The sequence below is a fragment of the Trichosurus vulpecula genome, chromosome 5, assembly GCF_011100635.1.
Source record: "Trichosurus vulpecula isolate mTriVul1 chromosome 5, mTriVul1.pri, whole genome shotgun sequence".
Lineage (NCBI taxonomy): Eukaryota > Metazoa > Chordata > Mammalia > Diprotodontia > Phalangeridae > Trichosurus > Trichosurus vulpecula.
Genome location: NC_050577.1, coordinates 199,141,730 through 199,198,827, shown reverse-complemented (window position 1 = coordinate 199,198,827; position 57,098 = coordinate 199,141,730). Strand labels below are relative to the sequence as shown.

The following is a 57,098-nucleotide window of genomic DNA, read 5'->3' as shown; positions in this document are numbered from 1 at the left end:
CAGGTACCAGATGGATGGAAAGCAAGTATTGAATTCATTCCTTTTTCAAAGAATTGGGCACATGTTGTCAGTATCCTTATTTTATCTTTGGTTTAGGGAGAGAAAACTATTTAGAGGTTAATGTCCTCTATAACCAGGATCACTTTGAAAATAGTCACCATCTAGTCTTCCATCTCCATTGTAAACACCTCCAAATCCAAGACTACTACCATTATCCATCAGATTCCCCTTCAAAATTACTTCCTGGGCTTGATCCATACAGAAATCTCCCAAACCAAAATCTCCTCATCTTCTTCTCCTAGAACTTTAGACATGAACTGGATTCATCCTGGTCCTGTAAGAGGTTTTTACTGCTGCTTGAGAATCCATCCACTTTATTAATTTTCTCTAGGCCCAGGCTATGGACCTGGGGTGGCTGCTAGAAATCTCGGCAGGAGAAATTCTCCAAGGTGTTGGCATGCATTTATTAGAATGTGTCTATGTTTCCCCTTTACCATTTTTGTAGCTCTTAGGCCTTGTAGCAAGCTATTACTAAAGTTGTTGGATTTTTTTTCATCTTCTTACTCCCTTTCTTTCTTAATTTGCTCTATTGCATTTAGCAGGTGCTCATTCATATAGTTATCTGGTCCTCATCCTCTGGTTCTTGATCTGATGGTGATGGTATCTTGTAATGAGTCATCTCTATCCAAAGACATTTCAGCTTAAGCAGCTGGGCTTTTATAGCAGAGTAGTCTTTGACTATGTCCTGGAGACTCACCTCATCAAACATCGTAGTGTGCTCAGGTATATCTACCAATATCAGGGAAACTTGGTAAAGACTAGTCCTTCTAGGGCCTTCCCGGGTCTCTTACTAGTGGAGAAGGGAATGGATGTCTTTAAGGAGAGATTCTCACGTGGAATAAGCAAACCTACTGAGAGGCTGGTTTCATTGAGTTTCAGTGACATCCACCAGCATGCACTATCAGGGTTTGATGGTTTTGCTGCAGATCCAGTGTAGCTCTTTCTGGCATTTGACACTGCTGACCTCAGTATTTCTGAGGTATGCACAGTTTCCTGATCCTGTGAGGTTGAACCTATAATGGATGAAAGAAGGCCAAAATTAGCATCACTAGCAGAGAGAGCTTTATGGCAACAGAGGCATTTCCAAAACAAACTAGTGATCTGAACAATCAGACCATTGAGGAAAATGAGGAGAGTCCTATCCATCCCTTTGAGGCAGCTAGGTGGCACAGTGTATAGATCACTGGGCCTAGAAGTAAGAAGTCTTGAGCTAATATCCAGCCTTAGACCCTTATTAGGTGTGTGATCCTTAATTGGTCACTTAAGCTCTGCCTCAGTTTCCTCAACTGTGAAATGGGGACAATAACAGCATCTACCTACCGGGGTTGTTGTGAGGATCAGATGAGAGAATACGTGTAAAGTGTGTCAAGCACAGTGCTTGGCACATAGTAGGTGCTATATAAATGCTTGCCCTATCCTGATCTGAAGTACTGAACTGGCGTATCTGGCACAACAGATGGAGATTTTAATTTCTCATCACCCAAACTACTATGAGCTATATAACGAACTCATGAAAGATCTCCAAAAATGTTGAATTTCTCTTTGCTAAAGAAACAAATTCAATTCAACCACATTTTCCAAGGGCAGTGGCACCGGTCACTCAGGGTCAAAACCTTGGAATCCTCCTCAGCAATTCTCTTTCCGCATTCCTACTCTCCGCGTATAATTACCACCATAACGGCTCTTATGTCTATGGTGGTTCTCAACTCTGTTCAGTCATTTTTTCAGTTGTGTCTGACCTTCCATGACCTCAATTGGGGTTTTCTTGGCAAAGATACTGCAGTGGTTTGCTCTTTCCTTCTCCAGCTCATTTTACAAATGAGTAAGTTAAGTAAGATGAGTAAGGTTAAGTGACTTGCCCAGGGTCACACAGCTAGGAAGAGTCTGAGATTAGATTTGAACTCAAGAAGATGAGTCTTCCTGACTCCAGGCCTGACACTCCTATATACCCCATTGAAGGGATGGAAGTAGGTTCCAATAACTTGAGTAATCAGTAAGGCCCTTTGTAGGAACTGACATTTGAATTGATCCTTGGAGATTGATAGGGGTTCTAAGAGAGAAGGAAGAACATTTTAGGTATGGGGAAAGACCTATGCAAAGACACAGATGTGGAAGGTGGATAAATCCCTTCTGGGCTTCAGTTGTCCCTTTCAGCTCTAAAAATTTGTTATGAGATCTTAGATCTGCTAGGTGGCGCCATACTGCAATATGGCTCTAGAGTCCAAAGAACTTGAGTTAAAATATGGCCTTAGATACTTACTAGCTGTAGGACTCTGAGCAAGTCACTCAACCTTGACTGCCTCCCTGCCCTTCTACAACACCCCCCCCCAAAATCTTTGATCTAGAGCTAGTAGAGACCATAGAGGATACCTGGTCCAATTCTGTCATTTCATAGATGACCCTGTGAGGTAGGGAGATGTTGAGCATATATACATGGAATGAAATAGCTTCAACCTTTTTTTTTTTAGGAAGTCATAATCTCATTTAGAATAATGCTTTGGGAAAAGAAAAGGAAACAGTTCCCCACTTATTCTACTGAGCTCCAGCAATAAGAGAATGATTTTCCATCTCAGAACTCACCAGCTATTGAATTCTTTGCCATTTGTCCATTGCCATGTGTGGCCTGTTTCGTTTCTCAGTCCAATCCAGTGCTCAACATTACCCGCATATCGTTTAAGAAAAATCTTGAAGAAAGCACATGTCACATATTGTCATATATTTCATTCTCCAAGTAAGTGCATAATTGAGAAGCTGATTGATTTCCTACAAAATCCTCCCTCCCAAACACTGGAGGGATCTTTTCAGTGTGTATTGGGAACACAGGGTGTTCATACCCTGCAATCATGATAATGACAAAGGGGAGTTCATTGTTATTTGAAATCCATAGCATTGAGCTATCTATTGTAATGAGCACCACAAGGAGTCAACTAGTCTAATAGAATTTAATATTATTTACTGACTGGCCACTGCATGCTGAACCCTGGTGTATTTGACCGACTCTTCATAAGCCCAGGACACCACCAGCACTTAGGAATTTGGAACACTAAAGCATTGGTCAAATTGTGAAGACAGAAAAGAAGGCTCTGGTGTGTACAATCTTCCTATCCTGGCTTCTTTCCCAATTCCTTCCAAGGTTGGTGGTGCTCCTCGTAAACCATACTTTCATCCTTTTTTTTTTATAAATTGATTTTTATTTTCAGTTTACAACACTCAGTTCCACAAGTCCTTAATCCTTTCTTGCTCCATCTTTATCTATCAAGAACTGCTCTCAAATTTTTTTCTTCGCACTAAAATGTTACTCTTTCGAGGGTAATATGTATTTTTTGACAAGGATCAAAGAGCTATGCTAAAAGAATGGAACATAAGCCAAAATGACAGGTGGAAGAAATTGTAATTTAAGGGGAGAAGGGGCTAATATAATTACCAGTAGACCAGTAGCTTAAGCCTATGATCTTGTCCCTTGGCATATAGGACAAATATGAGGCAGCTAGAGAATTCTGTAAAGAGTACTGGATCTATGTTAAAAGGACCTGTGCTTGAATTTCAACTACCAATTAGGAGCTATGTAAACACTAACAAGTCATTTTTCCACTCTAGGCTTCAGTTTCTCCATCTGTAAAATGATGGCCTTGTCCAAGATGACCTCTAAAGTGCTTCCAATTGAAAAAATCCTGTAATAATTCAGGGCCTGGAATGCAATACCTCTTCACCTCTACCCCTTAGAATCCTTTGTTTTCCCTCAAACCTCAGCTTAAACACCATCTCATCTCCTGGATGAGGCTTTTCCTGATATGCCCAACTGTTAGTGCCGCTTCCCTTAAATCGCATTGTAAGTATTCTGTTATGTATTTTGCGTATTACATGCACATGTACATGTTGAATGGTCCATATGCTCTCCCCCTATAAAATGTAAGCTCCTTGGGGGCAGGGATGGTTTCATATTTTGTCTTTGTATTCTCTAATACCTAGCATAGTCCCTGGTATGTAGCAGTCAGTAAATACTTGTAGAGTGATCAATTAAAAGCCCATATTTCAGTGTTTTATGCAACCTTGTGTGTTCTTGTGGTTCAGTTTCTCTATAAATGACATAATCAGTCAACCAGCATTTATTAAGCACTTATCACGAGACAAGCATTGTTCTATAACTAGGATTACAAAAAAGACAGAAACAAAAACACAGCCCTGACTTTCAGGGAGCCTACAGTCTAATGGGAAACAACACGCAAACAAAATGCAAAATCTTCCTTCGTAGGGAAGCTATGAGTATACACAAACAAGAATGACTTTACCAGGTCTTCCTTAGAGTCAATCTGAGCAAGAGTTGAATCATGGGAAGAGCAGGCATTTTGACTGGTGGACCAGCTCCCTGTAGTGTTGGAAAAGATGTAACATTTCCCTTGGTATCCAATCCAGGAATCTGGGCACGAGGAAACAGGAAGATCCGAGGACATCGAAGTCATCAATGGAGATATATTTTCACTGCCGTATTTTCCAGGACAGTTGTATTGGCCCACTGCAAATAAAGTCATTCGGTATTTTAACAGCGATAATATGTACCTCTATGGAGCTATATGGCCTGTGTGCTGTGCTAAGTGATGAAATGGGGAGTAGGATTCATGAGTGTTCCCTCACAGGAGTAAGGGGGCAAATAACCTTCTATCCAGTGGCATAAGGATTGTTATTCCTCTTTGCCCTCAAAATAATGTTCACCCTAGAGTCAAATAGGGTGTTCTGTGTAGTGTCTCTGACCAAACATGGCAGAGCAAATGGGAAAAAGGGAAAGGTTGAGTATACAGTTTGTTCCAACCCAAAATATCCTTCCCTGGCCACCATGTCTCTTTCTGCTAGAGTGTAATTTTCTTGAGAGCAGAGAATATCTTTTTTTTAATACTCATGTCCCCCAAATTTAGTACAGTGCTTGACACAAAATTAATGTAGCCCTAATAAAAATTTTTAGTCATCCATTCATTCATTCACCCAAACAACCCATTCCTCAACCATTCTGGATAATTAGAAAGTTGCTGTGGGAAAGGGACTATAATTGAATCCAAAAAGTGCTCACCCACCTGACAAAGCAATTATTGTCATGACCAAAGCAACAATAATGACGACACTGAGGACAGCACATGGAATAGGAACTTGTAGGGAGCCATCTGACTCAGTGGTCATCCTGGAATTCCTGGTCTCATCTGAAAGAAAGGAAACCAATGATCAGCCAAATCATGAAAGCAATTGATGTTTTGGGCATCTGTCTACAAGCCACTGATAAACAAACATGCTGCTCTTGGCTCTTGGCCTAACTAGCTAATTTACTTACATGTCTTTTGGTGTCAGGATTGAGAAGGTTCTTGAAAAAGGCATTTGGACAAAAATAAAGGGAGTCAGACAAGACTCTAATTTATTTTTCATGCTCTGTGTCCATAAACTCTAGATTTAGGAAAACATTAGAATGGCTATTTTTTTATTCTTTTGGTGAGGATAGACCAAGGTCTCTTTAAAACCCAAATCTACAAGGAAAATTTCAGTGGTTGTTTTTTTTAATGTGCTAAGGTCCATATGATTGAGATATTCACTATAACGAACATCACAAATTGTCAACTAGTCTAATGGAATTTAATAATGTTTACTGGCCATTGTCCTCTAAATCCTATTGCATTTAACCTACTCTAAATAACGAAACTGTTCCCAAATTTTTTGAAGAGGTGAAACACTGAAAGAAGTCTCAAAAATGGAAAAAACCCACTTCTCTTTACTAATAATGTTTTAAAACAACACTTATATGGCACTTTAGCATTTGTGTAGCATTTTTTCACAATAATAGCTCCATGAGGCAAGTAGTAATTGTGATTATCCTTAATTTATAATTGATGAAACTGAGGCTCAGAGAGGTTCACTCTTCTATAATCACACGAGTGCTAAGTGTCAGAACCAGGTTTGAACCTAAGTAGTCTTACTTTAAATCCATGGCTTCCCCCTGCCCCTGCCCCCCTTCAATACCAGTGCTCTTTCTTTCTATAATAAATCTGGAGTGGTCCATTGACATCCACTTGATGTCAAGATAAAGTGAGGAAGCAGCCCTCCAAACACTGTGGGTAGAACCCTTGTGGAAAATTTCTGAGAGGAAATGGACCAGAATCACATAGGGTGAGCTGGCATGAATGAACTATAGTCCGCATCTTTGAAAGGAGCTTCCAAATGGATAGCATCACAGATACATTTGGGTGTTGGAGTATACCTGAATTTACTTCTCTTTGCGCAAGTATGGCTCTCATTGGATGTAAGTCTTTTCAGGGCAGGGACTGTTTTGGTGGTTTGATAGTTTGTTTTTGCTTTGTGTCCCCAGTACCTTGCTTAAGAAGGCACTTAATCAATTATTAAAATTCATATTTTTAAAATAAGTTGTTATAAAGTATGAAATGGGTGCTTAATAAATGCTTACTGAATTAGGTTGAAATGAGTTTTACCTCTTCAGATGACTTTTGTAGCTGAAAACCACAAGTCAATAGGTAACGTTTCTGGAAATCACAGTGGTTTGTTCAGTGATGGTTTTTATTTAATGTTGTTTTTCCCCTTATCATTACAGCTTCAAAATGCATCTTCCTCAATGTTCAGCTTTCACCATGGATGAACATGAACTGTTACTTTAGGGTTTATTTGTTTTTTCCATCTACATACATACATAGGTGAAAAATTGCAGCTAACATTTATACAGTGGCTTTGGGTTTCCATGGGACCTTCTTATACATTAATTTATTTAATCCTCAAAAGAATCCTGTGAATTTGGTTGTGGAGGTATTATCATTCTCATTCTATAGGATTGCTGTCACTTCTGTCCTCTGTAATTCTGTCTTCTCTGAGCCTCTCTAGACTGATATATCTTTCCCACTCTTATAATGGCTGCATCACTGGATGCAGCTCTCAGACTGTACATTAGCAAGTTCAGAGTTCTTTTTGGGTCGGTTTCAGTTCTCACCATCTGATAGCCACTGATACTGCTGCATCTCTAACCACAATGTCAGACTAAGTTTCATAGCAAAACTTCAACCACTTGAATGCTTCCCCTCATCACCCTCCTCTTTCCAATCTATATCGGTTCAGCTGCAGTAACCGTGAATGAGCAAAAGATGAAAGAGAGGGAGCACATCACTGATCTTATCATTAGCTACACGGTTCAGTTTTGAGCTACTTTGACCCCAGTTCAGCTCATATCACAGGTGAATTCCCACTACCCCCAACATCATTTCTGAGAACCTTTCAGAAATTTTCTAAAAGTCCTTTCTAGAACAGAACTAAAAAAAAGACAAGAAAGTCCCCCTAACACACATATTTTCTATAAAATGCCCCCCAAAATGATGCCCAATTGTCTAGATCAACCATACAACCTAAAAGAGATGGAGACAGGGACTGTGGATTCACCAGGCAATTGACTATGAGTTCAGAATATTTTGAGTTCCTGGGCTGGTCCCCAGATAATTCCCCTCTCTGAGCCTAGCTATCTCTTCCTTTATAATTTGCTGCTCAATTTTGGTTAAAAAGAATTGGTGAACCTGCTTCATTAAAATGGTGATAAGACTTACAGGAATAACTTGGTTTTGACTTGTGGTCTTCAGACAGTCAAAGACTGATTGTTCAGTAGCTAGAGATGCCCTTACACAACACGTTAGTTTGAGATTTGAAGACTTCACAAGAATTTTGTCAGTTTTACCCTTCCTACAATAGGCTCTATGACTGAATAGTTTTTAGATACAGTAGCACCCTTGTTCCCAATTTCCTAAGTTCTTCTTGGGTATGATGGGAGGAAGGAGGGAAGAGGAGTGAGAGCTTCAAGAATGTGGATGAAAATAGCAAAACCCTAAAACAATGAAAGCTTCAGAAAGAGAACAGTCTGGGTAAGGAAAGGTTAGAATCAAAAGAAGTAGATAAGGAGAAAATAAAACAATGAGAAAGAAGGAAAGGCTGTGAATTCAAATGTTTTCAATTGAATTAACTGAGAGGATGAATGGAAAAAAACCAGATATATCATGTAGAAATAGATGCTGCTGATGAAGAAGAAAATGAAACTCAAAACTATTAGGGTGGTACCAATTCATATAATTCTTTCCTGTCAATTTTCCTGTAAATTGCATTTACCTGTATGGCCATGCAAGGCAGAATTCCTGCTTACCTCTTGTCCTGGAAGCAGGTAAAGGAAGCTGGTAGAGGATAGGACACTTGAAAAGGCAGAAGAAATGAAGAGAGCTAGTCAAAAGTGGAGGTGATAGTAAGTAAAAAAGAAATAGTACCCAAAGAAATAAGAAGCATCACATCTCCTGAAATGATAGTCTGGGCAGGTGGAAGTATCAGGAGAAATTATGGGGTTTGGGGGAAGGAGGGATGTAGTAAGGGAAACCAAACAAACAAACAAGGTGATTTGAGTTGAGACCATAAAAGCATTGTTGAGAATATCCACCTTTCTAGAACTTTCTCAAATCTCCGACACTTTCACAGACGTAAACCTTCTTCCAAGGCCTTCCTATGTCTCTCTGACTGAAGCAGGTCTGGACCCAGGCTTAAAACATATATTGATGATGGCAGTGGGGGCAGAAGATAACTGTCATTCTCCCAATTGAGTTAATGTCATTATGTATACAAATCTCTCTCTATTCTTTCCTTGTTCATTCCTATAATTTCTGCCTAAACAATTTTAATTAAAAAGGTAAAATCCAGCTTACTTGGAATTCCTCTCTCCATGTGCAAGGGACTGTTTTCTTGTCCAGAAAGTTCTTCTCTTGTTTGCATCTTTCTTGTTCACAATCACAAATCCAAAGTGTAGCCTTTGCTGGAGTTTTTTGCCCGTGTTGATGCTCAGAGCAGACACAGTCACTTATATTCCGTTATATTATCTCCGCCCCCTTCTTCATTTCCTCCTTCCCCAATTCATCTTTAATTTATGGTCCAGTGGCCCAGACGCTGTTCATGTTGTACGGTGAGGGTGTGGTTTTCCCTTTAAGTCTGAACCCGTCTTCCTCATAGCTGTAGGTATAACATGAGGGGCTTGAAAACAGAGAACCTCCTCCCCTTAATGGGTCAGACCAAAACAAACTCTCAAGAGCTGGGGAGAAACATAGGCTAGGAGATAATAGAACTCATCTAGGGAAGGTTTTAGTTAAGATACAAATAGTTTACCTAGGAGGGGGTAACTCATTATCATTCATACCTGGGGGGGATAACTCATTATCCCTCAGTGACCTATTAGTATGAGGTAGTTTTCAGATTAGCCTACTGTCATGATCATATTTCATATCCTGGCTTCAGATTAGCTATCTATCACCTAAAGAACAGGGGTGAATAGGGGAAAGAACAGGTACCTTTAAGAGGAGTAAGAAGGTGGACAAAGCATAGAGTGTGAAGGTAAGAAAAAGTCAAAGAGGACTCTGAGGACATTTATTAAACACCTGCTGTGAGTAAGGCATCATAATAATCCTTTGTGCATTTGTATTCTACAATGTGAATAGAATAAGTAGTCTTACTTTACTTTATAATGTTGTTCCTGAAAAATATATTTGAACTGGTAGATAATAGGATATATTTTCTCCACCATCCAAAAGTCATTTTTCTTACTGACTACAAGATTTGTCCTCCTCTCCTCTCACCAAAGAGATTGTAAGATCCTTGGGGGTAGAGACTGTCACTTTAAAAAAATGTATACCCAGGGTCTTACACACCATAGGCAAGTAATAAATGTTTATTGAACAAAAAGTTTGAATTTGCTGGTTAGCCTAGAAATTGCTACCAATGAGTTCTTTCCTCTTCTATAAATACTGAAGTTCTAAATAGAAGTTCTTGAGAAGAATTAACATAGATATTTTTAGGGTCTGAGTACACCAGAGCACAATACAGTTCCATTTTAGTCAATGAGAGAGGCTATATATCCTTATATGGAGAATCCGGTGGAGCAGCTCATTGAGGAAATGAAGTAATGGCAGTTTGATGCAAAGCAGGGTAATGAAGCTGGGACATGATATCTGATCATGACAGCAGCTGGAACAGGATGGCACATATACAAAAGACCACAAAACTTCTGACCAAAGTGAGTTTCCGGAATCAACCTGTTCATCAGTTTCCTTTTCTTAGTTTGATTGTCTGTAGGCAAAATCAGCCTGTTCACTTGGCTTTGAATCTTCCTGTAAATCCAAATTCCACTTTATGTTGCTTTGTCCTTCCACCTAAGTAAATGCAAGTGACTCTAAACTGAGTCACATGTGTCTTCTAAATCTACAAGGATACCTTGAGGTTGGATTCTGGAGCAGGATCCCTAGAACCTATGTGGTAAGAACAAGGGGTATTTCCAGTCCAGATTTCCTCCTCTACTCCCACGTGACCCTCAGTAGTTACATTTTCCTCCAGGGTAAAAATTTCCCTACCTAACTTGAACCCAGAGAGATGCATTTCAAAAGTGTGAACTATTATGTTTCTCTCTTCCTGCCTTGGAAGAGTGAAAGAAATAACTTCAAACCAGCAAGCTGAATATTTTGCCTCAGTAGACTTCACAAAGGGAAACGAAAGCATAGCAAGTCTCGAATGAGCTTTGGAGTGGTCATATTTTCAAAAGACTCATCTAGATAATGATATGGTATAGAATTTGTAAGCTATATGAATTGATTCTAACTCTGACTCTGAAGATAGGAGGTTACAGTGCATCATTTTTCCAGCCAAAGTCCCTTCAAGCCCAGGTATTCAATTAAAAGACTATAGAAACTGGTTAGGCTGCTTGCTTGCTTCATCCCACCTCACCCCTAACCCCAGTCAACTCCAGATAAGGAGAAGGGCTCAAGTTGCAAGAACTGTTTGGATTTTTTTCTTCATATCCCAGCGCCTGGCACATAGTAGGCACTGTAAGCATAGTAGGCATGATTAATGAACACTAGTCAACTGATTGATTAAAAGAACGGGCAGTAACAAGGGAGAAAGATCTTCTCTACAATTGTTCATGAGTGAGGAAAAATGGGTTTTGTAGGACAAATACATATCATTTTAAACAAACAATAAAATGGAGTGAATTTGATGTTATCTCACTTTGAAGCTGCAAAGGCCCAGAAAGAACCCTCCAGGTTGAACTATAACCCAAACCATTCTTTAAAAAGTTCTCTAGCCTTTGGAATTTCTTAAAAGATGGAAAATTGTATCAAAGAAATTGAGTCATTGGATCCCCCTCAATGTCAATGCCTTCCCCCTCTTAGTTATTTCCAATTTGTCCTGTCTATATTCTGTTCATCTATAGTTGTTTTTCATGTTGTCTATTTCAATTAGATTATAAGCTCCTTGAGGACAGGGACTGGCAATTTAATTTTTGTATCCCCAGCACCTAGTACAGTGCTTGGCACATAGCTGATCCTTCATAAATGCTTATTGACTGATTGGCTGTAAAATAGAATGAACTAAAATGACATGGTATGATAGAAGAGGTAAATAAAGTGTCAAAGATGATCTGGACCCGCTTCCCTGTTCCCCAAGGTCACTGCAAAGGAGAGTCATGGGGAAAGAGGAGAGGAGAAGAAATACAAGGACCTTTCCCAGTAAACAGCAAAAGTGTGGGACAAGGATAAAAACAAAATATCATCTTTCCACAACTGCTTTTCTGTTGTTATTGTCAGAGCACAGCTCCGGGTTTGCTCTTGTTTGCACTGGTTTCTTTCCTTATCACTACAGAGCTATCTCACTTTGGCAGGAGATTTTCCCAAATGATCTTTCAAGATAGGTAGGAGAGTCATACCCAGTTCACAGATGAAGAAACTGAGGTTCAGAGTAGTGAAGTGCACAAGGCACAATATGTCCACATTGGGACCAGAACCCTGTTCTTCTGATCCATTCTTTAATCAATCAATCAACATTCATTAGGCATCTACTATTTTGCCAGGTACTGTGTTAAGTGCAGAGGACACAAAAGGAGACAAAAGACAGTCCCCGTTCTCAAGGTGCTTACAATCTAACGGCAGAGACAACATGTAAACAAATATATACAAAGCAAGTTATATACAGGATAATAGGAAATCCTTAGAAGAAGGAAAGAACTAGAATTAAGAGGGGTTAGAGAAGATTTCCTGAAGAAGGTAGGATTTTAGTTGGGACTTAAAGGTAGCCAGGGAGATCAGTAGTGTGAGCAGAGGAGGGAGAGGGAGAGTGTTCCAGACCTGAGGAAAGCCAGAGAAAATGCCTGGAGCTGAAATAAAAGTGTCTTGTTCCTGGAGCAGCCAGGAGGCCAGTGTCACTGGACTGAAGAGTCCTTCTTGGGGAGTGATATATCTTGTCCTTCTTCTTGAAGAGAACCATGACGTTAGGAAGGTGATGTCATGACTTGCAAGTGAATTGGATTTTGTGAGGGAGGGCTGTGCAGAGTCATCAGCCTCACTCTCTCCTCTGGGGATGTCTGGGTCTAGTGGCAAGTTATAGATTAGGACAACTGGAGATGGTCCTGGATACAGTGGGAGACCTTGACCATTTTTAAGCTAAGGTCTTGTTCGGGTCTCAGTTTGACTGAGTCAATGCCCATTCAGTGATTAAAGCTAGGTAAGAAATGAGGCAAAGAATGGCCTCTTTTACCTAGTTTAAAAAAATCAATCTGGGAAGGGAATTAATCAACCAAAACAGAAGCAATTGCTATTTACTCTCTGAGCCATCAGAGCTCAAACAATGAGCAAGTGAAGCTTGGGCTGGGGGAGTGATACGTAAGAAGACTGGAAAGATGAGGGGGCTAGGTTATGAAGGGTTTTGAATGCCAACCAAAAGATTTTATATTTCATCTTGGAGGCAATAGGGAGCAACTGGCTCCGAACTTAAGGAAAATCAATTTAGTGCCTGAATGGAGGGTAAATTTGAGTGGGAGAGATTAGAGACAGAAAGACCTACCAGCAGGCTATTGCAATAGTCCAGCCATGCGGTGATAAGGCACTTTATTAGAGTGGTGGCAGTGTTAGAGATGTATTGGAGAGATGTTGCAGAGGTGAAATTGGCTGGCCTTGGCAGCAGCTTGACTACGAGGGTGGGCATGAGGAATCCAGGATGACTCCTAGGTTTCAAGCCTGAGGGACTGGGAGGATGGTATTGCCTTCTACAGTAATAGGGAAGGTTAAGAGGGTGAGGGTTTAGAAGGAAAGATAATGAACTCTGTTTGGGACATGTTGAGTTTAAGACGTCTACTGGACATTGAGTTTGATACATCTGAAAGGCAATTAGAGACGTGAGACTGGAGACCAGGAAAAGTAGATTTGAGAATCATCAACATAAAGAAGGCAACTAAACTCATGGAAAGTGATAACTGACCGTCAATTTGAGTAGTAAAGAGGGACAAGTGAAGCATGCTCAGGATCAGACCCCAAGGGATATATCTAGCATTGTTGTTGTTCAATCATGTCAGACTCTTGACCCCATTTGGGGTTTTCTTGGCTGAGATACTGGAGTAGTTTACCATTTCTTCTCCAGCTCATTTTACAGATGAAGAACTGAGACAAACAGTGTTAAGTGACTTGCCCAGGGTCACAAAGTTAGTATCTAAGGCCAGATTCGAACTCAGGAAGATGAGTCTTCCCATCTCCAGGACCGACACTCTGATGACCATCTGGAGGAAGACCCAACAAAGGAAACTGAGAAGAAGCTGGCAGAAAAAGAACCAGGAGAGAGTGGTATCTGGAAACCTAGAGAGAAGAGAGTATCAAAGAGGAGAAAGTGATCAACAGTTTCCCTTCATGAGATAATCGTTTGTCACTTAAAACACTTTTGTTGCTATGATGTAGGTGGATGAGGGAAAATGTTTCTGCCTTAAACTTATGAGTCAGTATCTCTTTGTAGAAAGCATTGCCCAGACTGGCACACTTTCATCATACACTTAATTCCATACTCTCACTTTTTGTTCTTTTCTTCTTTATCATCTTTTCCCCTCTAATGAATATGACACCACCTTCCCACGAAGGTCCTCCCACCTAATGAACCAACGCCTCAGAAAATGCTGTTCCCATCTCTCTGAATCTCTCTAGTTTTCTGTACTGAATTTGAATTTTGAATTGAATTGAGTTTTCCTCTCTTGCCATACCTGTTACTTTTCTCATATTTTTTCCAATGAATTTTCTGCTTTTAATTTTTACCTCTTCCTTTATTTTTCCCCTCCTCTCCTTTCTTGTATTTGTTAACATCATCTCCCTTGTTTCTGAAATAGTCTTTCTCATTCTCTTGCTCAATTTATTTCCAGAATGTGGAAATAGGTAAGCCCAGTGACGTCTCCTTGTGAAAAGAGAGAAGTTCAAAACATAAGACAGTTCCTAGAATGAAGAGGAAATGAACCACAGAGTGACAAAGAAAATGAAAACATGAGGGGAGTTGACAAAAGAGGCAATAACCTTTCACACCTGTAGTGATACCCTTTTCAAATTCAGGTCTCTTGGTTATTCTTAATTGCATTGGAAGCAACTGCAGAAGAGTTGGGTTAGGTATGTTGATATCTTAGCATTTTCTAAATACAATAATATTTTTTTTTTCAAAATGTCAGGGCTACAGGCCTGAAAACAAAACTTATTATCAAACACATCAATTTATCAAACATATTAGGTCAATAGGGTTTTATATTCAAGTGTTCTTATTTTTCAGTCATTTTTCAGTCATGTCCAACTCTTCATCATCCCATTTTGGGGTTTTCTTGGCAGAGATCTTGGAGTGGTTTGCCATTTCCTTCTCTAGCTCATTTTATAGATGAAGAAACCAAGGCAAACAGAGTTAAGTGACTTGCCCAGAGTCACAAAGCTAGTAAGTGTCTGAGTCTGGTTCTGAACTCAGGATCTTCCTGACTAAGCTTGGAGCTCTATCCACTGTACCACCTAGTTGTCCTATATTCAAGTATACCAATCAGTAATCATCATTTATTGTACACCTAGCATGTATTAGGGACTATGAAATGAAATTAATTAGTAGACCTTGGAATCATAGAATCTTAGAGGTCACCTAGTCCAGCTGCCACCAAAAGCATGAGTTTCCCCTCACATTGTCCCTAAACAATTATGTTCTACCAGGGGTGGTGAAACTGCCTCCTCGAGGCCACATGTGGCCCTCTAGGTCCTCAAGTGAGGCCCTTTGACTGAATCCAAACTTCACAGCATAAATTAAGAAGATTTTTGTGAAGTTTGTATTCAGACGAAGGACCTCACTTGAAGACTTAGAGGGCCACACGTGGCCTTGAGGCCCCAGGTTCCTCACCCCTGTTACCCTTTCCACAAAAGTCACTAGTGAAGAGGAACACATAAATGTGTGGTTCACTTTTGAACATAAAATCACACAATATTGGGAAGAGATCTCAGAGGTTACCCCAATCTAACTCATAGTTATAAAAGAAATCTCCTCTGTAGTATTCAATTCGATTCAGTATGAAAAAAATATTATTAAACACTTAGTATGTACAAACACTGTGCTAGTTGGTTTATTTTTTTAAATGAGATATAGCCTGCTTAAAGAGACCCAAGCATGAGAACAGGTGAGCCAGTGGTGAATGAAAAAAATCTGCTAAAACTAGCCCAGCATGTGGGACATGAATGGCAGGAGCTGGGCATAATGTGCCCGGGCCTAAAGCGGCACCTACTAGAAAGGCTGGAGGAAGACCACCCCAAAACTATCATGCAAATCTTCAACATGTTCCAGCTCTGGTGGAATCAAGAGTGGGAAAAAGCCACAGCCATCAGACTCTACCAACTCATCCTGTGACAGAGTTTTCATTGACCCTGAGGTCTTTACTGTACTTCTTGAAGAAATTTAACCTGCTATTCATGGAGAGAGAGTGTTTCAGATCTTGGTTAAAGGTCAATTGGTACCAAGAAGGAGATGGTCGGGAGTGCTGACATGATGCACCACACTATAAATGAATAAATTAATTTTCTATTTTTAAAAATGTTAGGGTTCCTGCCCAGAAGGGGCTTATATTGTACTGGGAGATATACTCTGCCCACAAAATAAGTAAGCATAAGGTAATCTGAGGAAGGAAAGAACAATAACAATGAGTTGGGGGCAGGGAGGATTCAGGAAATCAGGAAGGATTCAGAGAGTAGGTGTCAGATACCTGAGTTGAGCTTTGAAGGAAGATAATGACCCTGGGAAGTGGACATATGCATTCTAGGTATGTGAGACAGAATGTGTGAATGGGTGGAGGTGGGATTAAAGGCCAAGTATGAAAAACTAGTATTAGTACAATTAGAGGGGAACAATATGAAATGACTAGAAATACAGGGTAAAGCTAAATTAGGATGGTGTTAAATACCAGTATAATAATGATGTGTGTCAAAGATAGCAGATTAGGGGTAGCTACTCAGCTGAACTCTCCCAACATTCGCCTCCAAATAACTTTAAAATAATGCTTCAAATTTTGGAGCAACAGAGCCAACAAAAGGTTGGGGTGAGACATTTTTTCTGGCCTAAGAAAACTTACCAAATTGGCAGGAGAAATCTGTGACACCAGGGTGGAGGCCTGTTCAGAGGCCACATGTGGGGATGACAGTAGTGGCCTTAGCAACAGCTTCAGAAGTTCTCATCCCAGAGATGGTAAGGAGATCAGGTTGGAAAGAGATTACGGGGGATCCTTTGCTGACCCTAGGTATAGCTGGCGCTTATTGGCAACTCTGTTGTCCACACGTTGTTCTGGGTCACAAAGAGGCGAGCTGGTGTTTGGTCAAAAGTGAACAAGGCCTTGGTCTCAGGTCCAAAGCACAAAGGAGTGCTCATGACTGCAGGAAGCTGGGGGGCTTTTCCTGCGTAAAGACCAGAGTACAGACCAGGAGAGAAGTAACCATATCTCTCCCAGGCTTGCAACACCTTGAAAGCACCAAAAACTTGCAGAGCCCCATAACTAGCTCTGAAAACAATAGCACAAAAAAACCCTGAAGCTTGGGACAGTGCCTCCCCATCCCTGGTTGACCAGAGCCTAGCTTTAACATAAAATGCAAAGTCAAGAAATACACTAGGAAAATGAACAAATAACAACAAAAAAGTTTGACCATAAAAAGCTACTACATGGCAGAGAAGACCAAAACATAAACTCAGAAGAACACAGAACTGTGAAAACAGCTACCCAAAAAAGCCTCAAAGAAAACTACCACTTGGACCCAAATAAGAGTTCCCAATAGAGCTTAAAGAAAGAGATAAGATCAAAGAGAAAAAATTGAGGGAAAAAGTGAGAGTGATGCAAGAAAACTATGAAATGAGAATTAACATCTTGGTAAAAGAGGCACAAAAATCTGCTGAAGAGAATTCCTTAAAAATCAGAATAAGCTAAAGGGGGTGAGGGGAGTACAAAATCTCACTGAAGTAAATAATTCCTTAAAACTTAGAATTGGGCAAGTGGAAGCTAATGATTCCATGAGACATCAAGAAACAAAACAAACCTGGGGGTGGGGTGGAGTAAAAGCAGGGACTTGTCTGAGCTCTCTCCCAAATCCTTTGAAACACCTGTAAAAAATGACTCTAAACAAATTCTAGACCTACAGAATCCACAAAATGACAGAGTGAAACAGCTTGGAAGATTGACAGGAAGTATCTATCGCACTGGGCTGGGAGTGGAGCACAGTGCAGCGTGGGCTGTGCCAGCACAGAGCAGGTTGAAGCAGACCTGGTGGAGCAGGCCTCAGGGCACTGAATCACTGGCAGCTGTGGCAGTTTCCAGACTTCTCAACCCACAAACACCAAAGACAACTAAGTAGGTCAATGGGAAAACTCTATTGGACCTGGGTGAGAGAAGGGATTGATCGAGCCCCAGGGCAGCAGAGGTGGCAGCAGTAGTGGCAGCAGCAGTGGCAGTGGCTGCTTCCAGAGCTCTAGGCCCACAGAAGGTGGGGGGATCAAGTAGCTAATCAGAGCGGGACTGCAGGGATCTCTTTGCTGGTGCTGAGGCAGGATTCTCTTGCTTTGTCCTGCTTGGATCTGGGTCCCAGGCCTTGGCAGTCCTGGGGTGAGGAGGAGCACTGGTGTGGCAGATCTTGTGGTGGCTGTGGAGAGGGAGTCCTCCGGGCAGTTCCAAGACAGAAAATAGTGCTTGAGGTTACTCACAGACCAGAGCACAGGCCAGGAGAGGAGTAAACACCTCTCCTTCGATCATACCACCTCAGAAGAACTGAAAATTTGTAGGTGTGTACAAGTAGCTTGGAAAACAGCTGTTCAAATACCCTGAAGCTTGAGACAGAGCACTCTCCACTCTGGAAGCAGAGTAATACAAAGAGCTCAAAAGTCAAGTAATTGGCTGGGAAAATGAACAGAGAGCATAAAAAACCTCAGACTATAGAATCTTACTTTGGTGACAAAGAAGATCAAAACATACAGCCAGAAGAAGACAACAAAGTCAAAGATCCTGCATCAAAGCCTCCAAGAAAAATATAAATTGGTCTCAGGCCATGGAAGAGCTCAAAAAGGATTTTGAAAATGAAGTAAGAGAAATAGAGGAAAAATTGGGAAGAGAAATGGGAGTGATGCAAAAAAAATCATGAAAAATGAGTCAACAGCTTGCTAAAGGATACCCCAAAAATACAGAAGAAAATAACATCTTAAAAAATAAACTAACTCAAATGGCAAAAGAAGTCCAAAAAGCCAATGAGGAGAAGAATGCCTTAAAAAACAGAATTGGCCAAATGGAAAAGGAGGTCCAAAAGCTCACTGAGGAAAATAATTCCTTAAAAATTAAAATGGAGCAAATGAAAGCTAATGACTTTATGGGAAATCAAGAAATTATAAACAGAACCAAAAAAATGAGAAAAATACAATACAATGTGAAATATCTCATTGAAAAAACCACTGACCTGGAATATAGATCCAGGAGAGATAATTAAAAATTATTAGACTACCTGAAATCCATGATGAAAAAAGAGCTTAGATATCATCTTTCAAATAATTACCAAGGACTATGCCTAGTTTCTGCCATAATATTTTCCACTTTTCCCAGCAGTTTTTGTGAAATATTTAGTTCTTAACCCAGAAGCTGGAGTCTTTGGGTTTATCAAATAGTAGATTGCTATAGTCATTGACTACTGTGTCTTGTGTGTCTAACCTATTCCACTGATCCACCACTCTGTTTCTTAGCCAGTACCATGTGGTTTTGGTGACTGCTGCTTTATAATAAAGTTTAATATCTGGCATGGCTAGGCCTCCTTCTCTAGTATTTCTTTTCATTAATTCCCTGGATCTTTTCTGGGTCTTTTGTTCTTCCAGATGAATTTTGTTATTATTTTATCTAGCTCTGTAAAATAATTTTTGGTAGTTTGATTGGTATGGCACTAAATAAGTAAATTAATTTAGGTAAAATTGTCATTTTATTACATTAGCTCAGTTTAACCACAAGCAACTGATGTTTTTCCATTTATTTAGATCTGACTTTATTTGTGTGAAAAGTGTTTTGTAATTGTGTTCATATAGGTCCTGATTTTGTCTTGGCAGGTAGACTCCCAAATATCTTATAATGTCTACAGTAATTTTAAATGGAATTTCTCTTTCTATCTCTTGCTGTTGGGCTTTGTTAGTATTATATAGGAATGCCAAGGATTTATGTGGGTTTATTTTATATCCTGCAACTTTGCTAAAGTTATTTATTATTTCAAATAGTTTTTTACTTATTCTCTAGGATCCTCTAAGTAAATCCTCATATCATCTGCAAAGAGTAGTAACTAGTTTCTTCTTTGCATATTCTAATTCCTTCAATTTCTTTTTCTTCTCTTATTGCTAAAGCTAACATTTCATAGTACCAAATTGAATAATAGGGGTGATAATGGACATCCTTGTTTCACCCCTGATTTATTGGAAATGCATCTAGCTTATCCCCATTACATAAAATGCTTGTTGATGGTTTTAGATAGATGCTACTCATTATTTTAAGGAAGACTCCACTTATTCCTATGCTTTCTAGTGTTTTTAATATACCAAAACAAAGTCAAAATGAGTTCACAATTTAGGTGTAAAGGCTGATACTATAAGCAATTTGGGAGAGCAAGAAATAGTTTGCCTATCAGATTTATGGAGAAGGGAAGAATTTATGACCAAACAAGAAATAGAGAGTGTTACAAAATGCAAAATGGATAATTTTTATTATGTTAAGTTGATAAGTTTTTGTACAAAGCCAATGAAACAAAGATTAGGAGGGAAGCAGAAAATTGGGAAAGAATTTTTACACTCAGTGTCTCTAATAAAAGCCTCATCTCTAAAATATACAAGGAACTGAGTCAAATTTGTAGGAATACAAGTCATTCCCCCATTAATAAATGGTCAAAGATATGAACAGACAGTTTTCAGAGGAAGAAATTAAAGGTATCTATAGTCATATGAAAAAAATGCTCTAAATAACTATTGATTAGAGAAATGCAAATTGCAACAACTCTTAGGTGCCACATCTCTCCTGTCAGATTGACCAATGTGACAAAACAGGAAAATCATAAATGCTGGACAGGATGCGGGAAAATTGGAATTCTATTACATTGTTGGTGGAGTTGTGAGCTGATCCAACCATTATTGAGAGCAATTTGGAACTATGCCCAAAGGGCTATAAAAATGTGCATACCCTTTGACCCAGCAATACCACTTTTATGGCTGTATCCCAAAGAAATCACACTAGTGGGAAAGGGACCCATATGTACAAAAATATTTGCAGCAGCTCTTTTTGTGGTGGCAAAGAATAGGAAATCAACGGGATGCCCATCAGTAGGGGAATGGCTAAACAAGCTGTGTTATATGAATGTAATGGAATACAATTTTGCTATAAGAAATGAGGAATAGACAGACTTCATAATAACTTGGAAAGACTTAAATGAACTGATACTGAGTGAGTGGAGCAGAACCAGGAGAATAGTATGCACAATTACAGACACATGGTATCTGTGATGACTAACTTTGATAGATTTGGCTCTTCTCAGCAATACAAGGTTGAAAGACAGCTCCAAAATGATGGAAAAGCTATCCACATCCAGAGAAAGAATTATGGAGTCTGAATGCAGATTGAAGCAAACTATTTGCTCTCTTTTTTTCCTTCTTTTTTGGTTTTGTTTCTTCTTTCTCATGATTCGTTCCATTGGTTATAATTCTTCTTTACAACTTGACTATTGTGTAAATAAGTTTAATGTGAAGGTATACGTAGAACCTATATCAGATTACTTGCTACCTTGGGGGGATGGGGAGAAGAGGGAAGGGGAGGAAATTTGGAACTCAAAAACTTGTGGACCTGAGTGTTGTAAACTAAAAATAAAAAAGAAATTAAAAAAGAAATTATCAAGGAGAATTGCCCTGATATTCTAGAACTAGAGGGTAAAGTAGAAATTGAAAGAATCCACATATTGCTTCTTGAAAGAGATCCCAAAGGGAAAACTCCTGGAAATATTGTAGCCAGGTCAAGGAGAAAATATTTCAACCAGCCAGAAAGAAACGATTCAAGTATTGTGGAAACATAATCAGGATAACACAAGATCTAGAGGCTTCTACCTTAAGGGATCGAAGGGCTTGGAATATGATATTCTGGAGGTCAAAAGAGCTAGGACTAAAACCAAAAATCACCTACCCAGCAAAACTGAGTATAATACTTCAGGGGAAAAAATATACTTTCAGTAAAATAGAGGACTTTCAAGCATTCTTAATGAAAAGATCAGAGCTGAATAGAAAGTTTGATTTTCAAATATAAGAATCAGGAGAAGCATGAAAAGGTAAACAAGAAAGAGAAATCATAAGAGACTTATTGAAGTGGAACTGTTTATATTCCTACCTGGAATGATGATATTTGTAACTCATGAGACCTTTCTCAGTACTAGGGTAGTTGAAGGGAATATACATACATACACACATACATACATATATGTGTGTGTGTAAACATATATGTATATGTATGTATGTATATATATTATATATATATATAGAGAGAGAGAGGGCACAGGGTGAGTTGAATATGAAGAGATGATAGCTAAAAAATTAAATTAAGGGGTGAGAGAAGAATATATTGGGAGAAGGAGAAAGGGAGAAATAGAATGGGGTAAATTATCTCACATAGAAGAAGCAAAAAAAAGCTGTTATAATGGAAGGGAAGAGGAGGGAGGTGAAAGGGAATGAGTGAACCTTACTCTCCTCAGATTTGGCTTAAGGAGGGAATAACATACACACTCAATTGGGTATCTTACCCTACAGCAAAGTAGATGGTAAGGGGATGAGGGTGGGAAATGATAAAATGGAGGACAGTTTGGGGGAGGGGGTAGTCAGAAGCAAACACTTTTGAAAAGGGACATGGTAAAAGAAGAAAATTGGATGAATGGGTGATGGAATAGGATGGAGTGAAATATAGTCTTTCCCAACATGACTGTTATGGAAGCATTTTGCATAACGATGCATGTATAACCTATAATGAATTGTTTGCTTTTTCAATGAGGGTGGGTGGGGAGGGAGGAAGAGAGAGAATTTGGAACTCAAAATTCTAAGAACAAATGTTAAAAATTGTTTTTGCATGCAACTGGGAAATAAAATATACAGACAATGGGGTATAGAAATCTATCTTGCCCTACAAGAAAGTAAGGAAGAAGGGAATAAAAGAGAGAGTGGGATAATAGAAGGGAGGGCAGACTAGGGATAGAGGTAATCAGAATACATGCCATCTTGGGGTGGGGAGTAGGGGAGAGATGGGGAGAAAATGTGTAAGTCAAAATCTTGTGGAAGTGAATGTTAAAAACTAAAAATAAATTAATCTAAAAAATTCAAATAAAAAACCAACAACACAAAGCTAAAAGAATGAAAAAAATACAAGAAAATGTGAAGTGGAGAGTGATGGGAAATGTTCGAACCTCACTTTCATTGGAATTGGTTCAAAGACAGAAGAATATATATGCACACTCAGTTGTGTATAGAAGTGTTCCAATAGAGAAATAGGAGGGGAAGGGGGAAAAGTGTGGTGATGAAAAAAGGAACAAAGATTAAGGGAGACAGTGGTTAGAAGCAAAATAGACTTTTGAGGAGGGACAGGAAAAAAGAGAGAGTAAGAAACAGAAAAAAATTGGGATAGAAAGAGGAACATAGTTAATAATCATAACTATGACTGTGAATGGTATTAACCCACTCATAAAACAGAGGTAGATAGCAGAATGGATTGGAAAACAAAATCTAACAATATGTCACTTACAAGAGTCACACTTGAAATAGAAAGATGCACACAGAGTTAGATAAAGAGCTAAAGCAGAATCTAATATGCTTCGGCTAAACTAAAAAAAATGCAGGGGTAGCAATCATGATATCAGACAAAGCAAAAGCAAAAATAAATCTAATTAAAAGAGATAATCAAGGAAATTACAATTTGCTAAAAGGTATTATAGACAGTGAAATAATAGCAAATTTTTACAGCAAGGTTTTCTGATAAAAGCCTCATTTCTCAAATAGATACTGAGTATAGAACTGAGTCAAATTTATAAAAATAAAAGCCATTCCCCAGTTGAAAAACAGTCAACAGATATAAAGAAGTAATTTTCAGAAGAAATCAAAACTATTTATAGTTACTTGAAAAAATGTTCCAAATCACTATTGATTACAAAAAGGCAAATTAAAACAACTCTAGGGTACCACCTCACACCTACCAAAAATGACAAATGTTGGAAGGGATGAGGGGAAAACAGGTACACACTAATGAACAGCTGTTGTAGTAGTGAAGTGGTCCAACTGTTCTGGAGAACAATTTGGAACTATGCCCAAAAAGCTATAAAATTGTGCATACCCTTTAGCCCAGCAATACCAGTACTTGGTCTGTATCCCAAAAAGAGCAAAAGAAAAGGAAAAGGACCTGTATGTACAAAAATATTTATAGCAGTTTTTTTGTGTGGTGGCAGAGAGTTAGAAATTGAGAGGATGCTCATCAGTTGGGAAATGGCTGAACAAGTTCTGGCATATGATTGTGATGGATACTATTGTTCTATAAGAAATGACAAATGGTTTCAGAAAAAAAACCATGGCAGGTCCTATATGAACTGATACAAAGTGAAATGAGAAGAACTGGGCGATCATTGTGGACAATAACTGCAATGTTGTTGTGATGATCAATTGTGAAAGACTTGGCTACTCCAACCAATAAGAGTACCCAAAACAATTCCAAAGGACTCATGATGAAAAAAATGCTACCTTCCAGAGAAAAAAAACTGATGAACTCAGAGTGTGAGTTGGGATATAATTTTCTCACTTTCTTTATTTTTCTTGCTTTTGGGGGGAAATGTTTCTAATATGGAAATATGTTTTGCATGATTTCACATGTATAATTGATATCTTATTGCTTACCTTCTCAGTGGGCATGGGAGGGAGTAAGAGGGAAGGAAAGAATTTGAAAATAAAAATTTACAAAGGAAAGAATGTTGAAAATAAATAATAAACTTTTAAAAATAATTATGAATGTCACTGTGGAGTTTAGAGTTATGTAGCTGCTACACAATTCCTATCTATTCCCTATTCTCTTTTGGAAAGAGATAGATCTCAATCTTTCCCAGGCCTCCCATATCTTTTTCTTATGGAGTGTCTTAGGGTATGATCTTTTCTTTGATCACCTCTTCTCTTTCCTTCTCCTCAGAAGAATTAATCAGCCATACACAATTATATTGTTGTTATTCATCCTTCATTTTGAAGAGGACCAATGACACAATAGGGTGACATCTTAACTTGCTCATGAATTGGAATTAAGTGAGGCAGAGTTGCACAAAGTTATCAGCCTCCCTCCCTCCTTGTGAAGTATCAAAGTCCAATGGTAAAATCAAAATGACTGGTGATGTCCCCAGGATCTAGTGGATGATCTTGGCCTCTTTGATGTTTAACCAAGCTCTAAGCACTCCATAGCTTTTGCTTGAGCTGCTTTCATGACTGTTGGAAAAATTGTTCTCATCCACCCATTCCACAAGGGGCAATCTTCACATGCTTGAGGTAGACATCCCCCTAATTCTCAATGGGTTTGAGGCCTGTTGATTACCCTCAACCTGGTTTGTCCCATCTACTGAGATGTTTTTACCAGGCTATGGTTTCTGCTACAGCTTTATGGAGTCACAGGTGAAAGTTGGTTAACTGTTGAATACCAAAGATGGATAAGCAACCCTGGAAAGGGCTCAGCAAACCCTTACATCAGAGATGCTAGTCATCCATGAACACCCCATTTACCCCACCCAATTTATTAGTTTAGATGTTAGCCTAGGTCAACAAATTGTCTTAGATTCAACACTTTCAATGCTATTTTATGGAGACAGGAAAGTATTTAACTATAAAAGCTCAGAGTCCCCAGGAAGAGAATTCCTAATAGTTGGGTAAAGATTGGCTCTATGCTCTTTTAAGATTTTGTATATTTCCAGGTCACCCCTGTCTTCTTCCACTCCCCCTTACCCCTACATCCTGCTTTTTTTCTCGACAGAAACTACAAACATATGGTATAAGCCTTCATGACCAACACTGAATTTTTTAAAATTGATTTATTTACTATAGTTTTCAGCATTGATTTTCACAAGAGTTTGAATTACAAATTTTCTCCCCATTTCTACCCTCCCCCCCACTCCAAGATGGCGTATATTCTGGTTGCTCCATTTCCCAGTCAGCCCTCCCCTCTGCCATCCCACTCCCCTCCCATCCCCTTTTCCCTTCCGTTCTTGTAGGGCAAGATAAATTTCTATGCCCCATTGCCTGTGTATCTTATTTCCTAGTTGCATACAAAAACTTTTTTTGTTTTTGAACATGTTCTAAAACTTTGAGTTTCCAATTCTCTCCCCTCTTCCCATCCCACCCACCCTCCCTAAGAAGGCAAGCAATTCAACAAAGGCCACATGTGTATCATTACGTAAAACCCTTCCACAATGCTCATGTTGTGAAAGACTAACTATATTTTCCTCCTTCCTAACCTATCCCCCTTTATTGAAATTTCTCCCTTGACCCTGTCCCTTTTTGAAAGTGTTTGGTTTTGACTACCTCCTCCCCCTATCTGCCCTCCCTTCTATCATCCCCCTTTTTTAAAATTTTTTTTCCTCCTTCTTTCCTGAGTGTGTATGGTATTCCCTCCTCAAGTCAAATCTGATGAGAGCAAGATTCACTCATTCCCCCTCACCTGTCCCCTCTTCCCTTCCTACAGAACTGCTTTTTCTTGCCACTTTTATGCAAGATAATTTACCCCATTCTATCTCTCCTTTTCTCTCTCTCTCAATATAATCCTCTCTCATCCCTTAATTTGATTTTTTTAGATATCATCCCTTCATATTCAACTCACCCTGTGCCCTATATACACACACATACATATATACATATACACACACATACATATATACATACACACACACACACATATGTATATATGCATATTCCCTTCAGCTACCCTAATACTGAGGTCTCATGAATCATACACATCATCTTTCCATGTAGGAATGTAGACAAAAAAGTTCATCTTTAGTAAGTCCCTTGTGATTTCTTTTTCTTGTTTACCTTTTCATGCTTCTCTTGATTCTTGTGTTTGAAAGTCAAATTTTCTATTCAGTTCTGGTCTTTTCACTCAGAAAGCTTGCAAGTTCTCTACTTTATTGAAAATCCATATTTTGCCTTGGAGCACGATACTCAGTTTTGCTGGATAGGTGATTCTTGGTTTTAATGCTAGCTCCGTTGACCTCCGGAATATCATATTCCAAGCCCTTTGATTCCTTAATGTAGAAGCAGCTAGATCTTGTATTATTCTGATTGTGTTTCCACAATACTCAAATTGTTTCTTTCTGGCTACTTGCAGTACTTTTTCCTTGACCTGGGAATTCTGAAATTTGGTGACAATACTCCTAGGAGTTTTCTTTTGGGGATCTTTTTCAGGAGGCAATTGGTAGATTCTTTCAATTTCTATTTTACCCTCTGGCTCTAGAATATCAGGGCAGTTTTCCTTGATAATTTCTTGAAAGATGATATCTAGGCTCTTTTTTTGATCATGGCTTTCAGGTAGTCCAATGATTTTTAAATTATCTCTCCTGGATCTGTTTTCCAGGTCAGTGGTTTTTCCAATGAGATATTTCACATTGTTTTCCACTTTTTCATTCCTTTGGTTCTCTTTTATAATATCTTGATTTCTCATCAAGTCACTAGCTTCCACTTGCTCCAATCTAATTTTTAAGGTAGTATTTTCTTCAGTGGTCTTTTGGACCTCCTGTTCCATTTGGCTAATTCAGCCTTTCAAGGCATTCTTCTCCTCAATTGCTTTTTGGAGCTCTTTTGCCATTTGAGTTAGCCTATTTTTTAAGGTGTTGTTTTCTTCAGTATTTTTTTCAGTATTTTTTGAGTCTCCTTTAGCAAGTCATTGACTTGTTTTTCATGGTTTTCTCACACCATTCTCATTTCTCTTCCCAATTTTTTCTCTACTTACTTACTTTCTCTACTTACTTACTTCTCTCTCTTACTTGCTTCTCCAAATCCTTTTTGAGCTCTTCCATGGCTTGAGATCAGTTCATGTTTTTCTTGGAGGCTTTCGATGTGGGCTCTTTGACTTTGTTGACTTCTGGCTGTATGTTTTGGTCTTCTTTGTCACCAAAGAAGGATTCCAGAGTCAGAGACTGAATCCGAGTCCATTTTCGCTGCCTGGCCATGTTCCCAGCCAACTTACTTGACCCTTGAGTTTTTTTGTTGGGGTATGACTGCTTGTAGAGTAGCGAGTACTTTGTTCCAAGCTTGAGGGAATGCACTGTTGTTTTCAGAGCTATTTCTATACAGCCAGCTCTGCCACACCAGCACTCCTCCTTCCCCAAGAACCACCAACCCAGACCTGACTCAGATCTTCAGCAGGCTCTGCACTTCTGCTCTGATCTGCCACTTAATTCCTCCCACCAGGTGGGCCTGGGGCCAGAAGCAACTGCAGCTGCAGTTCTGAAGCTGCACAACCTCTGCTGCCCCCAGGGTGGTGGCCGAACTGTGAACTCCTTTCACTCTGTCCCAGCAGCTTTTCCCACTAACCTTCTCTGTTGTCTTTGGTGTTTGTTGGTTGAGAAGTCTGGTAACTGCCACAACTCACTGATTCAGGGTGCTAGTGCCTGTTCCACACAGCTCCCGGTCTGGTTGGTCCTGCCGCCTCCCATGCTGGGCTCCATTCCCCTCCACTCCCTGCTCTGTGCGCGATAGACCTCAGCCAGCGACCACTCAGGCTGTCCCGGGCTGGAGCCCTGCTTCCCTCCGCTATTTGAATTTTTTAATATAATATATGAAGCAAAATCAGGATACAGAAAAATGCTTAGTTAAAAGAAGCAATATCAAGAATGAGAAAAGCAATGAGACATCAAGAAACAATAAAACTAAATCAAAAGAATGAAAAATAGAAGAAAATGTGAAATATCTCACTGGGAAAATGACTGACCTGGAAAATAGACTAAGAGATAATTCAAGAATTATTGTTGGACTACCTGAAAGCCATGATCCATGGGAAAAAAAGAGTCTAGATATTATCATTCAAAAAATTATCAAGGAAAACTACCCTGATATTCTAGAACTAAAGGACAGAATAGAAATTGAAAGAATTCACCTCCTGATAGAGATCCCAAAATGAAAACTTCCAGGAATATTATAGCCAAATTCCAGAGCTCCCTGGTTAAGGAGAAAATATTGCAAGCAGTCAGAAAAAAAAAATTCAATTATCATGGAGCCACAGTCAGAATAACACAAGATTTAGGTGCTTCTACATTAAAGGATCAGAGGGCTTGGAATATGATATTCTGCAGGACAAAGTACCAAGGATTACAACCAAGAATAACCTACCCAGCAAAACTGAGTATGAGGGGAAAAAATGAATATTCAATGAAATAGAGAACTTTCAAGTGTTCTTGATGAAAAGACCAGAGCTAAATAGAAAATTTGACTTTAAAATACAAGACCCAGGAAAAGCATGAAAAGGTAAACAGAAAAGGGAAATCATAAAGAACTTAATAAGGTTAAATTGTTTATATTCCTACATGGGAAGATGATACCTATAACTCATAAGAACTTTCTCATCATTAGGGCAGTTAGAAGGCATATACATCGATAGTAAGAGTATGAATTGAATATGAGGGGATATCTAAAAAATAAAACTGAGAAAGAGGAATCCACTGAAAGAAGGAGAAAAGAAGAGTTAGAATGGAGTAAATTGTCTTACATAAAAGAGGCAAGAAAGCTTTCATAGTGGAAGGGAAGATGGGGGAAGTTGGAGGGAACGTATGAACCTTATTCTCATCAGAATTGACCCAAAGGGAGAATAACAAATCTATCTTACCCTACAGTAAAGTAGGAGGGCAAGGAGATAAAAGAAGGGGGTGGTTGATAGAAGGGAAGGCTGATTGGGGGAGGCAGTAGTCAGAAGCAAAATACTTTTCAGGATGGACAGAAGAGAGAGAAAAATAGGATGGAGGGAAATACACCGTTAGTAATTACTACTGTGAAAATTTTTTTACAGCAAGTTTCTGTGATAAAGGCCTTGTCTCTCAAATATATAGATAAATGAGTGAAATTTATTTAAAAAAAGAGCCATTATCAAATTGATAAATGATCAAAGGGTGTGAATAGGCAGTTTTCAGATGACGTAATCAATGCTAACTATAGTCATGAAAGAATGCTGTACTCACTCTTGACTAGAGAAATGCAAATCAAAACTACTCTGAGGTGCCACCCACAGCTATCAAACTGGCTACCATAACAGAAAAAGAAAATGACAAATGCGGGAGAAGATGTGAGAAAATCGAGACACTAATGAATGCTTGGTGGAGTTGTGAACTGATTCAACCATTCTGGAGAGCAATTTGGAACCATGCCCAAAGGGCTATAAAACCATGCATACCCTTTGACCCAGCAATACCACTATTAGTTCTGTACTCCAAAGGGATTTTTTTAAAGAAAGGGACCTCTATGTACAAAAAATATTTTTAGCAGCTCCTTTAGTCATGGCAAAGAATGTGAAATTGAGGGTATACCCATCAATTGGGGAATGGCTAAACAAGTTGTGGCATATGATTGTGATGAAATAATATTGTACTATAAGAAATGAAATAATAAGTAGGATGATTTCAGAAAAACCTAAAAAGACATACATGAACTGATGCAAAGTGAAATGAACAGAACCAGGAGAACATTATACACAGTGACAGGAATATTGTAAAATAATCAACTGTGAATGACTTAGCTATTCTTAACAATACAATAATCCAAGATAATTCTGAAAGACTTATGGTGAAAAATGCTATCCATCTCCAGAGAAAGAACTGATATAGTATAAATACAGATCAAAGCATACTTTTTTTAAACTTTCCTTTTTTTGTTTGTGTTTTCTTTTACAACATGACTAATGTGGAAGTATGTTTGCATTACCGCACAAGTGTAATCTATATCAAATTGTTTGCCTTCTCAATATGGGGGCGGGGTGGGGAGAGAGGGAGAGATAAAATTTGGAACTCAAAATTTTTTAAAAAGTCAAAAATTGTTTTTTACATGTAATTAGAGAAAAATAAAATATTAAATTTAAAAAAAGAAAAAAGACTTTTTTCAGACAGAGGGAGAGTATAATGGAGGTCTAGTACATCAGCAAGACCTATTAGCTTGCTTGTCTAACATAACCTCTACTTTTCCATTAAATACACTCAAGAGTTTTGTTTCCAGAAGAATCATGATGACATGTAAAGGAAGGTCCTTGGAGTGATAGAGCATGCGTAGATGTAACTGGTTCTGTTGAGGGAGATACCAGAGATAAAGGAACCCCAAGACTGAAGTTCCCAGACAGGGTCAAGGCTGTCTGGAATGAAATCGCAGATTCAAGCATTCCTTAAATCAAGGTGGCAAAGATTTATTGTTATGCTTTCCAGTGGGCAAGAGTTCTTAGAGAACTTGCAACCTTACAGGGGTGTAGTTAATGTTGATAAAGGTTAAACTATAGCAAAAAAAAAGGTGCCACGTATGCTTATTAGGTGATTCAGAGTGGGATTAGGGAATGGTTAAGGAGTGGTCAGTTCTTAAAGGAACATGCACTTTTTGTATCTACTGTGCAGGTATTTTGCCCAGAGTTCACTGAGAAATAGCCCAAGGGGAGGCACTACATGGAGGTATGGTTTTAGGCCTTAAATGTCACTAAGCCTGACTGGGAAATACCCAGGCTCCTTCCGTCAATATCTTATTAGACAAGATAAACATAAAGGAGTATACATATATCTAAGTTTAGGATGCATATAGGTCAGTGAGTAGTAAATATCTCTATGACCTAGTACACAGCCAGTCCAGCCAATACACTGCTGGTTCAAACTAATAAACTCTATAGATGCAGCTGGCTAGTGTATTAGGAAGAGAGATAAACATTTTGCTAGGGCATGTTGTCCTGTTTTGCTAGAGAGAAACTGCTAGGGACAGTGTTTTGAGGCTAGGGAGAAATGTGATTTTGGAACTGGGGTCCAAGCGCAGGCACCCAAGCACCTCATCAGTTTGTCAGCTAACCATTTGGTGAAGGGAGGCTCTCTAATTGGTTTTAAAGGTCTTCAAAAAAGAAAGCCTCCTAGCATCAGTCATGGACTTTTTTGCCTCATTTATTCTTGGGGAATCTTAATGACTCCTTTGCCAAAGTTGTCTGGTGAGATACCACGTGGTAAATGAGGAGAGCTTAGGGCCTCTCCCTGTCTGAAGCCACGTGGTCCCAATCTCTGTCCTCAATCTTTTCATTTGTTCTCTTCCATGCTAGGTGAAAGGAATAGAGTCTTATACTGTAGTAGGTTCAAAAGGTCATCATGAGGCCATAGCAACATTTTGTTGAAGCCAGCCCAGTGTTGGAAGTGTCCATAAATAAAATACAGGAGTGAGTGAAGGAAAGATTTATTGCGACTCTTGAGAGGCAGGCCACCTATGCTGGAATGCACAGGGGCCAAGACACAGAAGCAAAGCATGCTTTTATAAGGTTAATCATTCCTGGTCCATCCCTTCAGAGCTGGAATTGGTCCCAGATCTTCCGGGTTACAATCTCCCATATATTGCCATTACGTATTGCTCCTTGACATGATCTCCCTCCCAGTCATGGGATGCATGTACAGATAATGAGGCTCTAATTTTATGTAGGGTGTGTCAGTTACTATACATGAAGCTATTAAGCATGCCTATTTCAGGTCTCGCTTACCCTTCGCCATACTTTGAACTACAGTTCTACTTCTGAGAATTGTTTCTTCTTTTCTCAGCACTCTCTTCTAATCACGTGACTCCCAGATGTTCCTTTCTGTGGAGGACACACTTTATCCTTTCTAACATCAGCATTAAACAAAGAGTGATTTTCTAAACCCAGGCCAGTGGAAGCTGAGATCAAGTTTTATCCAAAAATCATGCAGCATATGAATATGAACTTGATGGAATCAGTGCTATATAGGAAAGTAAATGTTGGGTTCTCTCCCCTAGAAGTGGAAGTAATATAAGGAAGAGTGTGCCCCTCCCTAAATATTTGGGGTGGGAAAAAATGTTTTATATTTGTTACAGCCATAATTTTGAATAAAATATCCCTTTGTAAAAGCTTTTAAAAAGTTAAGTATCTTTTAATGGTTAGGCTTCTTTCTAAGTGGTTTCTTTTTTATTATACGGGAACACACTTTGGGCCCTATTATTGAACCTAAACAAGATATGACTGAGGTGGTTTTTCTGTATTATCCTTGGGGGTTTCATCAAAGATAGGTACACTTTCCTATTGATCTTAATAGTCAGCCTCCGGAAATTTATACTCCATGTTTACATTTGTCTTAGTCTTCAAACAGGAAGCATTTAAACCACTTCTGAAGATATGAGTGTAAAGCTTAAAAAAAAACATTTTGGGTGCTGTTTTCCCTAATACCACATAAAGAGACAGTGTGTTCCATTATATAAGGGAAAAACAGTGGGTGGGGGACAGAGCAGGGAATAAGGCCAGAAGAGGAAATGAAAGAGAAATATGGCAAAGGTAGTATTATTATCTATCACCAATAGTATCAATTACAGTGGATAGAAATACCAGCATGTTACCAGAATACTGTACATAGGTGCTAACAGGGTTTTGTTTTTAAATTTAAAGTACTACAGCTATTCTGAAGTTGGATAAGTAATTGACATCTGCCGAGGAAGCATGGTTGTTTACTTTGTATCCGCTCAGCCTAAATCTGGTGGACTTTATGACCATCAAGTGACTTTAATGAAACAAATCATCCAAAAAATACCAAATGCTTTGAAGAACATGGTTTTGGGGATTTCAATACAGGTCCTGCAGGAAGGAAGGCAACTGATTCCCTGAGAAATCAGGATGTACAAGGTGTTACAACGGTATTTAAGCTTTAATAGCTTACCACTGTGTTAAGTCACTTGGAATATCTTATATTATTGGACCTTAAGGCTGGGCAATGAGTAAAGTTTGAAGCTACTGTGACCTCTAACCGCATCCACTTGCTTCCCCCCTCTTTGTAAACTGACTTACATTCTCCTGCCCTTCACAATTTTCAGGATGACATAAGCAAAACTGAAAGCCTCTTCTGAGTTTGAGTCCAAAAGTTGAAAGGGATCTCAAAAGTCATCTAATTAAACCCACACCAAAGCACTAATTCCTGCTAAAACAACATTTTCAACCAGTGATCCTGTTGTGTTTTGGCTCAAGGGCCACCAGTCATAGGGAACTCACTTCCTTTCCAAACAATTCGTTTCTTTTATTGAACTGAAATTTTCCCCTCTTAACTTTCACCCGTGGGTCCTAGTTCTGTGCTCTGGGACCAAGAAGAATAAATCTAATCCCTCTTTAACATGACAAACCCTTAAACATTTGAAAACTCTAAGCATGTTGCCCCTAAAGTTTTCTCTTTGCCAGGGTAAACATACCAGGATCCTTCAAATAATCCTTAGGTAGCATGATTTCCCTCTGGTTACCCAATTCTGGAATTGTTCCACCTTTTAAATACCTTTCCTAAAAAGTGGTACCAAGAACTAGGCATGATATTTCTTTTTTTGTTTCTTTTTATTTTTATTTTATTAGATACCATTTGATGATTTAAAAATGCAGTGTTTGCTTTTGCTACATGCTTAGCTCATCATTTTTTCAATAGTCTCCATTCATTCTCAAAAACAGGAATATCAATATCCGTCCTACTCCGTCAAGCCAGTGCACTTTTTTTTAGTAACAAGATAATGCAGTGTTCTAAGTCCCAGGAATGCAAATACAAGCAGAAGTAAAATAGTACCAGCTCTGAAGGAGCTTACTTTTTTTTTTTAGATTTACAATGTTTAGCATTTTCCCCTCCAATGACATATAAAAACAATTTTCAACATTTATTTTTACAATTGAGTTCCAGATTCTAACCCTCCCTGCTAATCTCCCTCATTGAGAAGGCCAACAATTTGCTATAGGTTATACGTGTGTAGTCATACAAAATGCATTTCCATATTAGTCATGTTGTAAAGAAAAACATAGACCAAAATAAAAACTCAAGAAAAATAAAGTTTAAAAATTACACTTTGATCTGTATTCAGACTCCATCAGTTCTTTCTCTGGGGATGGACAGCGTTTTTCATCTTAAGTCCTTCAGAGTTGTCATGGATCATTGCATTGCTAAGAATAGATAAGTCACTCACAGTTGATCATCTTACCATATTGCTGTTACTGTGTACATACAATGTTCTCCTGGTTCTACTCATTTCACTTTGCATCAGTTCATGTAAGTCTTTCCAGATTTTTCTGAGAGAATCTAGTTCATTGTTTTTTAGAGTAAGATAGTATTCCATCACAATCATATACCACAACTTGTTCAGCCATTTCCCAATTGATGGCCATTCCCTCAATTTCCAATTCTTTGCCACTCCAAACAGAACTGTTATAAATATTTTTATACATATAGGTCCTTTTCCTTTTTGTTTTTTTTTCATCTCCTTTGAGATACAAACCTAGTAATGGTATTGCTAGATCAAAGAATACGCATGATTTTATAGCCTTTGAGCATAGTTCCAAATTGCTCTAGTAATGGTTGAAACAGTTCACAACTCCACCAACAGGGCATTAGTGTCTCAATTTTCCCATATTCCCTCCAACATTTGTCATTTTCCTTTTCTGTCCTATATAGGTGTGAGGTATTCCCTCAGAATTGTTTTAATTTGCATTTCTCCAATCAATAGTGATTTAGGGCACTTTTATATGGCTATAAATAGTTTTGATTATTTTATCTGAAAACTAACTGTTCATATTTTTTGATCATTTATCTGTTGGAGAATGGCTCTTATTTTTATAAATTGGACTCATTTCTCTATATATTTGAGAGTGAGGCCTTTATCAGAGAAACTTGCTTCAAAAACTTTTTCATAGTTGCAATTGCTAACTGTATTTCCCTCTATTCTCTCTCTCCTTTCACCTTGTCCCTCCTCAAAAGTGTTTTGCTTCTCATCACCCCCTTCCCCAATCTGCTTTCCCTTCTATTAGCACACCCTTCTCTTATCCCTTTCCCTGACTACTTTCCTGAAAGGTAGGATAGATTTCTATACCCAAATGAGTAGGTATGTTATTCTCCCTTTGAGACAGTTCTGATGAGAGTATTCCCTGAATTCCTAAGCATTTCCCTGCCACCTCCCCCATCTTCCCCTTCACTGTAAAAGCTCTTTCTTGCCTCTTTCACGTGAGACAATTTACTCCATTCTACCTCTCCCTTGCCCTCTCTCCCAGTGCATTCCTCTTTCTCATCCCTTAATTTTATTTTTAGATATCATCCCATCATATTCAACTCATACCTGTGCCCTCTGTCTATACATACTCTTTCTAATTGTCCTAATAATGAGAAAGTTCTTATGAGCTACAAGTGTCATCTTCCCGTGTAGGAATGTAAACAATTTAAGCTTATTAAGTCTCCTATGATTTCTCTTTCTTGTTTACCTTTTCATTTTTCTCTTGAGTCTTGTATTTGAAAGTCAAATTTTCTATTTAGCTCTAGTCTTTTCACCAAGAATGCTTGAAAGTCCTCTATTTCACTGAATATCCATTTTCCCCCCTGAAGGATTATACTCAGCTTTGCTGAGTAGGTGGTTCTTGGTTGTAATCCTAGAAAAGCTTACATTTTAATGGTGGAAGAAAATAAATAACGGGAAGCTTAAAAATGGGGTGGGGTGGGGCGAGGGGTAAGAGAAATGAAAGAACCTAATTCATCACCATGGTAGAGAAGTCTAGAGATTCAGGAGTACAGCCTAGAGAGGAATGAAAATATAAATCCTCCTTAAAATGGAAGTTCTGGGAGGAATCAACCAATCAGAGGGAAAGGCTAAAGGGGTAGAGGATACTTTCAATGTGTGAAGTTCAAGGGTGGAGGGAGCTTCCACATTAGAGAGATTTCTGGGGCTTAAGACAGAAAATTCGGAGAGTCAGGAGTGACGCTTGTAGGGAAAAGTGAGATAAAGGACCTCCCCTCCCGAGGCATTATTATCTATCTTACTACTACTTTCTATGACCCTCTAGACCTTACTGTCTTACCTGCCCCTATGTCCTGCAGACCCTGGCACTGTCATCTGACCTACTAAGATTTTGCCCTCTGTCCCACTAAACCATTAGGACTTCTGCATTTTTCCATCTGTCCTGAAGCTGAGCTGCAATCTTTTATGTATTGTCTTCTCCAATTAGAATGTATGTTCTTTGAAAATGAGGAATATTGCCATTTTTCTATTTGTGTACCCCCTGTGTTTAAAACACTGCTTGACATATACTTTTTCATTAATTCTTTCATTCAAGATACCAAAATTTATAATATATTGCCAAAGCAATTCTTATTTGAAATTTACCTCTGAAAGCTGATATTAACCAAAGGGAAAGAAATTAAGAATAATGACTAATGCAACTTAAACAAAACCCTAGACAATCAACAAATTAGTCATCCTTAAGCTGAAAATAGAAATTTTTAAAAACCAAAGAGACATGAACAACATTAAAAACAAAAGACTATTAAGCTAAAGAAGTCAAGCTATTTTTAAAGTTAAACAAAAATTACAAATTATCAGTTGGTTTTATTTTTTAAAAAGAGAGAGAAGAAAATTAACTTACCTGGATCAAAATTGGCAAGTAGAAATTTTCAATAAATGGTGAAGAAATAAAGTCGTCAGAAGCCACTATTCGCAATTTTGTGCTAAGAAAACTGAAAACATAAACAAAAATTAAGTGTATAAACCTATAAAACCTCACTAACAAAACAGGAAACAGAGACTCTAAACAACTAGGTTTCAGACAGAAAATGATCACAACAAAATGAACTTCCCCCCTGGGGGGTAAAAAAACAACCATCGACACAGATTTTTAAGTGAATTATTTGAAAAATTTGAGAAGAAAGACAGCTTTAACAAATTCTTTCTATGAGAAAAGTGTGGTGCTGGTACACAAATGCAGGAAAGATAATGTACAGAGAGAAAACTCTAGGGCAGTATCACTAATGATTTTGGGGGATGCACTTGTGATTTCATTGGAACAGGGAATTCCCAATGAGGAAATTCCTTCTATTAATGTGGGTTTGCAATGTAGGAGTCAGAGCATTTCCTGGAGCACAGAGAGATCAAGGGTCACAACAGTAAATAGATCAGAGTCAGTGTCTGAGCCCAGGTCTTCCTGACTGCCTCCTGAGCACCAAATAACATAATAAAAATGAAATTTATTATATTCCAAGATTCCGGAAATGACTACACTTCAAGCCCAAATCTTTTTCCTGATTTTCAGACATGTATTTCCAACTAACTACCAAAAACTTCTACCTGTGAGGGATGTTTTCACCTCAAGTTCACAATATCAAAAACTAGATTTTTTCCCCCCAAACCTGTTCTTCTTCTCATATTCCCTTGTTTTTTCAGTGACCCACCACCAAAATCTGAATTATCTTAGGATCTTTGCCTTCTCTTTATTTATTCTGTCAATAATCATCATGCTATTCTATCCCTGTAATATTTTCTCCCTTCTTTCCTCTCCTTTTCATTTCTTTTCTTTAATTCTGCTTTTATTCTTAGCTGAAGCACTAAATACAAGTAGCAATTTCATATATACAATAGAAAGGAAAAACAGGATTATAATGACACCACAAATCTCTGTTACATACAGAGCTTTTCCTTTTAAATATATAAGAAATTCAATATATCACTTTCAAAGCAGTTCTGTTTGTCTGTATTTCCTTTTGGCCTTCCACCTATTCTCGTCTCTCCTTTAAAAAAATGCTTCTTCTGATCTTTTTTTTTTGTAGACTGCCCAGTCCCTCCACCCTCTCTTCCCCCAACTCCCCGCATTATAAAACAAAAAATAATAATAATAAAACAACCTTGAAACATAGTTAGGCAAAACAAATTCACACAATGGTCATATCTGAAAGTCTGTGTCTCATCCTGCACCTTGAATCTAGCTGCTAGTTTTGTGATCCTGAGCAAATCACTCAACCTCTCTAAGCCTCAGCTTCCTCATATAAAATGGGGATAATAATAGTACCTGATTCCTAGATTGTTATGAAAATGAAATATTTTACACACCCACAGACACACACACAATGCTTTGTAAACCTTCCAGTTTATTTATTATGTAATAATCATTATTATTATTGTCATCATCATCATCTCCCTCATTTCTGTTTCCAAAGTTGATTGCCATGTTGCCTCTTTCTGGACCATTACAATGATCTCACTAAATAACACCCCTAACAATCTCTTCTCCCTCCCTATCATATGCCCGATTGTCAAATTAAACTTCTAATTTACGGCAGTGCTCATGTTATCCCTCTAATCAGAGTCCTTTGATGTCTATCTATTACCTACTAATAAAGCTCAAATGCTTTAGCCTGGCGTTCCAATGCCTTCCACAATCTAATCCAAACCCATATTTCATCTCTTATCTCTCTCTCTCTCTCTCTCTCTCACACACACACACACACACACACATATATATATATATGGGGGATGGGGGGTGTGGGGTGTGGGGGTGTGTGGGGGTGTGTCTGTATGTATACATATGTATGTATATATATACATACATACATATATATATATATATATATATATATATATATATATATATATAATCTCCTTTGCTCCTTCTAAACTAGACAATTCACTGTCTTCCCCCAAATATCTCACTTTCTCATCCCTTTGCTGTCAACAGTCTCTTTAACAGCCATGGCCTCTCCCCTCAGGCCACCGTCTTCTTGCCCCAACCTGCTGTTATGCATCCTACATTACTGAAGAGGATCAATGACACGGCAAGGGCGATGTCTTGACTTGCCAGTAAACTGGATTTAAGTAAGTCAGAGCTGTGCAAAGTTATCAGCCTCGCTCTCTCCTCCAGATTCATTCAATTTAGGAAGCCAAGGTCATCCACTGCATCCCAACATGTAGAACCCAAGTGCACAGGTCCGTGTCCCTAGTGGAGAAGGAATGACCTGGGAGCAGGACTTGAAGGGGCCAAAAGGGAGGAGAAGTGAGGCTCATATTGTATGTCTTTTCTGATCCTTCACCTCTTCTGTTTCCAGGAGACACTTATGTGGATGGGAGGAACAATGAGGGACTCAGACCTTCGGATGCATAATGAGTTCTGAGTGATGCAGGTGGCCATGGAATGGTGACCTCTCCTCACCCCCACACCCCAATTGTTAACACTCTTTAAATCATATTTTTTATTATTTTGCCTATACTTTGCGCTAACCTCTATGCATATTATACCCTTCCTTCTAAGCTCCTTGAGATAAGGACTGTTTTATTTTTGTCGTAGTACCACTCCCTCACTGCTCCTTGTGCATAGTAGGCATTTCATAAATATTTGTTGAATTGAATTGTAGATATACTATCACGTCCCTCTATCTGATATTCATTGGCTCAAATCCCAGGCAACCCTTCGAAGTCTAGCCCAAATACTACCCTCCTCCACACAGCCTTCAAACTCAGTTGGATCCATAGGAAAAAATCTATGAGGAAACAATCTCTCCCTCCTACAAGTTCTCAGGATACTCTGTACCCATGTTTGTTGTTAGGAAGCAGAAGGAAATGAAATGGTGTACTGTATAATCAACTGAGATAATACGTGTAAAATGTTTTGCAAATCTTGAAGTTCTCTATACATTCCAGTTTATTTTATTATTTCTACTAGTGATTGCTTTTCTCCCCTCTGTGATGTGATGTGATTTTCTCTGTACTGCTTCCCTATGCATGCTTATTACATACTATTTTGTGTTATATTAATTTGTTAGAGTATCTTATGTCCTCTACTAGATTATATGGTTTTTGAGAGAGAAAAAAACGGGTTTAATTTATTTTTGAATTCCCCCTTAATGTCTTGGATGTAAATAGTCAATAAATATATGTTATATGTGTTGTCACAACCCAAACCCAAATTGGCATGGAGAATGTGTCTTGGCCCTGTTAGCACTAATGAGGGAATAAGGGAGCAAGGGAGACTGAAAGACCACACCAGTAAATCTTTGGGGAGGGGGCATTGAAAAGTGAAGGTGATGGGATCCTAATAAAGCTATTCCCAGCCTCAATATTCTAACTTCCTTATAGGTCCCACTGAACAGCAGGCCCACTGCCCCTACCTAGCCACTCACCCCACCCCCACACTCAATATTCTAACTTCTTCATATTCGCCTCATTGCTCACTAGAACAATAGATGTGTCCAGTGGTGGGATTCAAACAAATTAACAACCGGTTCTCTGCCCTAATGTCCATTGAGTGAATGTTAGTGAATGTGTATGAATGTGTGTGTGTGTATGAGAATATGTATAGTCTGTGAGTGTGTGTTAGCTTGTATATGTGTGAGTGTGTGTGAATGCGTGTCAGTGTGTAAGTGAACATATGTGAATGTATATGATTCTGTGACTGTGTGTGGATGTATGTTTGTGAGTGTGTATGAGTGTGTATAAGTGTGTGAGTAAATGTTGGTGCATGTGTATGTGTGTGTTTATGTATGTGGGTGTGAGTGTGTTTGTGATAAGGTACTGAACCAGCTCAGAAAAAATGGTCTTGTGGTGGGTTGTATACATGGGGTGTTTGCACCCATGGACTCAGAAATGACTTCTCCCAGGAGTCAGCCAACACCATCCTGAGACCTGGAGACATCAGGACTAAGTTGGAGTTTTTTTGAACAGCTTTAGTTATACTAAAAGGCCAAGGCACCAAGGACAATCTGACTTTTTAGCATGTCTCCCCCCTGCCCCTCTCCTCCTGTGCCCCCCCCCACAGAACACTCCCTCTGAGCCCTTGGCATCCTTGATTTCCATGACACAAGTGTCCCTCAGCCATCAGGATCAATTGGGACCAGCTCTGGTCAGGGCTCAGGCCCAGGGAGAGAGAGGCAGGCTGATTACAAGAAGCAGAGAGGGTGCTGGTGGAGAGAGTGGGATTGGTAAGGGCCAGACCAGAGGGTGGTGGTGGTCAGGGGCAGGGGTGGGGGGTGGGGTGGGGGCAGAGAAGGCCATGTGTTGTTTGGCTTCCACTGTCAGTGCCTTTTGCCTCCTCTTGCTAGGTACTGTAGGAGTGGTAAGCAGGCAGGAGGCAGAAGGCCCTGGGAGGAAGGCCAAAGTAACTGCTTGCTTTTTGTCACCTTTACACTGAGAGACATGGTCTCAGCCCTCTAGCTTTGCTGCCACCCCTGTGAGAGCAGCTAGGCAGGTGAGAGCAGATGGAGAGGGAGGGAGCAGCAGAGGGGGAAGGGTCTAAGCCTGCAGCCTCTGCTGCTGCTGCTATCACCCACCCTGTATCCACCACCTGCCCCCAGCTCCAGCGGTGGCAGCTTTTGCTGGAGGTGTAGCCAGCCCTCCCATCCTGGGCCTGGCTCTCCCCTTCCCTTCCTCCTTCCATCTCCTGCTGGCACCTCATTACTGCATTCCCACTTTCCCATGTGCCTCCATCCTGGACCCCATTTCCAGGCCAGAACACAGCGCTGCCTTTGGAGGGGGCGGGGGCAGGGAATATATATTTGTGATTTCCACATTGGGAGGCTGCCCAGGCACCCACCTTAGAGAGAACCCTGATTGTGAGTGCCATTTTAACAATGGGTTCGCCAAACTCAACATAAAATTAGGTATTGGGAATAAAATGTAAATTCCGAGGGGGGCGGAGCCAAGATGGCAGCTGGAAAGCAGGGACTAGCATGAGCTGTCCTCCAAGTCCCTCCAAAAACCTATAAAAATGGCTCTGCACCAATTCTAGAACTGCAGAACCCACAAAATAGCAGAGAGAAGCAGGGCTCCAGCTCAGGACAGCCTGGATGGTCTCCGGGTGAGGTCTATCCCGCAAGGAGCTGGAAGCAGAGTGGAGCGGAGCAGAGCCCAGTGTGGGCGGTGCAGACCAACCAGACTAGGAGCCGGGCAGAGTGTGCCCTAGCGCCCTGAATCAGTGAGCTGCAGCAGTTACCAGACTTCTCAACCCACAAACACCAAAGACAACAGAGAAGGTTAGTGGGAAAAGCTGCGGGAGTGGAAGGAGTTCGGTTCGGCTACCGCCCCGGGAGCAGCAGAGGTGGGGCAGCTACCGAACTACAACTGCAGTTGCTTTCGGCCCCAGGCCCACGTGGTGGGAGGAATTAAGTGACAGATCAGAGCAGGAGTGAAGAGCCTGCTGAAGATCTAAGTCCAGTCCAGGTTGGGGGTTCTTGGGGAAGGAGGAGTACTGGTGTGGCAGAGCTGGAGCATCCCTCCAAGCTTAGAACATAGTTATCTTAACTCTACAAGCAGTCATAACCCACTGAAAAACTCAAGGGTCAAATTAGTTGGCTGGGAACATGGCCAGGCAGCGAAAAAGCACCGAGATTCAGTCTCAGACTTTGGAATTTTTCTTTGGTGACAAAGAAGACCAAAACATACAGACAGAAGAAGTCAACAAAGTCAAAGAGCCTACAACAAAAGCCTCCAAGAAAAACATGAACTGGTCTCAGGCCATGGAAGAGCTCGGAAAGGATTTGGAAAAGCAAGTTAGAGAAGTAGAGGAAAAATTGGGAAGAGAAATGAGAAGGATGAGAGAAAACCATGAAAAACAATCAATGACTTGCTAAAGGAGACCCAAAAAAATACTGAAAAATACACTGAAGAAAACAACACCTTAAAAAATAGACTAACTCAAATGGCAAAAGAGCTCCAAAAAGCCAATGAGGAGAAGAATGCCTTGAAAGGCAGAATTAGCCAAATGGAAAAGGAGGTTCAAAAGACCACTGAAGAAAATACGACTTTAAAAATTAGATTGGAGCAAGTGGAAGCTAGTGACTTGATGAGAAATCAGGATATTATAAAACAGAGCCAAAGGAATGAAAAAATGGAAGACAATGTAAAATATCTCCTTGGAAAAACCACTGACCTGGAAAATAGATACAGGAGAGATAATTTAAAAATTATTGGACTACCTGAAAGCCATGATCAAAAAAAGAGCCTAGATACCATCTTTCAAGAAATTATCAAGGAGAACTGCCCTGATATTCTAGAGCCACAGGGCAAAATAGAAATTGAAAGAATCCATCGATCACCTCCTCAAATAGATCCCAAAAAGAAATCTCCTAGGAATATTGTCACCAAATTCCTGAGCTCCCAGATCAAGGAGAAAATACTGCAAACAGCCAAAAAGAAACAATTTGAGTGTTGTGGAAACACAATCAGAATAACCCAAGATCTAGCAGCTTCTACATTAAGAGATTGAAGGGCTTGGAATACGATATCCCGGAGGTCAATGGAGCTAGAATTAAAACCAGAAATTGCCTACCCAGCAAAACTGAGTATCATGCTCCAAGGCAAAATGTGGATTTTCAATAAAATAGAGGACTTTCAAGCTTTCTCAGTGAAAAGACCAGAGCTGAATAGAAAATTTGACTTTGAAACACAAGAATCAAGAGAAGCATGAAAGGGTAATCAAGAAAAAGAACAAGAAAAAGAAATTGCAAGGGACTCACTAAAGTTGAACTGTTTTGTTTACATTCCTACATGGAAAGATGATGTGTATGATTCATGAGACCTCAGTATTTGGGTAGCTGAAGGGAATATGCATATATATATATATATATATATATATATATATATATATATATGTGTGTGTGTGTGTGTGTGTGTGTGTGTGTATGTATATATATATATGTATGTGTATATATAATATGTATATATATATATATATAGGGGGAGGGGAGAGAGAGAGAGAGAGAGAGAGAGAGAGAGAGAGAGAGAGAGAGCAGGCACAGGGTGAGTTGAAGATGAAGGGAAGATATCTAAAAGAAATAAAATCAAATTAAGGGATGAGAGAGGAATGAATATATTGAGAGAGGGAGATAGGGAGAGATAGAATGGGGTAAATTGTCTCACATAAAAATGGCAAGAAAAAGCAGTTCTGTAGGAAGAGAAGAGAAGTCAGGTGAGGGGGAATGAGTGAATCTTGCTCTCATCAGATTTAACCTGAGGAGGGAATACCATACATACTCAATTTCATCTCTTACCTCACAGGAAAAAAGGAGGAAGAAGATAAAAAAGGGGGGGGATGATAGAAGGGAGGGCAGTGGGGGGCAGAGGTAATCAAAAACAAACACTTTCAAAAGGGGACAGGATCAAGGGAGAAAATTCAATAAAGGGGGATAGGTTAGGAAGGAGCAAAATATAGTGAGTCTTTCACAACATGCGTATTGTGGGAGGGTTATACATAATGATACACATGTGGCCTATGTTGAATTGCTTGACTTCTTAGGGAGGGTGGGTGGGAAGGGAAGAGGGGAGAGAATTTGGAACTCAAAGTTTTAAAAACAGATGTTCAAAAACAAAAAAAAAGTTTTTGCATGCAACTAGAAAATAAGATACCCAGGCAATGGGACATAGAAATTTATCTTGTCCTACAAGAAAGGAACGGAAAAGGGGATGAGAGGGGAGTGGGGTGACTGAAGGGAGGGCTGACTGGGAAACAGGGCAACCAGAATATATGCCATCTTAGAGTGGGGGGGAGGGTAGAAATGGGGAGAAAATTTGCAATTCAAACTCTTGTGAAAACCAGTGCTGAAAACTAAATGTATTAAATAAAAAAATTAAAAAATTAAAAAAGTAAAATAAAATAAAATAAAATAAAATAAAATAAAATTAGGTATCAGTTCTGCTGCACTGGTGCAAACTGACTGAATCCCACCATTGGGTGTGTCCATGAACTCATATTTCTTATAGAACAGCATTCACGGTCCACTGAGGCTGGGACCTCTCCTCTATTACTTAATCCCTTAACAAACCCCTCCTGCCTTTTTAATATTCATAAATTGTTATGTAATTGCATCTTTACCCTACAAAAATCCATCTTGCTTTCTCTGAAGTTGCTGGTTCTTCTTGGAACTTATCCCACTTCATGAGAGGTGTCAATCTCAATAAATGCCTATACTTGGATGAGAGGTGGTCTGACTCTAAATTCTTTGAGATGGTTCCACCAGGACATATCATGAAACCACAACAGTTTTTGGCATCCTTGGGTGGGCAGAGCCCAAACTGCAACAAAGGGACTTGTCCATGCCCACACAGGTGGTAAAGTGGAAAAGCCAAGATTCACACCCACATCTTTTGATTTCAAATCCAGAACTTTCACTCAGTGAAAAAGAACTCTATATTTCCATTAGATATATACAGATGTAATGCTATGTTTTTCAATTTTTGTTTTTATGCTCTTCAGATTAAAGATGTACTGTCTTTGAATATAGGTTAAATTAGACAATATGACCTTTGAGATGCCTTCCAATTCTGGAATTTTATCCTTCTGTGAAAGTTAACTTGAAAGTTCAAACTTCAAGTGGTAGGTCTTTAGAAAGGTAAGTCTTTAGAAAAACTCACTTACCTTTTTTCACTGACATCTCAGAAATCATGTGTAAGTAAATGAGGATGTAACCCCCACGTGTTTGCTTCCTTTGCACAATAGCTCAAGGATGATGTCATTTATAGGAAGCTAATTGAGACTCTTTACTTAGAAACAGGAAGTTACCATTTTTCAAGAGTAAATTATTTTTGATCAAAAGATTGGGCATGTAATGCTACATTTTCATTTAAGGATCAGATCTAGGAGGAAGTATCTATTGGTTGGTATTAGTTATAATTAGTAATTTTATTTCTAAATCATGATGGTTGGGGTGATCCATCAAGACACTAAACAAATTGACAAAAAAAATTTTAAATAAATTAAGGAGAAAAGAATTTCGAAGGAATAAGCAAATGGGACCCAATAAACAAAGAAAATCCATGGGGAAAATTGTTTCTATAAAAATTATTATGCCTGTATGACCACATGTAAAATGGACAAGAACTGGAAAATCCAAACCATCCAGTTACTGTAAGATTTTTCTTCATGAGTATACATCATTATCATCATCATCATCACCGTCACCATCACCAACATCATAGTTTAAATTAGACATTTTCCATGATTTCATTTGATTCTAGCAGGTGTGCCATGATCGGACAACAGCTAGAGAAGCATGTTTCCTTTGGGCCATTGCATTTTAGAAGGACTTGATAAGTTGTAAGACATTCAAAGCAGGGCTGACCAAGATGTTGAATAACTTTGAGCCTGTCATTAAAATGGGTGTGCTTAGCATGTTAAAAAAAACCACTAAGTACATGTGGTAGGAGGGATTAAAGGGGATGGGAAAGGGCATTGTAGCTGTCCAAGTATTTGAAAGGCTGTCATGTGAAAAAGGTTAGATTTATTTTATTTAGTCTCAGAGGATAAAACAAGGAGCAGTGGAAAGAAGTTGCAGAGAGACAGATTTAGACAAAATCAGGGTGGGGCGGAGGGGCGAAATTTCCTAACAATTAAAATAATACAAAAGTGGAATGAGAGCTACTTCATGCTCACTAGAGGTTTTCAGGTAAATGAATCTTTTATTTGTTGCATTGAAGTATTGATTCTTTGGGGAGTATGTGTTGGAATTCTGCAAAACTTTGATTCCTTGACTAACCTTGTAAAGTAGTTGGTATATTATTATACAACCATCCCTCAAAACCCCAAAGTTTCATGGATAATGTCCACCTCAGCCCAAGAGCAGTTAGGTGGTAGTGTATACAGTGCTGGGCCTGGAGTCAGGAACACTCATCTTCCTGAGTTCAAATGTAGCCTCAGATACGTACTAGCTGTGTGACCCTGGGCAGGTCACTTAACCCTGCTTGCTTGCCTCAGTTTCCTCATCTGTAAAATGAGCTGGAGAAGGAAATGACAAACCACTCCAGTATCTTTGCCAAGAAAACCCCAAATAGGTTCGCAAAGAGTATGACACAACCAAATGACAGCAATAACAACCTTAGCCCAAATGGAGTAGTTTTTTGTTTGTTTGTTTTTTAGTACCTAAATCCTATGAATAACAGATTTCCACTTCCTGAGTAGAGACAAGAAAGACGAATGTTCTGATCTGATGATATTCACTACCCTATAAATCAAAAAGATTAAACTTCAATGCCATGTGTTGGAGATAGGATCTTTTCTGTACATAAAGGGAAAGCTGGTGAGTTTTGTTTGTGCTACTAGACCATCTGGATCAACACTCCATCTTGCATGTGGCAACCCTTGTAAGCTGTTTGGGAGCTAGCATCCTACCCACCCACTCCACAAGCTGATCTGAGACTATAAGCCTACGAGTGATGCACATGCAAGCTGGTGGAGACCTAAACCAAGAAACAAAACAGAAAATTCCCCTTCAACTTTAGTCCTCTAGAGACCTCTTCTGGCCATTTAGAGTATCTTCAATAAAGCACATGAGGATGCCAAAGTTCTGTTCAGGAAGTGCTCTTCTTAGTGGCTAGTTCATAGCAAAACCACTCATTCAGTAAGTCTCACAACACCATTTGCCTTTTGGACATCTCAATCTGGATATTCTATAGACATCTCAAACTCAATATACTTTAGCCCTCTTCCAAACTTCTTTGTCACTGTGGAGAGCACCAGAAGCTTCCTAGTCATCTAGGCTTTCAACTTCCAAATCATCCTTGACTTCTCACTCACACTCACTCACTCCACATACCCAATCTATTGCTATATGTTAGAGTTTCTACTTTTATGAGATGTCTTATAGGTATATATACATACATATACATATATACACAGATATACATAAATATGTGTGTGTATATGTGTGTGTAGGTGTATAGTGTATATATGTGTGTGTATATATATATATATATATATATATATCCTTCTTTCTGCTCACACAGCTGCTACCCTGATGCAAGTCTTCATCACCTCATGCCTGGACTTTTGTAGTAAACTTCAGATTGGTCTCCTTGCCTCTCTCCCCATTGCAATTTATCCTTCACTAAGCTACTAAGATTTTCCTAAAGGCCAGCTCTGACCCGCTCCCCCTTGCCTCCCTTCAATACTCAATGAGCTCCAGTCATTCTCTATTGCCTCTCAGATCAAATGTAAAAGCCTCTGCTTTGCTCTTAAAACCATTTATAACTTTGCCCCTTCCTACTGTAATCAAGCTTTACACATGCGCAGGCCACCTAAGATAGAAGCACCCATGTGGGAGTCGTAAAGGACCTCCTTCTGGAAAAAGACATTCTGTGTTCCCTTGCCATGTAGTGGGAGAATTACCCTCTTTCCATTGGCTGTTTAGCCAGAAGTGGCTGCATCTTTAAATCTACCTAAGTGAGGGACAATCATTCTGTCTTCCTGGTGGCATCCAGGATGTGAAGGTCTCCTTCATCCAAAGCACAGGCTCCATGCACTAAGCTAGGTATGGGGGGAAGACCCAACTTCCCTACTTTAAGCCCTGTGACCTTAAGAAACAAACTTGGATTTTTGTCCATTTTATTTGTCCTTTTTAGTTCTAGGTACAGGTGAAGGGGTCCCCAGACTGGGGAGCTCAAGCCACGCAGACCTTGGAGCCAGGATGCCAGGGCAGACGTTGCTGCCAGCCTACCATGGAAGTCCTCAGAAGCCAGGGTGCTGAGACAACAGTTAGGCAGGAGTGTGTGTGGCTCTTTGGATTTGGACCTTGATAGGAATATGCTATAAAGAAACTGAGTCAAACTGTAACTTCTCCTCCCCAGAAACTGAAGTGGTTTAAAAAAGGGAAGATTATGTCATCAGGTGTTAGAAGTCAAAGTTTGTGTGCTTGTTCTTGCTATACCTTTGAAATAAATGTTCCTTTGTAAAGGCTAATCTGACTGTTAAGTGACTAAATGAAAGTGGGGTGCTAGGAGACCCTTAAAATTGGGGGAGCACAATCTGTGAGATCTTGAGCCAACGGCCAAAACAAGACACCCCTCAATTCTGTTAAAAGCAGTGGAAAACCCTGGGGGAGGGCTAAAATGTAACATACCTGGCCTTCAGGTAACTCTGCGGGGCCAGAGTAGTCACCGTTACAGTCCACTTCCAGTCCTCTTGTTCTTTCCTCCCCTCCAATCTCAACAATCCAGCAGTATAGACCATTTTTCCTCTTCCTCACACACAATGTTCCATCTCTCCACTTCATGCCCTCTCACTGGATGCTCCATTCCCGGTGTGCTCTTTCTCCCCATATCTGCCTCTTGGCTTTCTTCAGGAGTCAAGCCAACTCCTACTCTGTGTAGGAAGCCTTCCCTAGTACCCCTGACCTCCAGTGCCTTTTCTGTGAGATTACCTTCCATTTGCACTGTGTATATAATAGATGTATATTTTTTCTCTCTCTTGTTAGAATGTGATGGCCTTGATAGCCAGGCTCTTTTGTCCTTCCTTTAACACAATTACTGGCTCATGGTAAGTGCTCAATAACTTCTTATTGATTGATTGAAATAATAGGAGGTAAAAATTCTAGTTATAGTTCTATTTTCAATTATTTCCTCAAATATAAAAATAACACTAAGTCATATTCTAAACTGAATAATCAGGAAATCCTATTCAGGCTGCCCAGGCATTTTGTCATTTGTCTGTAGTTGAAATAGAAAGAAATTTTTTAAAGTTTTAAATGGTTTTAAATATACATATAAACATATATATATGCACGCACACACACACATATATATAATTTATTTATTTTTAGTTTTCAACATTCATTTCCATAAGATTTTGAGTTTTTAATTCCCCTCCCACCTTCTCCTCCCCTCTCCCCAAGATAGTGTGCAATCTGATATAGGCTCCACTTATACATTCATATTAAACATATTTTCACATTAGTCATAATGTAAAGAAGAATTAATACTAATGGAAGGAACCATGCAAAAGAAGAAACAAAACAAAACAAAAAAAAGAAAATAGTATGCTTCCATCTGCATTCAGACTCCAAAGTTCTTTTTCTGGACGTGGACAGCATTTTCCATCATGAGTCTTTTGGAGTTGTCTTAGATCCTTGCATTGCTGAGAAGAGATAAGTCTATCAAGGTCAGGCATGGCATAATGTGGCTGTGACTGAATACAATGTTCTCCTGGTTCTGCTCATTTCACTCAGCATCAGTTCATATAAATCTTTCCGGGTTTTTCTGAAGTCCACCTGCTCATCATTACTTATAATACAATAGTATTCCATTACATTCCACATTCCATTACACATACCACAATTTGTTCAACCATTCCCCAAGTGATAGACATCCCTTCAATTTCCAGTTCTTTGCCACCACAAAAAGAGCTGCTAAAAATATTTTTGTACATGTGGGTTCTCTTTGGGATACAGACCTAGAAGTAATATTGCTGGGACATAGTTCCAAATTGCTCTCCAGAATGGTTGGATCAGTTCACAACTCCACCAACAATGCATTAATGTTCCAATTTTCCCACATCTTCTGCAAAATTTATCATTTTCCTGTTTTGTCATGTTAGACAATCTGACAAGAGAGATGTGGTACCTAAGAGTTGTTTTGATTTGCATTTCTCTAATCAATAGTGATTTAAAACATTTTTTCATATAACTATAGATAGCCCGTTCATATCCTTTGACTATCAATTGGGGAATGACTTGTACTCTTATAAATTCGACTCATTTCTCTCTATATTTTAGAAATGAGGTCTTTAACAGAAACACTGGCTGTAAAAATTGTTTCCCAGCTTTCGGCTTCCCTTCTTGGTTGCATTGACTTTGTTTGTGCAAAAAGTTTTCAATTTAATGTAATCAAAATCATCCATTTTGCATTTTATAATGTTTTCTATCTCTTGTTTGGTCATAAATTCTTCCCTTCTCCATAGATCTGACAGGTAAACTATCAGGACTGGTCCAACCTTAGGTTTTTGTTGAAACAATAGACAATGTATTTTGATTTGCCATTTTAATGAGAGCTCTGCGGTAGCTTGGCTTCATTTACTAAAGCATTTATGTAAATTTCTATGCTTGTAGGCAGGCCGTATAAATCGCACTTTGCACAGCCCTGGTCTAAATCATGTACCCATTTTGACTTTATCTTGGTATAGGGTGTAAGATGTTGATCTGGGGCAGCTAGGTGGCACAGTGAGTAGAGCACTGGCCCTGTAGTCAGGAGGACCTGAGTTCAAATCCAGACTCAGACACTTGACACACTAGTTGTGTAACCCTGGGCAAGTCACTTAACCCCAACTGCCATGCCTTCCCCCCTCCAAAAAAAAAGTTGTTGATCTATCCCTAGTTTCTGCCATACTATTTCCCAGTTTTCCCAGCACTATTTTAATTAAATAGTGAGTTCTTATCCCAGAAGCTGGAGTCTTTGGATTTATCAAACAGTAGATTACTATAGTCATTGACTGTTGTGTCTTGTGTATCCAACCTATTCCACTGATCCACCCCTCTATTTCTTAGCCAGTACCAAGTAGTTTTGATGATTGCTGCTTTATAATACAATTTCAGATCTGGTACAGCTAGGCCACTTTCCCTTGCATTTCTTTTCATTACTTTGCTTGATGTTCTGGACCTTTTGTTCTTCCAGATGAAGTTTGTTATTGTTTTTTCTAGCTCTATAAAATAATTTTTGGGTAGTTTGATTGGTATGGCCCTGAGTAAGTAATTTAATTTAGGTTGTCATTTTTATTATGTTAGCTCAGCCTACCCATGAACAACTGATATTTTTTTCCAATTATTTAGATCTGACCTTATTTGCGTGAAAAAATGTTTTGTACTTGTGTTCATATAGTTCCTGGGTTTGTTTTGGCAGGTAAATTCCCAAATATTTAATAATGTATACAGTAACTTTAAATGGAATGAAATAGAAAGAAATTGAAAACATTTTCCCCTCAAGACTCTCCCAATCCTTCAGTTCTTATACACTCATAATAATGACATTTATTTGTCTCAAATAGACCTGTAATTTCTTTTTTCTTTCATGTACAATCATACTAAACATTTTTCCACATTAGTCATGTTGTGAAAGAAGAATCAGAACAGAAGAGAAAAACCATAAGAAGGGAAAAAATGAGAAAATAATCTGCTTCAATCTGCAGTCAGATTCCATAGTTCTTCCTCTGGATGCGGATAGCATTTTCCATCATGAGTCTTTCTATCTAAGTTGGTCATTGCACAATGTTGTTGTTACTGTGTACAACATTCTCCTGGTTCTGCTCACTTCACTCAGCATTAGTTCATGTAATAGACCTGTAATTTCTTTCAGATTCTAGGTCAGCAACTACTGTGTAACTTACAGTGTTGCATATTTGTCTGAGGGGAGTGAGCAGTTAAGAGACTTGGCAATTGTTACATGGCTAGTATGTCTCTGAGACAAGACTTGAACACACATCCTCCTTACTCTAAATTGAACTCTCCATCCACTAAGTCACACAGTCAGCCAATGTTCCATTCTTCTATGTACCATATTCAGGGAAATTTATCCCAGAACAGGGAATTTTAAATTTTGCTGACAGTGATTGTATTCTTCTATGGAAGAAAGAAGCAACAGGGGCCTGTTGGTAAGTCCTGAGATGAATTTGGTTTTTAGGTAAGAGAACCAAGTTGAAAAGAGAGGAATATATCAGGGATTTGGAGCCTTCTTGGGGACAGAGGTTGAGCTGCTCTAGAGAAGGTGAAATGTTTCCCCAAGTCTAAGTATTCTCTGTAGTTTCAGCACAGTCAACCCTGACTGACTGGAAGAAGGAATACTTCAGGTGGCCCAAAGGAGTCAGCTCTTCATTCCCTGCTGGATGGCTCTGGTTTCTTGTTAATGTCTCAGCCTTTCTCATCTATGAGACTTGTATTTCCCAGGAAGCTTTCCCCTGCCAAGCTGTTTAAACTCTCTAAGTAGTGATGGATGGGGTTGGGATGGGAGGGGATTGAGCTTGGTGCTATGAGTGCATGAAAGGGCAAAGGGATTCCCCCCACCCTTCTTAGCTGCTTATCCTAAGTCATAAGACTGGGAGAAATCTGATAAAGATAGATTTGTCACCCCCAGGGGAAGGCAAATTTCAACAATGTGGCTAAAATTGTGCAAGCTTGGGAGTCAGGGAATTGGGTTCAAGTCACTGCCCTAACATTCTACTTCTCTTTAAAATGGGGAGTTTAGAAGATGGGAGTCTAGCAGTCCCAGGTCTCAGATTATAAAATAGAAATGTTGATCAATGAAAAATATAAAATAAACAAGACTGCAAATCAAACAAATGGTATGTTGTTTAGCCATTTCTGACTCTCTGTAACTCCATTTGGGGTTTTCTTGGCAAAGATACTGGAATGGTCTGCCATTTCCTTCTCCAGTTCATTTTACAGATGAGGAAACTGAGGCAAACAGGGTTAAGTGACTTGCACAGGGTCACACAGCTAATAAGTGTCTGAATTGAACTCAGGAAGACGAGTCTTCATGACTCCAGACCCAGCACTCTTATGTGCTATGGCACCACCTAGCGGCCCCAAATAGTGTCGAAGTATTCAGGACACCCAAGAGCACCAACTACTCAGGTAAGGACTAAATAAATGACAAAAACTGGTGGGAAAATTGAAAAGCAGTTTGACAGAAATTAGATTTAAACAAACAACTTGAACCTAGGAGCATGGTTACCTCGAAATGGATGTTATTGCTGTTATTCAGTCCTTTTTGGTCGTGTCTGACTCTTTGTGACCCCATTTGGGGCTTTCTTGGCAAAGATAATAGAGTGGTTTGCCATTTCCTTTTCCTTATGACCTAAATATAAAAGGTCACATTTTCCTGCATCGTTTTTTTTTGCCTTTCTTCTTTCTATCTTGAAATACTTGTGTTTGTTATGTCGTATTTATTATGTTACATTATGTTGTGTTATGGAATGTTTGTGATTGTTAAGTTTATGATAATATAGAGGAAAAAAGTTTAAACTTTAGAAAGAGATGAATAAACCAAGGGCTTCTGATAAGATACTGCTAAGGCCTTCTAGCTCTGATAGACTATGAGTCTACAAGACATGTGTTCTATTCAAATTTATTTCAGCTCAGCATTATTCTATGACCTGAAGCATTTTTCTTCTCTATCATCTCATTTCCTTCTCTGTAAAATTAGTTTCCTTATAAAATAAAGGAGTTGGACTAGATGATCTTTAAGGTTTTTTCAAACTTTTATATGGCATTTTCTTTTATTTTTCTAATGGGGTAGAAGGTGTGAGGGAGAGAAAATAGACTTATATTAATTATTTTAAGTAGAGTGGGGATATGTGCTATAGATATGAGATGCTACATGCCCTTTCAGATGAGGTCACTGACTGTGATTAGATTTACTTAACTGTTTTATTTCATTACAAGAGAACTCTCAGGAAGTAGGGGTAATCTGTAAATGTTTGTCATCTAAGAATGAAACATCAGGAACTTTTTAAAATATACCTTAGTTTTATCTTAGACTAAATCAAAGGAGTGACCCTTTTCCTACATCTTGTACCCAACCTTAGTTTTCCAAGAACACAGATCATATCCAAGTATATCATATTCAAATATTAATATCACTGTTGTTCTTTTTAAGTAAACAAAAAATCCTAAATTAGACTCCGTACCCTTGTTTTAAGATTCCTGTGGAATTTTTCCTTTTGTGTCTTGCACATTATAAAATGTAAAAAGACATCCGTTATGACAGATTTTTTAAAATAAGCAAGGGAAAACTCTGCCCATTTGTATCTCTCTGTCTGTCTGTCTCTCTCTGTGTGTGTCTCTCTCTATCTCTCTGTCTCTGTCTATCTCTCTGTCTCTGTCTCCATCTCCATCTCTCTCTGTCTCTTTCTCTCTGTCTCTGTCTCTCTCTGTCTCTATCTCTCTGTCTCTGTCACTGTCTCTCTCTATCTCTAACTCTCTATCTCTGTCTCTATCTCCTCTCTCTGTCTCTCTGTCTCTCTCTCTTTCTCTCTCTCTATCTCTCTGTCTGTCTGTCTCTCTCCTCTCTCAGGAGCAATGCTAATAAGTGCTAAATTGTCTCTGATAGAAATTGGCTAAATAAAGGCAGAGTGCTGAGTTTTTCTTCTACACTACTTCTTTCTCTGTGGTTTAGGGGATAGACAACCTCCCCAGACCAGCTTGATCGTGTCTTGGGCTTTCCCTTCATGGAATAGTGTCCTATCCCAACCCAGAAATGAGGGTGCTGTTTGTGCTGCTTGCCTTGCCCAAAGTTCAAAAGTTCCCATCATGGCTCTGTTTGAAGCAGTCCAAAATAGCAAGAATAATTGTCATTTATACAACATTTCACACACACGTGATCTCCATCGAGTGTCTCTTATGAAGTGTGTAATTCAAGAATGGTTATCTCTGTTTTATAGATGGAAAAACTGAGGTCATCATAAGTGCTAAGAAACAGAGCTGGGTTTCAAATCCAATTCTGCTGAATCTAAATCCAGCATCCTTCACACTTTTTCACAATGTTCTACAGGAGGCTACACAGGCTTCTGTTTTGTTGTTTCTTTCTTAATTGACATTGGACCAAAGGCACTGTAAATACTGTAAATATGCATGTCTTTCTGTTTATTTTCATCATTCTCTTTTTGGTCTGTTTTCTTTTCTTTTCCTAAAATTAATGATTCTGTTAACAACATACTTCGCTCAATATCATCACATAAAAAATTAAAGGACATTATTATAGCTCAGATGAAATCAATGTGATAAAGTGGGGTAAATTTAAAAATAACAAATAAATACAAACATTCTCAGAAGAAAATAAATTGCTTTTGATATTTCTAGTTCTATAGCAGTGAAATCTATTTAAAATTAGTTCTAATTTTGTTTCATGATAATACATTGAATAGTACAGACATTTTTATGAATAATAAAAGTATAGGGATCAAAATTTTCAAGTAGGAAGAAATCTCTTTAAGATAATTTAGTCCCTCACTCCCTCTATTTTATACAAGGGGTAATTAGTTAAGACCAGAAAGGATTCCTAGTTTTGTTTAAAATTTGAGAGCCTATAGAATTTGTTTAAAATCGGTCATTTCCTCTGACAACTGTTTTAGCCAGGCATGCAAACAAATACAAAACACAGTTTATTTGAAACAAAAATCTTCTTTCAGTTAATCAACATCATTTTTTAAAATACCACTATTGTAATATGTTCCCCTCCCAATCAGTTCTGCCCCTTTCTCTTCTCCCCTAGTCAGAATTTATATTTTCCTGCCTCAACTCCCATAATCCTTTGTTCATGACCTGTATTATGGCACTTAACACAGTCTTTCTTATTTTCCCAACTAAACTGGGGCTCACTTGGAAATATCTCATACTATGTATAGTTGGTCTGGGCTCACCAACACTGAAAACACACTAGACCTTACTTAATTTCCCAATGAACACACACACATACACACGCATGCGCGCACACACACACACACACACACACACACACACACACATTCCCCGCAACAGCTCAACACAGAGCATACTCTATGATGGTTTTTTTTGTCTTGTTTTAATGCATTAAATAAGCAGTCGCAGCTCAATAGCAGCATCTGATGGCTAGCATGAGAAGCTGTCTAAACCAAGGTTTCTTCCTCATCACCTCCTTCCGCCTCTGGAATGGGGCATATGCTTAAATCCTCACTTTTCTTTTATCTTTCACAAGTTAGAGCCCAGTCGATTCTATGAAAGATAATTTCCCTGTAGCATGTAAATGTCTTTTTAAATCTTCTCATTCTCTTGAGGCATTGTGGTGGAATGGGAAAGAGTGCGGGGGGGCGGAGCCAAGATGGCAGCTGGAAAGCAGGGACTAGCGTGAGCTCCCTGCCGAGTCCCTCCAAAAACCTATAAAAAATGGCTCTGAGCCAATTCTAGAATGGCAGAACCCACAAA

At 39.1% G+C, this 57,098-nt stretch overlaps 1 protein-coding gene across 1 annotated transcript; it reads right to left on the bottom strand.

Moving 5' to 3' along the window:
- Positions 1–924: 924 nt before the first annotated feature.
- Positions 925–8,841, bottom strand: LOC118851754 (early activation antigen CD69-like). The gene is made up of 5 exons (XM_036761281.1): positions 8,772–8,841; positions 5,127–5,249; positions 4,350–4,573; positions 2,641–2,744; positions 925–1,073 (listed from the first exon to the last, which is right to left on the bottom strand). Exons 1-5 carry the CDS (start codon positions 8,836–8,838, stop codon positions 962–964), a joined length of 630 nt encoding a protein of 209 aa, XP_036617176.1. The 5' UTR covers positions 8,839–8,841; the 3' UTR covers positions 925–961.
- Positions 8,842–57,098: the final 48,257 nt, after the last annotated feature.

Coding starts and splice junctions, on each gene's coding strand:
- LOC118851754 (XM_036761281.1), bottom strand. CDS start 8,838: ATGCAAACAAGAGAAGAACTTTCTGGACAAGAAAACAGTCCCTTGCAC. Junction 4,574..5,126: donor GACAATAATTGCTTTGTCAG/GTGGGTGAGCAC, acceptor CTTTATTTGCAG/TGGGCCAATACAACTGTCCT. Junction 2,745..4,349: donor TTGACTCTAAGGAAGACCTG/GTAAAGTCATTC, acceptor GCTTTCTTCAAG/ATTTTTCTTAAACGATATGC.